Source organism: Muscardinus avellanarius (assembly GCF_963383645.1).
Source record: "Muscardinus avellanarius genome assembly, chromosome: 3".
NCBI classification, from domain to species: domain Eukaryota; kingdom Metazoa; phylum Chordata; class Mammalia; order Rodentia; family Gliridae; genus Muscardinus; species Muscardinus avellanarius.
In genome coordinates this window covers 79558810-79630898 of record NC_137788.1, presented here as the reverse complement: position 1 = coordinate 79630898, position 72089 = coordinate 79558810, and the positions used below count along the sequence as shown (strand labels likewise).

Here is a 72089-nt window from a genome sequence, read left to right as displayed (position 1 = left end):
TATTTCTTTAAAATGGTTAGAAAATATTTTATATTTGATCTGATTTTTCAAAACCGATTAAAAATTAATCCTCAATGAAAAGAAAGCCCCACATTAACCTTACAGAATGGAGATGTGTGCGTGTTTGTATATTTTTGAGTTGTGATTGCTTCCAAAAGAAATATAAAGAGGAAAAGACTAGAATTAATTGGGTGAACTGTTTCCTGTGACCAAAGGGAGGAGCATTTAGCCACAGCATGAACACAGCCTATTGTCTCATATAAAAGACTGAAAATATCCAAATCTCTTCAATGTCCCCAGTATTCTTCAGCATGGGAAATATCCCGGGCAATTGTCAATTTCTATCTGATCTGCTGACATTTCAGATTAATTTTTGGTTTCATGGCTTAAATCCAAACTCAACTATATTTTCTGTACTATTTCTAATCAATTGCTTCGGAAGAACATTCTTTTGTTTTGATTGAAAAATATTTTAGGGGCTTTAGAATATAGTGTTAATGGTCTGGGCAGCAATCTAGTCTGGAAATTTGTAAGATGTAGGCAGACAACTGGCTGCTATTTGAATGGGACAGAGTAGCCAAATAATGCTCCTTGAGGACTTAATTGATGCCTGGCATGACTTAACATTGACATGTATTATTTCATTTCATCCATGTAGCAGCATCCTGACAGGTGTTCCTGCCTGTCACCATCTGCATTTCACAGATGGGGCTTGAGGCCCAGATAGGTGATGTTATTTGCCCCAGGTCAGGCTGCTGGTGCTAGCGAGTGCAGAGCAGGGGTGCCACCCAGACCTGACTGTGGGCACTCACCACTGCCTTTCTGCCTTGCAATATCATTATCTTTTAAACTGCTAGCAAGCCTCATTCTTTTCTAGAATGCTAAAAAAAAATAAATAAACCTAAAATATCTTGATTCTCTAGTTTTATGCCTAGATTATTCTCAGATGTAATTTTTCCATAATGAATGTATTTCAGTATCATGTATGGTGAATTAGTGTCCATCATCAGCCCACCTTGACTAAGAAGAAAGATATTGTATAGCCACCATGGAATGTCCCACACAGGTTTTGCTGTATCTCAAGCTTCTAACATGAGATGCGTTTTATTTATTTGTTTGCTTATTTATTTATTTATTTATTAGTGGTACTGGGGGTAGAACCCAGGCAGGGGCTTTCTACCTCCGGGCTATACTCCCAGACCTATTTTTTATTTTATTTGGAAACAGGCTCTCACTAAGTTGCTGAGATCCTCACTAAGTAGCTGAGGCTAGATGCATTTTACAAATCCTTTAGGCTGGGTATGGTGGCACACACTTGTAATCCCAGCGGTTGGGAGGCTAAGACAGGAGGATCTCAGGTTCCAAGCCAGCCTCAATAGTTTAGTGAGGCTCTCAGTAACTTACTGAGACCCTGTTTTCAAATAAAATATAAAATAGGTCTGGAGGTGTAGCATGGAGGTAAAAGCCCCTTGGGTTCCATACCCAGAAAAAGTACCACAAAAATAAAATAAAATAAAATCCTTTAGTAAACCAGGCGTGGTAGCGCACAGTTGTAATCCCAGCATTTGGGAGGCTGAAACAGGAGCATCTGGGTTCACGGACAGCCTCGACTACTTAGTGAGGCCCTTTGCAACTCAGTGAGATGCTGTTTTAAAATATATAATTTTAAAAAATAGGGCTGGGGGTGTAGCTCGGAGGTAGAATTCCCCTGCGGTTCCACTCCCAGTACAGGAAAAAAAAAAAAAATCCTTTAGTAACCTGAAAAAAATACACAATAAATGTTGAGTGTTTGTCTTTAAGTCTGTGTCCAGAGAGAAAGAGAAAAGCAAAAATATTTTTAAAGTTATTAATTCTCTACCTGGGTACATTTCCATTATTCATGATCAAGGGTAGTGTTGCTGCCAGCTCCCAAATTATCCAAATTTCCAGTCCTCAGATGGGCCCATTGTGACACTGCTTAGCAGTCACATCACAATGCTCCTCCCCGATAAAACTGGCAGCACAGCCTGTCCAGCCTCCCAGACAGAGGTGAGTCTGGGACGAGGATGGGCAGGTCTCCTGAGCACTTCAAAGGGAAAGGAAGTTTTAAAATCTTGGATTACATATTATTAGGACGATGAGGAAATTATTTAATGTGCAGCATTTGTAGATTGCTATACAGCCTCTGAAACACCAAAACAATGTCTAAAAATGAATGAAAGGGAGGTTTCATGCAAAACTGCAGTATCAGATCCATTCAGTATTCTGCCCGCTGAAGACACATAGTGTGATACGTCTGATGCAAAAGCAGTGTGTACTGTCTTGTGTCCCCGTCACCATTTCACAAGAAATGTGGGACTCACCATGGTCTTTGCTGAACAACTTTTGAGGAGATTGGTGGATATTCTGTCTTCCTTTTAAGGCCCTGAGGAACAGAGGTGATGGAACTTTCTGCTTTTCTCTAATCAAGAGTGAGTTTGGAAGCTTGACAGAAGCAAATATAAATCTATTTTCTCATTTTTGTGTTGAAAGTATCAGAATCCAATACTGGAAGTATTGGATTTATCTGGAGTGTGTGTGTGTGTGTGTGTGTGTGTGTGTGTGTGTGTGTGTGTGTTAATGGGGATTGAACTCAGGGGCATTGCGCCTCTGAGCTACATCCCCAGCCCTATTTTATTTATTTTGAAACAGGGTCTAACTTAATTGTGGAGGGCCTTCCTAAGTTACTAAGGCTGGCCATGAACCTGCAATCCTCCTGTCTCAGCCTTCCAAGTACTAAGAATACAGGCATGTACTACCATGTCTGGGTATCTGAATTTTAACTTGCATTGATATGTTTTTATGACTTACATATGATAACCGAATTTCTATAGACCCAAGGGTTTTTGGCAAAATCACCTTCATAAACTTGGCAGTTGTTTGCTGCCTTCAGTAAACTGGCTTCAGTAGGTTTATAATTCCTTACTACATTCTAGATTATTTATATTTTGTGGGGGGGTGGTGGTGCTGGGGATTGAGCCCAGGGCTGGTCTATGAATGATCTACATCCATAGCCCTTTTTTATTTTTTATTTAAAAATGAGATCTTTCTAAGTTACTACTGCATGCTGGCCTCGAAACTGAGATCCTCCTATGTCAGCTTTCCAATCATGAAGATGACAGGCATGTACCACCACACCCAGCTGCTACCTCCTTGCTAGTATACATGTCTTTCCAGTAACTTCTCATTTATCTTCCTTTTCCTCCTCATCTCTGCGCTCTCTTCCCTTGGTCCTTAAGTGTCCACTTTATCCTATAGCCATAATGTTTTTCTAACCTGTCTTTTCTGTAAACTCTCTCCTTTGGTTTGAATGTTCATCCCTCCTCCTAATCCTCTCCAAACTCTTATGTTAAGACCTAATCCCTAGGGTGATGAGATAAGAGATGCGGCTTTGGGACAGGATGAGACCTATTGGGAATATGATCAGCACCTTCATAAAAGAGGCCTGAGGGAGTCTGCTGCCTTTACCATGCGAGGATACAGAAAGAAGGTACCATCTAAGAAGCAGAGATAAGCCCTTACCAGATTCCAAATCTGCTGGTATGCTGATCTTGGGCTTCCCAACCTCCAAAATTGTGAGCAGCAATACATTTTGTTGTTTATAAATTACCCAGTCTATGTTCGTTCTCTCTCTCTCTCTCTCTCTCTCTCTCTCTCTCTCTCTCTCTCTCTCTCTCTCTCTCTCTCTGTGTGTGTGTGTTTATTACTGAGGATTAAACCCAGGCCCATCCCATTATAACCCAGCCCCCTCCTCCTTTTTTTTTTTTTTTTTGGAAACAGGGTCTCATAAAATTGCTAAAGCTGGCTTTGAACCTTGGTTTCCTGTCTCAGCCTTCCAATTACTGTGATTATAGAGTGCACCACCATGCCTGGCAAGTCTATGGTATTTTGTCAAAACAACCAGAAGAGACTATGACATTCATAGTAGTTGAACATCTCTTCTATTGACAGGTTGACTTTCTAAGCCTCAGTTTCTCTATACACAAATATTGATAGTTATGGTGTCTATTTCATATAGTTGTGAAAACTCAATGATTTAAAACATATAAAGTCCTAGAATAAAGCCTGAAACATGGTAAGCATGCAATAAATGTTAATTTTTAGAAAATTCAACAGCTAATTCCATTCTTTTTTTCTTTCTTTCTCTCTCTCTTTCCTTCCCTCTCTCCCTCTCTCTCTCATGTGTGTACACAAAACTAGGAATTGAACGCAGGGGCATTATAGCTCTGAGCTACACCACTAGCCCTGTTTTTAGTTTTATTTTGAAACGGGTCTCACTAAATCACTGTAGGTAGTCTTTGAACCTACAATCCTCCTGTCTCAGCTTCCCAAGGACTGGAATTATATACTTGTGCCACCCACAGCTTCATTTTCTCTTTTTAAACCCATTAGATTTTTCTTATTTACGTCACAGTAAAAGCTCAAAAATCACTTGTTGATATTTTATTTATTTTAAATATAAGCACATAGAAGTCTTCCCTTCAGTATTTTAAGTATATTGATAATGTGAGGAGTTGCCAGTTACCAATTTCCTAAAAGCTAAGATCTTGTAGCTTGATATATATTTAAAAAAAAAACCTAAAGTAAATGTAATGAGTACTTATTACTTGAGTTAACATATGATATTAAAATATTTTATTTCTATTTGAATTTAGAATATCACCTGTGATACATTCTCCTCCAAGAGAAAATTAAAACTCATGAATTTATTCATTTGTTTATTTTATTTTTTGTGATACTCGGGATTGAAACTAAGGGCATTCTACTTCTACTCTTTATTTTATTTTATTTTATTTTATTTTATTTTTTTGCGGGTCTGGGGATGGAACCCAGGGGCATTTGATCTCCAAGTTACACCCCCTGCCCTATTTTTTATTCTTTATTTTGAAACCGGGTCTCACTGAGTTGCAGAGGGCCTCACTAAGTAGCTGAGGCTGTCTGCAAACCTCCAGGTCTCAGCCTCCCGAAAGCTGGGATTACAAGCGCGCGCCACCACACCCGGTTACTTCTTTATTTTGAAACAGGGTTTTGCTAAGTTGCAGATGGCCTCACTAAGTAGCTGAGGCTGACTGCGAACCTAAAATCCTGTCTCAGCCTCCCAAGTACTGAGTTTACAAAGTGTACACCACCACGCCCGGCTATGAAAATTTTTTTGAGTGATACTTTTTTTTTTTTTTTTTGGTACTGGGGTTCCTGGAAACCCTTCTACCTCCGGGCTACACTTCCAGACCCATTTTTATATTTTTTATTTGGAAACAGGGTCTCTTAAGCCAGAGAGGCTGGCTTTGAACCAGCACGATCCTCCTGTCTCCACCGGCTACTTTTTTGTTTGTGATGCCCAGGTCCTGGTTCACACTATACCACTGAGCTACATCCCAACCCAAGTCTGTGTGTGTGTGTGTGTGTGTGTGTGTGTGTGTGTGTGTGTGTGTGTGTGCTGGGGATTAAATCTAGGGGCATTCTACCTCTGAATTACAACCCAGCCTTATTTTTTATTCTTTATTTTGAAAGTGCCTCACTAAGTTGCAGAGGGCCTTGCAAAGTTTCTGACACTGGCCAGGAATTTATGATCCTCCTGCCCCAGCCTCTCAAGTACTGGGATTATAGGAGTATGCTACCACACCTAGCTCCAAGTAATTCTTATTTAAAATATGTCATACTGTGGGATGTCTGTGGCTATGAGTGATTCAGTCTTAGTTACTATTGTGGAAAAAAGATGATGTGGAGAATTTTGAAACACAACTGTTATTATCTACTGAAATCTACATGCAGGAAGAAGTAGGCAGGTTTTTTTTTTAAGGCAGTTTTAACACATCAGTGTCACATGTTTTCTTTTACATGTAATTTATAGAAGGATACACCCTGAAATCCCACAGCCCCTTCAGTAAATCTGTGATCTATATGAAAGAAAAGGCCTTGCACTCTAAAGTGAAAAAACTTCAAAAATTTATTTGGGGCAAGTGTGGTCCTGTGAACCTGTAATCCTGATACTTAGGAGACAGGAGGGTCACAGGTTAGAGGCCAGCCTCAATAACTTAGGCCCTCAGAGATCTTTTTAAAAATAAAAATAAATAAAACAAGGGTCGAGGTATATCTCAGAGGTAGAATACCCCTGGGTTGAATCCCCAGTACACCCACCTTCCAAAAAATTGTATTTAGAAGGTAAAAACAGGTAATATTCATTTTATTTTAATTAATTAATTAGTTTTGCAGAACTGGAAGTTGAACCCGGGGCATTCCATCTCTGAGCTACACTCACAGCCCAATTGCGTGTGTGTGTGTGTGTGTGTGTGTGTGTGTGTGTGTGTGTGTGTGTTACTGGAGATTGAACCCAGGAACATTCTACTTCTGAGCTACATCCCTAGCCCTATTTTTTATTCTTTATATTGAAACAAGGTCTCACTGAGTTAGCAGAGAGCCTAAGTAGCTGAAGCTGTCTGTGAACAGCGATCCTCCTGTCTCAGCCTCCCAAACACTGAGATTACAAGCATGCACCACCATGGCTGGCTTGTGATATTAATTTTTTGTGTGTGTGTGTGGTACTGGGGTTCCTGGAAGCCCTTCTACCTCCGGGCTACGCTCCCAGACCTATTTTATACTTTAAAAAAAAAATTGGAAACAGGGTCTCTTAAGCCAGCGTGGCTGGCTTCGAACCTGTGTGATCCTCTTGTCTCCGCCTCCCAAGTGCGGGGATTACAAGCATGCGTCACCATGCCTGGCGACTTATTGAATTTTTATGTTTAGAACAAAAATCTCTGCACATCACAGAGGAGCCACTCTCCTTATCAACTTTACTTGGGTATCTTTAGGAAGTAGTTTCAGTCATTTAATTATTTCTTCAAAATATCTTTAACTCAAGCCGGGTGTGGTGGTGCAGCTTTGTAATCGCAGCATTTGGGAGGCTGAGACGGGAGAATCAGCTACTTAGTGAGGCCCTTTGCAACTCAGTGAGACTGTGTTTCAAAATAAAGAATAAAAAATAGGGCCGGGAGTATAGATCCGAGGTAGAATGCCCCTGGGTTCCATTTCCAGCACTAAAAAAAAAAAAAAAAAAAAAAAAAAAAAGAATTGGAAAAATTTCTTTTTTTTTTCAATTCTGGGGTTGGAACCCAGAGGCATTCTACCTCCGAGCTACATCCCCCAACTCCTGGGTTCCATCCCCAGTATTAAAAAAAAAATAGATTTAACTCCACTAACTACTGTGTATATATATATTTTTTCTGTTTTGTTTGACTATTTTGCTTTTGTACTGGTGATTGAACTCAGTAACATTGTACCTCTGAGTTATACCCTGAGCCCATTATTTTTTTATTTTGATATAAGATCTCACTAAAGTACCACATGCTGTCCTAGAACCTGTGGTCCCCCTATTCCCAGCCTCCCACATATTAAAATTACAGGCATGCACCACTGCACCCGATCTACTTTTTAGTATTTTATTTTATTTTATTTTATTTTTTTTGGTGGTACTGGGGTTCCTGGAAGCCCTTCTACCTCCGGGCTACACTCCCAGACCTACTTTTACATTTTTATTTGGAAACAGGGTCTCCTAAGCCAGCGCGCGCGGCTGGCTTCGAACCTGCGCGATCCTCCTGTCTCTGCCTCCCAAGCGCGGGGATTACAAGCGTGCGCCACCACGCCCGGCTACTTTTTAGTATTTTATAGTGGGGACAATTTATTTTTTATTTGGTGCACTGTAATTTTGCATCATCTTGGAGTATATAGTTACAGAAAAACTATAAAAGGACTTGCCCCGTCCCACCAAGTCCCCCTCCCCCTCCTCCACTTGTCTTTGAGATTGGAATTGGTAAATCCATATACATTTGTAAAATTATTTCAACTGTTACATTCTTTATCTTTTAATTTTTTGGGGTGGTATTGGGGGTAGAACCCAGGAGATTTTTCTACCTCCAGGGTATACTCCCAGAACTATTTTATACTTTATTGGAAATAGGGTCTCACTAAGTTGCTGAGAGCCTCACTAAGTAGCTGAGGCTGGCTTTGAACCTGTGTGATCCGATCCTCCTGTCTCAGCCTCCCAAGCGCTGGGATTACAAGCGTGTGCCACCACGCCTGCGGCTTCAACTGTTACATTCTTTATTATTTTATCCTCCCTCCTTTCCCTAATTCCCCTCAATTACTCCATTGGAAGTCTCTACTCTTCTGTTGGATGTTACCTTTTTTTCCCCAAATATGGAGACAAAATTTTAAGTAAGTTTAAATCTTTCCTCAAAATCTCTCCAGCCTTCCCTTTCTCGGAATTTCCTGATAGGAATATCTTCCTCAGGCTAATCAGGTGACACATGGTGGGCGCCTAGTGTCAGGGTGGGCTGGTCAGCAGAAAGACTAAACATGCACATGATTAGAGTGTTTCTTGGGCCAGCCTGACCTGAGTTAAAAATTCACCTAACAGGAGGGAAGGAGGGGTAGAGAATGAGTTCAATCTTGTGTCTGATTTAATTAGTTATATATATGTAATGAGAGTCCCATTAAAATTCTGAATGCTGAAGTTCAGTGAAGATCTCTGATTGGTGAATACAGATTCTATGGTTCTGGGGACGCCTTCAGTAAATCGGGTTTTCTACTCCAACTGTGCTAAGCAAGCCATGTTTTGCTGACTTGATCTCTGTCTATAGATTCCAGTGGTACGCAGGTTGCAGTCATTCACAGCCTACATAGGGTAGGTATTGTGCTTTGAGTCCATGGGATAAGGATATGGAAACTGTGTTCACTCTCTGACTTTGCCCTATGTGTCTCTTTTTCTCTTGAGATGTATCCTTTAATAGCAAAGCCATGATCATAAGTATAGTCCTTCCTTGAGTTCAGTGAGATTTCTAGTGAATTTCTGAACCCAAGGGGATCATGGCTCACTCGTGGTGGTCAGCAGAGCAGAAGCGTGGGTGGGCGAGGGACTTCCCGATACTTGTAGCTGGCCTCTCAAGTGAGGATGGTCTTGTGCCGGAGGTCTTTGCCCTTAACCCATGGAGGCTCTGCCACCTCTGGGTAGATAGTATCAGAACTGAGTTGAGGTGGAAACAGAACAGACAGTAGTAAGTTGCTATAGAATTATCACCAGAGCATGGTTTTATTTATTTATTTATTTAAAAAAATTTTTTTTGCAGTACTGGGGATGGAACCCAGGAGCAGTCTACCTCCAAACGACACTCTCAGCTCTAGTTTTTATTCTTTATTTTGAAACAGGGTCTTACTGAATTGCAAAGTGCTTTACTAAGTAGCTGAGTCTGTCTGTGAACCACAATTCTCCTGTCTCAGCTTCCCAACGGAGCATGGTTTTATATAAGAGCTATAATAAAAAAAACTGATTTACTAAGGCCTCTCTGGACTACAAAATGATAACACTCCTTCGAGGCTGAGTCAGGAGGATTACAGGTTCGAGGACAGCCTCAGCTGTCCTGATGAGTGAGTCTCAGCAACCTAGTGAGACCCTGTTTCAAAATAAAAAGTTAAAATAGGGCTGAGGGTATATGTCAGAGGTTGCAAATCCCTGGGTTAAATCCCTAGTACCACATGCATGTGCATGCACGCACACACACACACACACACACACACACACACACACAATAAAAAAATTATTGGAATGGCTTCATACTGAAAGAATCATAACCATGAGTCATTTTAAGACAAGAGAAGTGAAAATACTTTCAAAATATTTTGACTATCCCAGGGCAAGGCATAATGGATGCACCATGATCTGTGTTCTTAATTCCATAGGGTCCTGCTAATGGTTTATTTTGGCAGGAGACCACAGAAGTGTCCTTTGCCCCTTAGTTTCTTTGTAACCCATTCAGCCTGGGCCAGACAACCAGGTTTTGCAGATGGGTTGCCAGGAGATGGTGGTGTTACATGTGAAGCTTTGGAATCCCCTGCTCTGTCTACACCCTAGATGGCAACTTTCAGAAGAATCACGTTGCTGGTACTGGTGAGCACAGTGTATGGAGGAGGGAGAGTACTGTCTATTTCTTGCTCACTAAACGGTTTTCAGTTTCGGCAATATAACATAGCAACAGAAGGAAAGAAAAAAAGAAGTCAGAGGCACTGAGCACCTACTGCCTACCAGGCTTAGGATAAGTGCTTCTACTTATGTTAGCTCAATTAATCCTCATAACTTTTTACAAAAGTAGGTATTATTATTCTCACTTTATGACACTCAAACTGTAGCTCAGAATTCCCTCCGAGGTCTCATAGCTTGTAAGTTAAGACAAGCAAACGTGTACTCAGAGTCATCTGAGCCCAAATTTGAACTCTACGCTCTCCTTTACTGTCTAGTTTCCATCTTTAGGCCTCGCTCTGGCACCCCATAATCACACTCTGGTATAAGAAAGCAAAGACAGGTTGCTTTTCCCTCCAACTTGCCAGGACTGGGGGTTAGCAACCCTCAAGCAAGGCTAGAATCTACTCCTGAGCCAGTTTTCCCCAGATAAGTCAGAGATTTCCACTGGCAAGACAACACTGAAATCTTTTCCAACCTCCTAACTCAACATTATCTCTTTGAGGGAAATTGATGCTAATTCTGGGGCAGGCAGGAACAAGTCAACATCACAGCCTCCTAGAGACATCTTGCACAGTGTTGCCCAGCACACAGTTGGCTGTGTTTATAGAATCCTCTCCACTCCCAAATTAACTCTTTGTAGCTGTGGGTAGCTGGCAGTGACTTTTCTGGCAAGAACCCTTGATGGTGCATTCCCTCTGTCCTCTAGAAAGCCTGTGCAAGGGCTCAAAATATTCCAAGAGGACACTGGGAAGATGAGGCTGAGACCTTGCTTCACTAAGTGTGTTTTTTCATTAGCAACACAGCTTGGTTGTCTGGAGAACTAAAATCAGGGGCCTGGAAAATAGCACCCAGTGCCTGGTGGTAGAGGCTCAAAAGGAGAAGGATGAGCACACTGGCCTCCACAGTGTCACAGGGCCACCAGCAGAGGTGGCAGCCCAGGACAGTATCTCACCTGGGACTGGGATGTGGGCTGGAGACAGTGCAGCGCTGGCCGGGGATACCTCCAGCCAAGCTCTCCCTTTCGTTTCCCAAGACTTCACGGCAGTTGATTTCCCATGGAAACAAGCAGAAACTTGTTTTAATCATCTGACATTTTTTAGTTTCCTAATTTGTATGGGAACCTACAGATACAGGCATATGGTACATTCATTATCCCAGAAAGCTACAGCTGAAGGGAAAGTTGTTAAAGCCAGTCTTGAAACTGGAAAGCTTCAGCAGATGCCTTCAAATTACTCTCCCTAATCTCGGGAGCTGTCAGCCCTCCTGCCAAAAGCGTTGTTTCTGTTTCGACTCAGTACTTCTAGCAGGATTTACGTCTGAGACTTGCTGGGTGCTTCACCATGGCACGTCACAGCCTGCCAGCTCTCATAGTCAGATTTCAGATCCTTTTCTTTCTCTCTCTCTTTCTTTCTTCCTTCCTTCCTTCTTTCCTTCCTTCCTTCCTTCTTCTTCTTTTTTTTTTTTTTTTTTTTGGTGGTACTGGGGTTCCTGGAAACCCTTCAACCTCCGGGCTACACTCCCAGACCTATTTTATACTTTTTTTTTTAAAACAGGGTCTCTTAAGCCAGCGAGTCTGGTTTCGAACCTGCGTGGTCCTCCTGTCTCTGCCTGCCAAGCGCGGGGATTACAAGCGTGCGCCACCATGCCCAGCGCCCTCTTACTTTCTGAGAAAGCTTTAGATTGGAGCAAATAGAGGCTCAGGAGTCAGCAGAGCCCATTTCTAAGTGACCTTACTCGACCTGGGACCTTGCCTAAAATTGAGCTTTTTCATGTCTTAATTTCCTCTGAAAAATCCAGTTATTCATTGAACATCTGTTTCGTGCCGGGCACTGATTTTTTTTTTGGTGGTACTGGGGTGGAACCAAGAGGCTTTCTACCTCCAGGCTATACTCCCAGACCTATTTTATACTTTATTTGTAAACAGGGTCTCACTAAGTTGCTGAGAGCCTCACTAAGTAGCTGAGGCTGGCTTCAAACCTGTGCAATCCTCCTGTCTCAGCCTCCCAAGTGTGGGGACTACAAGCGTGTGCCACCACGCCTGGCTCCAGGCACTGATTTAGAAACTAAGGAAATAGCAATGAAAAAGTGGAATCCTCACCTTTTTAGAGTTTACATCCTATTTAGGGGGAGATAATAAACGAGTACAAGAGATAACATACTAGTTTGGCAATAAGTGTTATGGAGAATGGTAAAGCTGAAGGGAATATTTGGGCAGGGTGACGGTAGATCTAAAAAGATTGGTCAGTAAAGTCCTGGCTTGAGCGGCCCTGTGAGGAAGAGCATCAAGATGGGGGCTCTAACAGTGGAGACCCTGTGGTATTTTCCAGGAACAGGCAGGGGTCCAGTGAAGCTGGAGTCATTGTGTGTGAGATAATTTGGCTCTGGTCACCCTTGTATCGGAGGATTCAGAACAGAGCCGTGATATGACCTGAGCTAGTCAGGGTTACGGTGGCTGCTGTGCTGAGTAGAGTGGAGGGGACAACGTTAGGATGTGATCACAGTAACCAAGAGGAGACCGACCGTATGATAGTTTGTGCCAGGTGGTGAGAAGTGGGTAAACTGTGGCTAGTACTTTGTTTTGAAGGTAGAACTGAAATGGCTCACTGAGAGTATGTGTGTGGGGGATGAAATTCAAGGATTATGACAAAGTTTGTAGCCGACTACAGGAAAGAATGGAGTGCCCATCTTCTGAGATGGAGTATAGCACAGGAGAAGCAGGCAGGAGGGCTAGGGAACCTGGAATTCAGCTAAACTGACCATTTTCATACTTATGTTGATAAAGCATAGACAACTTGTATAATGTGATTGGGCAAATAGTGTGTGATCTAGACCCGGGTGTGGTGGCGCACGCTTGTAATTCCAGCATTTGGGAGGCTGAGACAGGAGAATCGTGGTTCACAGACAACCTCAGCTACTTAACGAGGCCCTTTGCAACTCAGTGAGACCCTGCTTCAAAAATAAAGAATAAAAACAATAGGGTTGAGGGTGTAGTTCGGAGGTAGAATGCTCCTGGGTTCCATCCCCAGTACTGAAAAAAAAAAAAAATCTAATCTAATCATGAACCTGGGGCCAGGGGCCGGGGACTCAGCGAGGCCTATCTCTTCAGATCCTTTGGCATCTCTGTGTAGCATCCTTCCTTCCAGGTATGGGCAGGACACTTTCTGGAATGGGGGTCTTTTGACCTCCTTTTTTTTTTTTATCACAGTGTATACCTTATTCTAGAGCAGCATTGCCTAGTAGAACTATAATGGGAACTGCATAGGTAATTTTAAGGTTTCTAGTGTCTGAATTTTAAAAAGTTAAAAAAAAAAAAAAGAATGGTCGGTCGTGGTGGTGGACACTTGTAATCCCCACACTTGGGACGTGGAGACAGGAGGATTGCGCAGCCGCGCTGGCTTAAGAGACCCTGTTTTTCCAAATAAAAAGTATAAAATAGGTCTGGTAGTGTAGCCCAGAGGTAGAAGGGTTTCCAGGAACCCCAGTACCACCAAAAAAAAAAAAAAAATGGAATTGATTTTATTTAATTATTGCAGTACTGAGGATGGAACCCAAAGCCATTGCACCTCTGAGCTACACCCCTAGCCCTATTTTTTAGTTCTTTTATTTTTTGAAACAGGGTCTCACTGAGTTGCAAAGTGCCTCTCTAAGTAGCTGAGGCTGTTCATGAACTGCGATCCTCCGGTCTCTGCCTCCCAAATGCTAGGATTACAAGCATGCACCACCATGCCTGGCCCTTCGAATTAATTTTTAATACTATTTTATTTAATGCAGCATAGTCAAAATGTTACTCTTTCACCTTTCAATGTGTAATCAATATGGAAATATTAATGTGATACTGATTTTCCTTCTTTTTTCTTTTCCAGTTCATTGAAATCCGGTGTGAATTTTATAGCTGTAGAAGATCTCCATTCAACAAGCCACATTTCAAATCCCTACTACAATGTGTGGTTATTGGTACTATATTGGATAGTGCAGTTCTAGAATCAGTAAGAACTCTTTTATTCTCTGGCTTTTATTATTATTATTATTATTATTATTATTATTAATAATATTTGAGAGCTTGATACCCAACTGCAGAAACATGATGTGTTTCTAGCCAGCCAGGCTCAGATGTTAATTGTCCCTTTGCTTTCTTCAGGAAGAAGAAGTTATGCAGTTGCTCTTCCAGTTTCTGTAAGAAACAGAAGGAGGGTCTCAAATTGTCACTGCGTTCTACCTGTTTTCATCTCCCACAGGTAGAAATACCACACTGGGAAGAGCACAAAGGGAAGGTCCGGTAATACCAACAATATATTTGTCCCCTCTTATCCATGGGAGTGTGTTCCAAGTCCACCAGAAACCACAAATAATACCTAACTCTATATTTTATACAGATAAATAAAAATATGATACTTAACTATGATAAAGTTCCCTAAGAACCAAATTAGGCACAGTAAGAGATTAGCAACAATATCTGATCATAAAAAAAGAATGATTATAATATGCTATTATAAAAGTTACTTGAAATTTGTGAATGATACATTTCTGGAATTTTCCATTTAATATTTTTGGATAGCAGTTGACCACTGTTAACTGAAACCGTGGAAAGTGACAGTGAAGAGAGGGAGACGTCCATAGCAGAGCCACAGGCTTCTGCTTGTATGGGCAGGTCCTTGATAATTTTATCTTTCTCTGATTTTTATTTTTAAAATGTCTCTGAGATTTAAAAAGCATAAATAAAGGAAATGAATGTAAATAATTTGGGATTGGTGACAAGAATTCTTCTAGGAAATTGCAAAGAAAATAAAAACAAAAAGAAAACTGGAAAAATGTAGAGCGTTTAGTCAAAGAATAAATGAAACATTGACTCACTAGTTTATTAAAGTGACCTAATGCTTTTGTGAACTCAATATTGTTTATTTGCTTATGAAATTTCTCCTGACTATGATTAATGCTATCCTAAGCATTCTATATGTATTAGTTAATTTATTTTTTTATTTATTTGATGGCACTGGAAATTGAACCCAGGGGTATTCTACCTATGAGCTATACCCCCAGCCCTATTTTATTTTTTATTTGGAAACAAGGTCTCACTAAGCTGTTGCGAGCCTCGCTGAATTACTGAGGCTGGCTTCAAACCTGTGATCTTCCTGTCTCAGCCTCCCAAGTACTGGAATTACAAGTGTGTACCACCATGCCCAGCGTATTTTTTATTTAGAAACAAGGTTATAATAAATTGCTGAGGGCCTCATTAAATTGCTGAGGCTAGCCTTGAGCCTGCAATTCTCCTATCTCAGCCTCCCAGGTACTGGGATTACTGGTATCTGCCACCATGCCTGATTTGTATTGATTTATGTAATTTTATAATAGTCCTATGGCTCTTATAATAACCTATAATATATCTTTTTTTTTTTGCAGTACTGGGGATGAAACCCAAGGACATTATACCTCAAGCTACACCCCCAGCCCTATTTTTTATTCTTTATTTTGAAACAGGGTCACACTGAGTTGCCAACAGCCTCACTAAGTAGTAGCTGAGGCTGTCCGCAAACCGCTATCCTCCCATCTCAGCCTCCCAAAAGCTGGGATTACAAGCATGCATCACCAAGCCTGGCAATAAACCTATAATATAACAAGCTTGACTCTCAGTTCTGTCACTTTCCACTTAGGAAACTCTCTGAGACTTGATTTTTTTTAAATATGTAAAATGTAGACATGATTCATCTCATAGGATTGTTGTGAAAATTAACTTGCAATTGTGGCACTGCATAAACTAGTGCTTGATACATAGTAAACTCAGTATACACTGCTACTATTAATGGTGACAAATAGCCACTTTGTCACTATTGCACACATTCCCTGGTGAGGAGGCCACAGGGTCAGAGTCCCCTACTTTGGCTCACTAGGTGGCTTTCAGCGACAAGGATCTCAATTCTTCTTGTCTGTGTACTTGACAGTTTTGGAGCCTGTATTTATCTTTAGAACATCAGGGAACTCTTAGGAGAGGGCCTAAATCAAGAACTCTAACATTTTTAAAGTAATTGATTCTTGAATAGAAATACAAGAATATGATACAAAGTTGAAGAAAGTACAAAAAGATAGGCAGAGACTGTATACAGCATCATTAGATTTTTGTTTGTTTGTTTGATTTTTGATACAGACTTGCCCAAGGTAACACAGCCTGAAAGTTGAGAAGGACTCAAATGTAAATCTGGCTGATGTAAAAATCCAGTCCCAGTGATCTACCCTTAGAGAAAGGACCAAGGAGAGCAGGTCCAGGGCGGCAGAGAGTTGCTGAGTTCACAGTTGTTTTAAATGTTCTGAGAGAAGAGATTGAGGAAACCACCTCCTACAGTATCCAAAACAGCCTATTAGGCAAGTGTACAGCCTTTCTGTGTCTCAGCACCTCTTCAACCTGTTGGCTCTTGTCCTGACACATTTTAAATATTCACAGAGGCCGCCGGGCTTGTAATCCCCGCACTTGGGAGGCGGAGACAGGAGGATCTTGCTGGTTTGAAGCCAGCCTCGCTGGCTTAAGAGACCCTGTTTAGAAATAAAAATATAAAAATAGGTCTGGGAGTGTCTACCAGCGGTAGAAGCATTTCCAGGAACCCCAGTATCACCAAAACAAACAAACAAACAAATAAAATATTCACAGAGGCCAGCTCTGAGACAACCACACAGCAGTGACAGTGTTCTGTCCAGAAGGCAGACATTCTGCACTGCGGCTACCTCAGTCCATCCAGAGAACCAGAGAACCCTCACTTCTGCTGCCACTCAGTGGAAACCAGAGAAAAGCACTTCAGAACATCTGTAGGCTTATCTTTTCCTCTTTTCTTTTCTTTCTTCTTTCTTTCTTGGTACTGAGGGTTGAACCCTGGAGTATTCTACCTCTGAGGTACACCCCCAGCCCTATTTATTTATTTATTTATTTATTTATTTATTTATTTATTATTTTATTTTGTGGCATTGGGGATTGAATTTAGGGTCCTTCTACCTTCAAGCTACAGTCCCAGCCCCATTTTATTTTTATTTTTTATATTTTTTTGGTGGTACTGGGAGTGGAACCCAGAGGCTTTCCACCTCCAGGCTATACTCCCAGACCTTTTTTAATATTTTATTTGGAAACAGGGTCTCACTATGTTGCTGAGAGCCTCACTAAGTAGCTGAGGCTGGCTTCAAACCTGTGTGATCCTCCTGTCTCAGCCTCCCAAGCGCGGGGATTACAAGTGTGCGCCACCACGCCCAGCCCATTTTATTTTTAGAGTCTTGCTAGGTTAATGAACGTCTCACTATTTTTTCTGAAGCTGTTCTCGAACCTGCAATCCTCCTGTCTCAGTCTCTCAAGTACTGGTATTACAAGCGTATGCTACTATATCCAGCTATTTATTTTAAAAAAATTTTTTTTGGTACTTGAGATGAACTCAAGGGCTTTCTACCTCCAGGTACATTCCCAGACCTATTTTATATTTTTATTTGGAAACAGGGTCTCGCTAAGTTGCTGAGAGCCTCACTAAGTAGCTGCGGCTGGCTTCGAACCTGCGCGATCCTCCTGTCTAAACAGGGTCTCGCTAAGTTGCTGAGCATCTCATATAAACCCATCTGGTCTTTGCCTTACATGTACTTGGATTAAAGACCACACCTGTCACTAGGATGTGTGTGTGTGTGTATGTGGGGGGGTGGGTCTGGTACTGAGCATTCTACCTCTGAGCTATACCCCCATCCCTATTTTATTCTTTTATTCTGAAACAGGGTCTCACTAAGTTGTGGAGAGCCTCACTAAGTTGCTAAGGCTGGCCGCAAAGCTATGATCCTCCTGTCTCAGTCTTCCAGGAACTGGATTACAAGTGTGCCCTGCCATGCCCAGTTTCGCTAGGATTTTTGTAAATGAAACTTTATGGAAAAAAATTAGGTGTCTTCTTCAGTAATTGCATTGACTAATGATCTTAGTTCAGGCCTGATAACAAACATTGTGGATCAGAGGTGTCTTTAAAAAGAAACATTGGTTTCTCGAACTTCCAGGGGCTGGGAAGCCCAAGGTCAAGGTCTGCACATTCTTTTCTTGGCTTGCAGATGGGTGGCTTCTTGCTGTATCTTCTTCACTTGACACACACACACACACACACAGAGAGAGAGAGAGAGAGAGAGAGAGAGAGAGAGAGAGAGAGAGAGAGAGAGAGAGAGAGAAGAGGCACAAGCGTGCTGTTAATCACTTCCACTTAAAAATTACTAATTACAAATTAGGGATTTTCCCCTCATGACTAACCTAACCCTAAACACTCCCAAGGCCTGGCCTGCTAATACCATCCCTTTGTGGTTAGGGTTTCAATGTATGAATTTCCAGGGAACACAGACATCCAGTCTAAAACATTAGCAGTAGCAAAAATAATGCATTCTCAGAGTTCCGGAATTGTTCAAGTAAATTCACAGAAATTGCCTCATTTGAACCCCAGGGTTGTTATGTGTGAGTCAGCAATGTGTTGATTTATTCATCATGGTCCTGGGGCTAGAACTCAGGGGTATTCTACCTCTAAGCCTCACCCCCAACCCTTTTTATTTTTTGTTATGAAACAGGGTCTCACCAAGTTGCTGAGCATCTTGCTAGGTTGCTGAGGCTGGTCTCCAACCTGCAACCCTCCTGTCTCAGCCTCCCACGTACTGGTATTACAGGCGTGTATCACCACACCCGGCTAAGTTAGCTATTTTATTTTCTTCATTTTACATACGAGGAAGCTGAATTGAGACGCACTTGGTGATTTTCCCAGGGTCACAGGACTAAGTTTCAGGGATGGAGTGCAAATTCAGGCCTTTGGATTCCAAATCCTGTGTTCTTGCAGCTGCATCAGGAATCAGGCCACCCGCCCCTCTCTTAGTAGCCATAACAAAAGAGGAACAACTGATAGGAATTTAGTGCCATGCTATGTTTCTGTCTCTTTGAAAATATTATTTCTTGTGGTATGTACTAGCATTCTATTTTCCATCCCTGAGAAATCCTAAAATGATCAGGGTTAAATAACTTCCAGAGAGCACACATCTGGGACGCGATAGGCTAGGTATTTTGGCCCGGGCCTGGCTGCATGTTCAGATTATATTCTCACTAAACCACTCTGCTACAGTGGCCTTTGGAAATGGTATGTAAGATGAAAATATTCTGCTAGACATACTTACCAGGATTTTAGCCTGAAATGGATTTCATGCCCTTTAAAAAGCATTAATATTTTGTCCTACAAAGTAGTCTATTGAAAGTCCTACTTTTCAGGCACCCCAGATGGAGGACAGATGTTTCTTTATGCTCAAAAAGGTCCACTCTATGTAGCTGCCCCACGAGCATAAGATTATATCTTGCTCTGAATGTTTCAAAAAAATGGCATCAGGCAGACCATTCCAAATGAAAGCCAAGTCAAAGGCATAATTGCACAAATCTGATGAAAAAATAACCACTACAATAAAAAACCTCCAAACAGCAGGATGTTATGCAGTGTCATGAAGGCGATCTTTACGTTTCAGAGTTCATTCTGAACTCAGACGTTCTCAGATGTGTTCCACCCCAGGAGTCAGCCTGAAGTCAGAGAACTGCACGTGTGTCTGACTGAGGCTCGTGTGATGGGCGAGGTGGGGTGGGAAGAGGGCTACAGGCTTACGTAATGCAACGCTGAACTTTATTATGGGGATTCAGAATTACATGGAGCAGGAGTGGAAAGTTTGCTGCGACTCAGCATAGACTCTTTAGATGAACAGAAACCTTCAGGGAGGCCTAACTTTAATTTCTGAGCACATTTTAAACACTCATTTGGGAAGAATATCAGACCTCTGAGAATATCTGTCATAGCTTTTGTTGTATGTCAGAGTCATATGAAAAACACATGGAAATGTTTTTCTGGGCTAATACATAAGTGCACTTATAGCCGGGTGTGGTGGCGCACGCTTGTAATCCCAGCATTAGGGAGGCTGAGACCGGAGGATAGCAGTTCACAGACAGCCTCAGCTACTTAGTGAGGCCCTGTGCAACTCAGTGAGACCTTGTTTCAAAATAAAGAATTAAAAACTGGGCAGGGTTTGTAGGTCGGAGGTCAAATGCCTCTGGGTTCCATCTCTCTGACCCGCAAGAAAAAAAAAAGTGCACTTATGTGTTGATCCAGCTGATTTTTAAGATCTGAAGTCCACTTGCCCTCTGCAGAAAATCATGGCGTCTCAGAACTTACACGTGGCCAGAGGGTGACTTTGCTCAAGCCTTCTTACTTTATAGAAGAGGCCCAAGAAAGGGTGGAGACATTTTAGAGTCCAACTTACCAACACAACTGCAGATTTGGTTGAGTTGGCTTTTTTGTTTGTTTTTTGGTTTTTGTATTTTTTACTGGGGATCAAAACCAGGGGCATTCTATCCACAAGCTACATCCCTAGCACTTTTTATTTTAAATTTTGAAATAGAGTCTCAATATATTGCTGAGGCTGTCCTTGAATCTGGGATCCTCCTGTCTCGGCCTCTCAAATACTTTGTGGGTGTGCACCACCCTGCTCAGCTTCGGTTGTATTTTTGCATAGTATTTAAGAACACAAACTCTGAACTCCTATCTGGATTCTAAACCAGATTCCTTTGCTTATCGGTCATGTGTCCTTGGGCAAATTGTTTAACTTTCCTAAATCTCAGCTGCCTCATCTGGAGAATGGGTATAAAACTTTCTTCCTTCCACCTCATCATACCCACTGTGTCCTCAAGGAGTGGACAACTCAACTCAAATGACTGCTTCCTCTTGTCATTGCCTTTAATGACTTCTCATTCATTTTCATAGTCTGTCCACAAAAGAATTTGCTAGTAGTTTCTGACACATCTACTTGTTCAAATACATTCTGGCCAACCCTGGGCCAGGACACACCAGCCCAATGCCAGGCTGTCTGCCATTCATTCTGTATCTACAATATAGATACTAGTTAAAAAGAACTTTACTAGTATGGCATATGCTTCTGAACTAGTTAAACGGGATACAAGTATACACCAGGTTTTGTTTCTGTTATCAGTTTCATGTGTTGGAGAGTGAGAAATATCCTCACTACATTGCAATCACAGTTGGCAATGAAAGCACCTTAACTCTAACTCGGGGGAAGGAAGGTGAGAGGTGTTGCAGACGAAGGGACATCTCAATCTTGAAAGACGAACTGAGGCTTGGCCCGTAGTACTTAGACGAGGAGAAAAGGGCTGTGGTTGAAGTGGCATTGTGGGCGTGGGCACGGGACGGCCTTGGAGAGGCTCGGCATGAAGGGCTGCCCTGCCACCCCATGGTGCTCCAGCAGGAATGCATGTGGGAAGTCAGCGCCGGCTGGAGAGTTTGGACTGTGGCCAAAAGAAAACCACCAGGGTCGGGTCACAACGCTGCTTTGTTAAATTCCACAGGGCATCAAAGGGCGAGCGCGTTCACATTTCCAGGCAGTCACGTGGGAATGACTGTGTGGCAGCCAAAGCTTCGTCTTCAAGGCACTGAAGCTCAGGGCTTCTTTCACACGCCAGGGACACAGTGAAATGCCAACATGGTTACATTTCTGCCACTGACAGCATTCCAGTCTGTGGCCTTGGATTTCACGACTCTCTCTCTCTCTCTCCCTCTCTCTCTCTTTCTCTCTCTCTCTCTCTTTCTGGCTTTCACTGTCTGTAGTTAAAAGAGATAGGACCTTGTTCTTAAAATCCCTCCTCCTGGCTGTGGTGAGAACAGACAAGGACATGCCTCAAGCACATGGTATCAAAAGGACTCTGGTCGCCCCAATCTCAGCAGGCCCTTGAGTGGGTGCTAGCCAAGTGCGTGTTAACAACATCGAGTCCAACACACAGTTCTTTGTTCTCTGACTAGGCTACCTCCTGCTTCCAGGAAGATGTGGATGCCACCCAGGGCACAGCCTGGTTCTTTTTTATTTTTTCTTCTATCATTTCATTTATTAGCCCTTCCTCTTTTTCATGGTGGAAGAAAAGGAGGAGTGCGCCAGCTTCTGCTCTTCTGGCTCAGTGCATTCTTCTTATTCAGAAGGGAACATCTTCAAATGTCAGCAGGTCAGATGGTCAGGTATTTCCAGAGATCTCAAGCTAGGTGTTAGGACTTCAGGTGGACATGGAGACTGTCTGTACCAGTGTTATGCTTCAAATCCAGAATGTTCCCAGGAAAACCTCCTGTGTTCTACTGTCAATGCAAAAAGGTTCAGATGTGAGATAATTGAATCAGGGATCCAGTCTCATCAGTGGGTAAAGCTGTGGATTGATTAATAATTTGATTGGACTTATGGGTGGTCACTAGGCGGGGAGGGTGTGGCTGGAGGAGGCACTAGGTCACTGACTCTATTTCTGGCCATTTCCTGACACACTTGCTCTGCTTTCTGGCTGCCAAGAGATAAGCTGCTTTCCTCTGCCATGTGCCAGGCGGCCATGAGGTCTGCCGTGGAGTCAGCTGACTATGGGCTGTACCTCTGAGGCTGTGGGCTGAATAAATCTTGCCTCTTCTATGTTGTTCATGTCCAGCATTTTGGTCACAGCAATGGAAAAGCTGACTAAAACAACCACGTCTATAGTCATCAGGAAAAGAGACATTAGACAAGCAACAGTCACCAAAGTGATGAAAGCCGTAAAGCAAAGTGCCAGTTGCCATGTACAGTGTGTGTGGGGAGGGGAGAATCTAAGTAAGCAGAGACCTGGTCAGGGAGGGTCTGCACTGAGATGTGATCATTTATACTGAGAAGAGTGTGGAGTTATCCAGGCAGAGTGAGGAAGAGCCGTTCTTCTAGGCAGAGAGAAATACACGGCATAGAGCAAGGTGGGGAAAGGCTTGCTTTTGAAAGATTTCCTGCAGGCTGGGTGTGGTGATGCATGCTTATAATACCAGCATTTTGGAGGCTGAGACCGGAGGATTGCAGTTCGTGGACAGCCTCAGCTACTTAGTGAGGCCCTTTGCAACTCAGTGAGACCCTGTTTCAAAATAAAAAATAGGGCTGGGGGTGTAGCTTGGTAGTAGAATGCCTCTGGCCTCTGGGGTTTCATCCTCAGTATTGAAAAAAAAAAATGGTTTCCAGTGAGCTTTCCTCCAGAGATGGGCATCCTGTCCTTCATCCATTACCTCCTGGAGGATGGCTAAGAGCTTGTTTCCATGGGGGCAGACCACTGGTCACACTGTCCCCACAGTATCCTCAGTGCCTAATGCAGCTCTGAGAGAGTAGCAGACACATCATACTTGTAGAATAGAGTTGATATTTACCAAAGAGGAAACGGAGGCCCCAGAAAGATAAGGTAATTCAAGACTTATTGGTTAAAATAGGACTTCAGTCCAGTTTGGAGACAACGCCCTCTTTGCTGCCAGAGGACAGCCCCGCTCTACCTTCTTTTCTTCCGGGTGCAGTCTAGGCCTGGGCCTGGAGCAGTCCTGGGCTGGACACCAGAGCACAGAAAAAGCTCTCAGCACAGCTCCAGGAAGACCCACTAGCAGCTGAGCCTCATGATGCAAAGCCTGCCCTTGCAGCTGAACCCAGGTAGGGCTGCATCCAAAGTTCAGGCAGAAGCTGACACTTCCCAGTGCACCTAAGCCTGGAGGTGTCTCTCTCCAAATTGGAGTCCATTAGCTGACCTGACACTGCAGCCCAGAGGCCCATAGAACAGAAACTTGAGAGCCTCAAACTGCAGGCTTCTGTTTATGCAGCTCAAACCCTGGCTGGCTGCCAGCAGCACAGGTCGCCTCGGTTTTCAGGCTTTGGTGTTAAAGCCCAAGAGGGTGGAGCAGCTCACAGATTATGGGTTTACCTGTGCAGCCTTGGGACATTTTTCCTTACTGGGAACTATAACCTGAGTGTTGTGTAGGTCCTGCTGGGAGTGCTTCTCTCTGTCCTCCCCTGAATAGCTCCTCTTCACCGTACAGGGAGGCACCGCAGAAAACCTCAAGATAACTTCATCTCCTTCACTTGCTGTTATCCTTCAGGTTCTTCAGGGAAAAGTTCTGTTCATGTGTCATAAAAGTGAATCATTTCAAAAGCTGAAAAAAGAAATGTATGACACACTCGAGCTTTTAAGAAAATTACTCAGTATTAATCCCGATCAACACAACCCACTCGCTCGGCGTTTTACGTAGATCAGAGAATGGGGGTAGGAAGGCACCCTTGGGAGCATCTAGGCCCACCTGCTTCCCAGGCTCAGGCCCGGGACCCTGGGCACGCTGACCTGAGGCAGATCACACTGCAAACAGCAGGACCACGTGGACTGGTGCGGGAGCCCAGAACTCCATTTTCTCCTTCCTCTATAAGATAGCCTTTGCTGGGCGTGGTGGCGCACGCTTGTAATTCCAGCATTTGGGAGGCTGAGACAGGAGGATTGCTGTTTGAGGACAGTCTCAGCTTCTTAATGAAGCCTTTTCAAAAATAAAGTGAGGCCGTTTGAAAAATAAAGAATAAAAAATAGGGCTGGGGGTATAGCTCAGAGGTAGAATTCCCCTGGGTTCCATGGGGGGTGGGGGGGGATAGCCTTTGGTGTCCTCAATCCCAACAAATTCTCTGAGTCACAGCTTGCCCTGACAAGTGTGTCCCTTTACCCAGGCCCTTCCAGTCTTCAGCTCAGCTGGGGCCTTTGCAGATAAACTGGCACACGCCATTTGGCTTATTTCCAGCCTTGCAAGAAAATCCTCTGTGGATGTTCTCTGCTAAGTCAGAGGATTTGCACTCAACACCAGAAAAGGGGGTGGGGGGAGAGGGATGCCAGGTCCATTTCTTTTATCTTTTAGAAAAAAATAAAAAACAACTGATGTGATTGTGCAAAGTTTCTTGGTTGTCATGTTCCTTTTCTTAGCAAAGCTCAGTCGAGGGGGCAGGGAGACCCCAGAGCGGCAGCCCCTGTGTCTGGAGCCTCGGAGACAGATGAGCCAGGTGACCCCTGGTGGCCCGATATGACACATGCCTCAAAGTGAGCATTTTGAAGAACCCAGGGGAGAAATGCTGGTGCTACAAGATGGCAGGTTGTTAGAACTCTTAGCAGTGAGGTCAAACAGGAGGACAAGCAGGGCCACAGCAGCACCTCCTCCAGGAGCACAGATTCTTATCTGGAAGTCGACAAGGATTCAATAAGGACAGCATGACTTGTCTATCCTCCACCTGCTCCAACTGTCTGGATCAGCAGCAGAAGAATGAATTTAGCCCTGAACTGAGATCGAAATTCATTTAAAAGTAAAAAATGAGCCGGGTGTGGTGGCGCACGCTTGTAATCCCCGCGCTTGGGAGGCTGAGACAGGAGGATCGCACAGGTTCGAAGCCAGCCTCAGCTACTTGGTGAGGCTCTCAGCAACTTAGTGAGACCCTGTTTCCAAATAAAATAGAAATAGGTCCGGGAGTATAGCCCGGAGGTAGAAAGCCTCTGGGTTCCACCCCCAGTACCACCCCCCCCAAAAAAAAAAGAAAAAAGAAAAAAGAAAGTAAAAAATATCTGCCAGAATTTTCCTATAATAAATTAGGGCTCCCAGGGTGTTAAAGAGTAACTTCTATTCTCTAATAAAACCCACACTGTGAGCCTCATCAGCTTTATCCAGTATCACCCTCAGGGGCAGAAATCCTGCCTGATGACTCCTCCTCCTCCTCCTCCTCCTCCTCTTCCTCCTCCTCTTCTTTTTCTTTTTTGTGGGTTTGGGGATGGAACCCAGGGGCATTCTACCTCTGAGCTACACCCCCTGCCCTAAATTTTATTCTTTATTTTGAAACAGGGTCTAAGTTGTGGAGGGCCCCACTAAGTAGCTGAGGCTGTCTGCGAACCGTGATCCTTCGATCTCAGCCTCCTGAATGCTGGGATTACAAGCATGTGCCACCATGCCCAGCTGACACTCCATTCTTCTTTTTTTTTGGTGGTACTGGGGTTCCTGGAAACCCTTCTACCTTTGGGCTACACTCTCAGGCCTATTTTTTTTTATATACTTTTCTATTTGGAAACAGGGTCTCTTAAGCCAGCATGGCTGGCTTCGAACCTGCGCGATCCTCCTGTTTCTGCCTCCCAAGTGTGGGGATTACATGTGTGAGCCACCATGCCTGGCAACACTCCATTCTTCTGATGAGAGTAACTGTGCTCATAGATTTAGGTTAAAACATTCAAATAAAAGCTATACATGTTCAAAAATAACCACAAAGTTTCAACAAAGTCATTTGGATGACATATTTAATACTAAAGTGTGTTGAAAACTTTGTGTGTGTAAGCATCAACCTGTATATCAATCCTTTTCCAGAAGGTGTAGAGATTGTACATTATAAAGGACAGGAGCTGGGCATGGTGGCACACGCTTGTAATCCCCTCGCTTGGGAGGCGGAGACAGGAGGATGGTGCTAGTTCGAAGCCAACCTTGCTGGCTTAAGAGACCCTGTTTTCAAATTAAAAAATATAAAAATAGGTCTGGGAGTGTAACCTGGAGGTAGAAGCGTTTCCAGGAACCCCAGTACCACACACACACACACACACACACACACACACACACCCCAAAAAATAAAAGGACAGGATACTAGATTGCTGGGATTACAAGTATGAGCCACCATGCATGGCTGATGATAATTTAAGACTCTTTCTCACCTGTAGTTTTTGGAGCAGTTAACCCAATAGAGTTGTTAGATGAATTGAGATAGCACGCATGAAAAACTAGTAGAGTACCTGGAATATAGTAGATGCTCAATAAAGGGTCTGTTGCCCCCTTCGCCCCCGCTCTGTTACTTTCTTCTACGGCGATGGGCTTCAAGTTTAGGGAGCATGAAGTAATTGAAAATTTCATCTTTTCTCAGTTTGAGGCCATAAGTAAGGTTCACGATGTGCACTGCTCTGTCTCTGTATCACAAGCAAATTTTGCACAGGCTTCTTAATGTATGCTGAATTCAGTCTTAGCTACTTTTTTAGGCTTTCCCTTGCATAGCAACTGCCTAAGCAAGACTCAGTCTATGAAAATGGAGGCTGGATAGACTTGGAAAAGCGACAGACAACTGCTCCTTTTTTCCCTGCAAAAGATCTGAGCACATTGTGCATTACTAATAGCGCTAACAAGGTAAAAATATGAATCCAACTGTTTTGGGAAAAAAAAAACCAGAAGGAAATTTCCTTAACACATGTGGCATTTGGTACCCCCTAGTGGTACAGTCTGGAACCTTCAGTAGGCAAACTTCCACCTACTTGCTCCTTAATACCTGTGAAGCATTTCAAGGGAAACCGTCTTTCACATTACAGTAGACACCGATTTCTGCTGAGAAGGATGTGGGGAAATAGAAACTCTTATACACCTGTTGAGAATGAAAACTAGCACAGCTTCTATGAAAATCAGCCTAGAGATTCCTCAGAAAACTGGGAATGAATCCCAATTTATGATCCAGTTATACCACTCCTGGGCACATTTCCAAAGGGAGTGAAATCAGATAATAGTAATACATGCATATCCGTGTTTATAGCAGCACAATTCACAGTAGCCACAACCTGGAACCTGCCTAGGTGTCTATCAACAGATTAACGGTTTACAAAATTATTGTATAAACACAATGGAATTCTACTCCAAAATAACAAAGAACAAAATTATGTCATTTGCAGAGAACTGGATGAATCTGGAGATTGTTAAGTGATACTAGTTAGTCACAGAAAGTGAAAGGTCAGATGTTCTCTTGTGTATGAGAAAATTAGGGAGTAATCAGAATACAAGAGAGACTTTAGATACTGGAGGAGAAGCCCCAGTGGAGTGAGGGAGGGGATTTAAGGCAGGGTGGTGCTCAAGGACGGAGAACCAAGGAAGGAAACCTTGCCACTGAAGTCGTGCACATATGTGAAATCACCAGCGCCAGTCTTGATGTCATATATGCGGAAGGGGAGGGAGTGGGAGGGGGAAAGCTCACCAAGTGCGGTGCGCATGCATGTCCCTGTCACACTGAATTTCGTAATGTGAGCTTACAACGCAGCAATAAAAGTATTTACAGAAAAACAGTCATGGCAAGAGACAGGGCAGCCACATGCCAGGTGGAGATCTAAAGGTCAGTGCATTTATTTATGTATTTATTTAATGTGTTACTGGAAATTGAACTTAGGGACTTCCAACCTTTGAGGTATACTCCCTGGCTTTATTTATTTATTTTTTGTTTTGAAACAGGGTCTTGTGTGATGGTCTTGAACCCGTTATCCTCTGGTCTCAGCCTCCCAAGTACTGGGGTTATAGGTGTACTTAAACAGCTGCCTGGCAGTACAAATCTACAAGGAGTGCCAAATATCATTAGGATCATTGGAAATATGGAGCCAGTTAGCTGGCATTCTACATGCAATTTGATAGATTATCAGACTAAAAATGGAAATTCGAGCATATTGAATATATATCTTATTTTGAATTTGAAACTGTGGCAAGAAGCGAACTTCTAGGAGGGAGGATGCTTGATAACAAAGATGTGTTTTTGGTGAGCACAAACCAAAGCATCATCCTTGGAATAATGGGTGTTTAATATTCTTGGAGACACGATTTAGAGGGAGGTGGGGATATTTAAGTTGGGAGGCATGTGGTTAGGAGCGGGGAGAGAGAGGAAGAGAGATCTGGGAAGGAGAGGGAGACTCAGCCATTGGGATTCCTGCTCAAGATGTGGGAGAAAAGATTGTCGTTTGGGGATGTGAGACAGAAATGCTGTGAGATGTGAGACCTCTCCCTACAGCTTTATCCCGCTTGTCTTTCTGATCGATAATGTTTAAACTCAGCTTTTGCTAGATTTTTTTAAAGAAGAGAATAAAAAGATATTTGATATAAAAGGTTATGATCTGTACTAAAAGAAGACCAGTTTCCCCATCTTTACCAAATACATGTTGGAAATCCACAGCATGTGTTATTGAAAGGATGCCAAAATCTTACTTCCCAGGAGGCCCACACCTGGTCTGGTCCTGGTGTCAGGCACTGCATAAGGCTGTGTGGCTCTGATTTGAGATGGAGTCCTGGAGATTGAGGGCCAATTAATTCTTGAAATCCTGTCAGGGGTTGGGGCCTGCATTTGATCAAGGCAAAACTAAATATAAGAGCAGGAAATTGGGTTATTGTGTTTTAAGGACCATGTCAAAAAAGAGAGGCTGGGCTGCTCCAAAACAACTATTCTAGTGTCCAGGCTGCTTCATAACTGTGGGTATTTTACACATGGAGTTGAGGCCCTTATTCCAGAAATAAAATTGGCGAGCCAGGCGTGGTAGTGCACGCTTGTAATCCCAGTACTTAGGAGGCTGAAATAGGAGGATCCAGGTTTGCGGCCAGCCTGAGCTACTACTTAGTGAGGCCCCTAGTAAAAAGTAGGGCTGGGGGTGTAGTTTGGAGATTGAATGCCTTTGGGTTCCATCCCTAGTACAACACACACACACACACACACACACACACACACACACACACACACATATTGGCTAATTGTCCATGCTGATGGACCATAGATTTGAATGCAGTATTTCCCCTCTGCCTATGGAGGCTGAGAAGTGAGATTTTACTGTACATGGCAAATAACTCATGATCTGTGTAAGAAATACTATCAGGAGGTGCAGAATGTGGGGGACAGACTTGTTAGAAATGGTTTAAGACATGGATAGTGAGGATACTGGGCCAGCCAGGAGGTTTGGCAGAGAGAATCTGTTGCTCTGTTAGGTAAAGTAGACACGAATGTTATTTTCCCAAAAGAAAGAACCTGAAGCTGTATTTATTTCCTAGTGGGCGCTGCTGGGTATGCTTCTGTTTTATTTACTCTCCTCTCAGCAGCAGAGGGAGGTAGAGAGTAAAAAATGATGTAGGCTAAGCCCTACAAGAACAATAGGCAAGTGTAAAAAATATATATGATATTTAAGATATTTACTAAAATACTTTGATAATCTCAACAGCAGACAGGCCACTCTATAGACTCAACTGCATTTTGGAAGCAGACAGACTTATAACTCAAGTCTAGAGAAAGATGAAACAACACAGGGTGGAGAGAGATTGTATTTTTAAAAAGACTGAAAATGTTAAAATGGATATTTTTAGGTCCTTCTTTGGCATGTGGCTCTATGCTCCTATGTGAATTTGGGACATGTTCAAGGTCTAACTTTGTATCTTTAGAATAAACTGCTTTTCTCTAGACCTCATAGATGAGGGTTTCTGAGAAAACCAGGTAGGGACAGCGTGCCCAGGCAGAAAGAAGCAGAAATCGGAATGAAAGCTGTGGCTTCAGAGAAGGGAACCTGGCCTTCATCACACATGCAGCCTCTTGTCTACAATCAAGCCCTTTGCCACAATTTGAAAGAGCTGTATTGAAATATGGAAGCAAATGAGGCGGCCTGTGAAGCCACAGCAATTGCTGTGTCTGTGGGGACATTGCTGCCTTAGCAAGCTGTCAGCCAGGACTCTAAGCTCTCAAAGAACCCCGCACACCCTCAAAGGCTGTAGAGGCCAAGGCAGGCAACGCTGCGTTTTCTCAATGTCCTGGCCGTTTCCGGGGCACCCAGAGGTGGAGGAATGCTTTGCCTGAACATTTCCAGGGAGAAATTAAGGCCACTTTCCTTCACAGTCTTATTTTGTGTCGATACCCACGTAATCCATAAGAGAAAAGCTCTGGGAACTTTCCTTCCTTGGGGGTTGAACTCAGGAACATTCTACCACCACACTATAGCCCCCCTTTTTAAAAAAATCTATTTATTTATTTAGGTGGTACTGGGGTTCCTGGAAGCCCTTCTACGTCCAGGCTACACTCCCAGACCTATTTTTATATTTTTATTTGGAAACAGGGTCTCTTAAGCCAGCGAGGCTGGCTCCAAACCAGCGCGATCCTCCTGTCTCCGCCTCCCAAGTGCAGGGATTACTAGCGTGCGCCACCACGCCCGGCTTTTTTTTAAATTTAGAAACAGGGTCTTGCTAAATTGCTGAGGCTGGCCTCACATCTAAGATCCTTCTGTCTCAGGTTCCAAAGTTCTTGGGTATCAGCTTTCTAAAATAGTCCTGAAATTGTGTGTGCATGTGTGAAACATATTGTTTGATTCAAAACATCAAACTGTTTTGTGCATATTTTACCCAATATTTCTATTTTCTGCAACTGTGATTAAACTGTCTCAGAATTGCCTGTCTTGCAGTTAGTTTATATCCTGTCCACTATTTAGTGTTAAGCAATGTAGAAGAATAAGCACCAACAAGGAGGGAGGGAGGTAAGCTGGTTCTGAGCATCTATCCCTAAAAAACTCCAAGGTGTGTTACTGGCAGCCAAGCCAGGGAGGCTGCCATGGATCCTGGCTGGCCCCATTCAGCCACCTGTCCACATAAGGAAAAAAAAAAAAAATGATGGGAAAAGGAAAAATGATTTTTATGCAGTTTGATCCAACTGGGAGAATCAGTGAGGATGTTTTCTGTTGGTCCCACTCAGTAGTTATGTCTAGAAACAAAAACTAGGTGATATACATATGTAGATTTTGGGACACTGTGCTTAGCCAGAGAACATCAGTCTTAATTTCCCTGGCCTCTGGTCCTCCCTTAGCATAAAGTTTTTAATCACAGTCTGAGAAAATACAGGATGCAGGAAGTAGTTATCAAGAGGTTGATTTTAACTTTTTAATTTTTATTTTTTGTGGTCTTGTGGATTGAACCCTGGAGGATTTTACCTCTGAGCTACACCCCCGACCCTATTTTTAAAAAATAAAATTTTTTGATTTAGAAACCGGGTCTTGCTAAGTTGCTGACAGCCTTGCTCAATTACTGAGGCTATCTTCACACCTGTGATCCTCCTGTCTCAGCCTCCCAAGTATGGGAATTACAGGCATGCACCACCACACCACACCACACCTGGCTTTGCTTTTAACGTGAAAAGAAGCTCTGTTACAAGAGAAACACTGTTGGAAAGATAGGGCACAGATAGAAAGTTGAAAAGCAGAAAAGCAACAGATTCCACTCCCTCTCCCAGCCACCCCCCCCCCCCAGATCAACTCACCTCCTTTTCAGGTGGTTGCTATTTTGTGGTCATTGTATATATGCTAAAACTAATACTATTGGTACGAAATTCATATGTGTTATGGTTTGAGTCTGGAATACTCCCCCAAAAGCTCATGTGTTGAAAGCATGAAGTTCAGAGGGGGACATGGGGGAGTCTCTGGGGTGTGGCCCTGAGGTCTCTATTTGTCTCTAGCTTCTTTCTCTCTCTCTCCTTCAGTCAAAATGAGCTGAGCAGCTTTCCCTGCCACGCCCGACTGCCGTGATATTTCTGCCTTGGAATCAACTGACTACAGACTAAACTTCTGAAGGAAGCTTTTCCTTCTCTGAGTTGTCCATGTCAGGTACTTGGTCACAGCAACACAAAAGCTTGCTAATACAACATGTAAATCTAACATCTATCATTAGGGGAATAATAGTACAACTGCACAGGGGACCGGAGAAAAGGTAGGGAATTACTTTTGGAACCTGGGCACAGATAAATGGACACAGGGTAAAAATAAGTACAGTCAGCTTCTTCCAGTGTTTAATCTGTTTTTATTTCCCATTTATTATAAAAACTGAATATTTTTACACAAAATGTACTTTTAAAACAGTAATATTTACCCAAGTCTAATGAATCTGAGGAATTCAGGAATGATTTAAATCTGATGGCCAAAACCACTCAACAAAATCTTATATTTTCTAATAACTCATTACCAGAAGCAAAAACCCAATTGTGCATGCTTCCAAATATATGTCAAATGTCAAAGATAAAACAACAAATGCTAGCCTTTATTGTGAGCCAATCAAAGAAAATGTCTCTACTCAAGATTGGCCCATTTTTTTTCCTAAGAAACATTTGAAGAATGTAAAAAATGGTTTTGCACAATCTTAGTATTTAGGATGATAGACAATTTATGTGCACAAATACATCCATCCTAACTCTATACCCCCCTTTGTATTTTTAAAATTGCACCATCTCTGTTAGAGATAATGTACAACATGCAGAAGGCATCCATAATTGTTTTTCTCAGCCACAGTGTATTATACTAGTTAAATGCAAATTTTAACAATGACATTAATTGGAAGCCATCTCTACTTTGGCTTATATGTTCTGTGATAATTTTTGAATGTTGATGAAACTGTTCATATAAAAAAGTTGCTACTAAGTATATAGGTACTCAGTAGAAAGCTCCCACTGGCTGTAGAAAAGATGGTCAGGAAACAGGAAGAAATCAATTAAATAGAACTGTCATTTTTTTTAACTGCTTCAGCATTTCATGTCCAGCTAAAGAAATAATCACATCCAGGACATGTTGTAACAGTTATTAGTTTATACCAAACCATGATGCAAAATAATTCCTCCCCTTTCCCACCAGTTTTTCTCTTGTTTTCAGAAAGAAATGAACAGATTCTGATGCAATGTAGAGTTAATGACAATAAAGCAGACCTATACCTATATTCTCATGCCTTTGATAAGGATGAGGGACCATAGGATCAGCTCTAAATACTGCAGGGATGGACCAAGTAAAACTATTTAGGCATCAGTACAGGGACTGGTCCTCTCACTACCCCCAATAAATACATGCTCAGGTGGCACTGTAGATGCTCTACCACAAATATATCCTGTTACTAAGAGTGGAGGAGGAAGAGAGAATCCCTTCTGCAGAGAGGATGGTGCTAAGAGACTCTAAAGACGTAAAGACAATTTTATTGAAAACACAAGAAAATAAGGTCAAGTCCACAGAATAACTGTTCCAATTATTTTAATGAACCCACAACATGACACGATATTTTAATTAGACACATAAAACTTGAATCATGAAACATTTAAAGAACAGAAACAAACATTTCACTATCAAACAATAATGTTATGCAAATACGTGACTGCAGCTCGCTGTAGCGCACCTATTGGAGCTCTACCTAGCACTGAGGTCCTGAGGACCTCATTTACCCTGTTTTAACATAAATGTTTGTTAAGTGGCAGTGAAATATGGTGATGTACAGGGGAAAAATGTTAAGACTGAGGGTGAAAAATGAAACTAGAGTGTACCAATGTGCCGCACAGATGTACCCTAATGTAGGTTCGGGAAAGAACGCTATAACTTTATAAGAACGCTTGAAAACACTTATGTTCTCAAACTAAGGTTAAGCATTTGATTTTCTTTGAAATGTCAAAACTAAGGGAAAAGAATACTTCCTGTTTCCAAGTAATAAGTTAAAAAAAACTGCTATTCTTCTATTTACCCACAACCTCTTACAATTTTGGAAAAAAATTCTAAATATATAAAAAAGCTAGTAAGTTATCATTTGCATACATGGGTTACACGTGTCTCTGTGTCTGTGTACATGCAAACAAAATGAAACAAGACCATTGCTAGCATGAGCCATACACTTTTTTAGTCCTCTATCTACAGTCAGTTTTGGAAAACATATTCTTGGGAATCAAATGCCAACTAAAGTGTCATAATTACACCTTGGGAAACTTTGTTTAGAATTCTTTTAAATGAACATGAATACTCAGAAAGACCTGCTCCAATAGTGTTGAGAAGGCTTCCTGTGTGAAGCTATAGTGTCGTTGTTCATTGCATAAGTGCTGTGTTGTTTCGAAAGCTACCAAGACCCTGGTGTGTAAGAGTTAACTTAGTATGATTTAAAAACAAGTGGCATCAAGAGCAACGCAGTTTGCACCAGTAACTACGCCCTCACGTGTGGAAAGCAGCTTACATAGTTGTTCTTGATCCTGTTAGTGAATTCGCTCCCAGGAATTTCCACAGGTGATAAGGTTTCGCCAATGACTTCTGCATTTGCAGAGAACAGTGACTAGCCACGCGGAAGTTCCAGTTTGTCAGAGGAATGGTAGCAAACCTGAATTTTGTTTTGAAAGGTTTTCCTATAGAAGAGGATAGGATTTTTTCATACAAATTATGGCTAATTATGTGGCCAAAAATATTTAAACAGCTCTCCATGTATCACATTTATATCCCAAACTTAGGATAATCCTACCCAACACTGGAATCAGTACATATGACAATTCTACTGTGAAACTCACGTTTAAAAAACCAAAAAATAACAAAGCCCCGCATGTAGTCTAAATCTGTTTTGTAAAGTCCTAGAAGAAAGTTTCATCAGTTATGCCTGGTTCCCTGAGAATGCAAATGTTCTGATTAAAGGCAAGTTTTGGTAAGAAGTATATTTTTACACTGCTTCTTCCCATTCAGAACAAACAATCCTGTGTTAGGCAGCTTTTGGTGTTCAATATTCTGTATAGCTACAATTTCATTTGTTGTGAGTAATTCTTTTCTCTGAACTTCAGTCCAGGCTTAATGTGGCAGGTACAAGAAATTACATGACTACACTTTCATCTTTCTGGAACAAAGCAAGAGAAAACATATACCACACATCACCACAATTTCATGTTCACAGTACTCTTTACCCAGAGTGTTTTCCAGTTTTTTATAGATGCAGTTAATAGATTACTTCATAATTACATCCAAAAATAAGGTGGCTTCATAATGCTTTTAGACCCATTAGAGAAAAACACATTTAAAAATGCACATTTCCCCAAAATGAGTCAGTCAATTTTATTCATTTAACAATAAGCATAGTAATAAAAACCCAAATACAGAGCTTTTAGAGAAAGGGGCAAAATGTATTCTAGAAGAGCTAAAGGCATGAGATGAATTTCAGTTAAATGGATCCATTTTTTTGTGAGCTTTGAGAGCTCACATGCTGAGTGGTTTACATTAAAATCATATCTAAAGATCATGTAGATGGAGGAAAAAAGAAGCATTATGCTTTAATATTGTCTAAATTTCTACAAAGTATTTAAAAATCCAAACCTTTCCCTCTTCCCTGCATCACAGTTCTTGTAAATAATTAAGAATTGTACCCGTACGATTGCCCAGCAACTAGGGAAGAGAGAGGTAGATGATGCAGCCATCCTCTCACAAGGAAACCCCCAAATACTTTAGGGCACAAAACACAAGGCTTTTGTTATCCATAAGTAGTTAGTTGTAGAGTAAAAGACATTTTGGAGCCGGATGCACACAAACATGAGAATCATAATCAGACAAAACAAAGTATTGTTAAGTTCTTAAAGAAATACATATGTTCTCTGTACCTTACAAAAATTCTCACAGATGTAGAGTCTGAAATCATATACTAGAAAATATTTGTTTTGTATTTCATATAAAAATTATTAACAAATTAAAAAAGGCTTTGATGATAGACAAGAGGAGAATTTTGAGAATATACTGGTTGCAAAGATGCCTCAAGGATCACATGTCTTAAGTACTCTACCCTGACTCCTGTTCTTGGCAAAGACCAAAGGCAGACATTTTCTCAGGGCTCTTCCTTGTTGTTTAGAGAAAACCAGATTAAGGAAGACTTCAGCAAGCTGGGAAAGGAAGTAAAAATTAAGCCAGAAAGGAACTCTGCCAAGCATAACACACCCTGCCTCAAAAAAAATGTAAGACCATAAATCAAAGACAGTGGTTGAGTGTACATCAAGAAAATTTATGTCGATGAGTTTTTGTGGTCTTAGTGATAAATATCAAAATAGGAAGTCAGTTAAAACAAGTGTGCAAATAAGTCCTGGAAACTGGGGGAGGGAGAAAGAGGAAAGAACCCTATGTAATTCTAAAGGTTAAAAACTGCAAAGTAAAGATTCAGTAATTTCATGCCCCTCCATCACATTCAATGTGTACTTCTTACAACATCTCAGTAAGTTAAAGACCAATTAATCACAAAACTCTGTTTCAGTGTTAACTGTTACCTGCTTAACTTAGGGCTAGACACTAAGTGGCTTCAGTAGGACTTTTTGGTTACGGTGCATCTATTCATCATCACCCATTTTTCATCTTTATAACTTAGGGAATTTTAGTTCTCCTTTAAAGCCCTGGGGCACTTAGAAATGATTTTGCAACATGGATCTCTGATCAGCATTTATCTAAGCAAGTCTGCAAACGTTCTGTCACAGGGAGAGGAAGAGTGCTGAGCAAACTGTCCTCGACAATCAGACAGCTTCGTTTCAGGGCCTGACACCCTTCCAGCTCTGGAGGCAGTGTTTCCAGGTAATTACCAATGAGCTCCAGGTGTGTGAGGTTCGACAGCTCACCTACATGAGGGGACAAATCCGTCAGGCTATTTCTCCCCAAGAATAAACACTGCAGCTTCTTGCACTGAAACAGCCCATCTGGTAGTATCTCAATCTGAAAAGGGAGAGAAGAAACTGGTGAGTCTGGGTTTGCTAGTTCGTGGTAATACATTTACGTATCTTGGCTTTTTCCAAAGAAACATCTACAGGTTCATAAGGGTACACAAAATAATGGTGGTAAATTTCAGGTCCATGAAGAAAGAAGAAAAGTAAGGACAGGAGTGTCCATGGAGCCAGGACCAATGAGCCTAAGAATGTCAAAACCCTTAACTGTGCATGAGTGGGCAAGCAATTTGGCTCTGAACACTCTTAACAAGAAATTCTTAAGAAAAGTATCCTTACATATTCATTGTCCCTAAGCTAAAAAACAAACCAGTAACTCAGGAGAATCATAATCATTCTCGAGTTCTAGATCAGAAATAAACTACTCTCAAGAGTCTTCATAAAGATTTTACTGTATGTGTAATGAGCAACATCCTTAAAAATATCATGAGAACAGACACAAGGCTATTTCTTTGACTATTTTTCTTAGAATAGACAAAAACTTGCTTTTGCTTTTAATTTTAAATTTATTATTATTTTTATTTTTTGTGGTACTGGGGATTGAGCCCAGGGCCATCCTACCTCCAAGCTACACTCCCCAGCCCTGTTTTTTAATTTTAATTTTATTGCCGGGCATGGTGGTGCACGCTTGTAATCCCCGCACTTGGGAGGCTGAGACAGCAAGATCACACAGGTTCGAAGCCAGCCTCAGCTACTTTGTGAGGCTCTCAGCAACTTAGTGAGACCCTGTTTCCAAACAAATATAAAAAATAGGTCTTGGAGGGGAGCCCAGAGGTAGAAAGCACCTGAGTTCCACCCCCAGTACCACCAAAAAAAATTATTTTAAAACGGGGTTTTGCTAAGTTGAAGAGCATCTCACTACTTGCTGAGGCTGTCCTCAAACCTGTAATCCTCCTGTCTTAGCCTCCCAAGTACTGGGATTACAAGCTTGTGCCATCATGTCCAGCTTGCTTTTGCTTTTTAAAGAAGTCTATAGAAGCAGAGACAAAAACATATGAAAAAAATATATATATGTAATTTCATTCCACATACACATACCTCTGAGTAATGACATGTCTTCTTGTGGTCTGGCATAGTTTCAATTAAATAATTCATGTAACACAGGGACATAAAGTTAAATATGTTAAATATCCTGCAAACTAGGTGGACTTTTGGAGCTGCTCTACTCGACTGCTCCCCTGTATGGTGGGTAAGCTATAAATGTCTGAGAACCACAGAGCCTATATTCATTAGGGTTCACCGTGGCGAGACCTGCAGAGAAGATGTTGAATGCACAAAATCCCTTCAACTCTTCACTCCACTGGTGTGAGCTTGGACCAAACACCGCTGATGACACACCTCACCTATAGTACTTCACTACTTCCTGGGGACAAGGGACATCTGTGACACTATGACAGTGGAGACTTCTTGGTACCAAACGTGGCTTTGTTAGAAACAAGGATGAAAGGCACTCGTGGCCTCAGCCTCTGCCCTGTGATGGGCCGATGCGGACCTGCTGAGCCAGATCTGTTGGGGGATGAGCACCCAGGGCCATCCTGAATTATGAACTAAAAATATGGTCAAAGTGTGCTAAAAACACTCAAGCTCCTCTTTCCTATGTTTCCCCCTCACAGTATTGGATATCCTTGAAAATAAATCTGAAGATCAGTATTGCTAAGATAAACTTTCAGTATATATCATCACTATATACCAAAATACTAGGTATAAGCAAAGGAAAAATATCTACGTGTTTATTTCTTCTCAAGGGCAGATGGAAGGACCTTAACTTGCCAGCTCCAATTCCATTTTCTTAAGGGAGGCTGCGAAGCTTTTTTAAGAAACTGAAGACTCTCCTTTGTGTATATGTATATGTTTAGTGCATGCATATGTATGTGTGTAAGCATAAACACACACCCACCACACACACACACATATGTGAATATGGAGCCTTCAATATGGAGAGAGGAGTGGCAGACAGAAGAAATGTAGTTCAAGGCAACCTCTTCCATCAAAAAACACTTGCAGCCCAAAAGTAGAGTGAGTGATGAACAGGTGGAGGGGAAGAAATCAGGCCTGTGCAGTGTGCTCAGGGTGAGGGTGCCTGTTGGTGCCAAAGGGATGACTGAGCAGACTTGCTGCAAATATGGAAATCTGGTTCATTTGTGTTCAATAGAAATGTGCTGACTGACTGCCCCCTTATGTGCTGGGCCCCCAACTCAGAGCTGGAGATAAAGTGCTGAGCAAGACATGTGGCCTCCAGAACCTTCCTCTAAGGCTACCACAGACATCTCAGCCTTAGTGCTGCTGACATTTTGGGTGGGATAGTTCTTGTTGTGGGGCTGTTCTGTGCATTGGAGGGTGTTCAACAACATTCCTAGCCCCACCTTACAATTTCCAGTGTCACTCTCCTCCCTAGTGGTAAGAACCATTAATTTCTTCAGAAAAAATGTCCCCCATGGAGAAGCAATGGGAGACCGAAACACTGAACAATTTCACACATAATTAGTCTGAAATGGGAGGCAGGAAGAAGAGGCCCTCGCCTGCACTCCATCTCACTCAGCTCCAGGTGGTCGGCAATGGCCCCGAAGCCGCCGCCCTCACTCTCCTGTCTGGCCATCTGTGCTACCATGTTCCCACGATCTTTTATACAAGCTCTGAATTTATGATTTTGGTGGACTTCTCATTCAGGAGAGGAGAGAGACTTCCCAAGGTGGTGGAGAGCCTCTTGTGGGGTGGCCGCCCCACCTGGGGTGCTAAGGCTCTCAATTCTGCTGCTGCAACGGAGGCCAGGGCTGCGGTGCTGGGACCCCCGAGGGCTACAGCTCTGCCTCGGGGGCTTTCTCTCCTGCCAGGGCAGGACCTTCATTCACCGGCTTCCATTCCATTTTCCTAAAGGAGGCTGGGGAGATTTTTTTTTTTAAAGAAAATCAAGATTCTCCCTCAACTCAGTAACATACTAAAACATAAAAATACTGACAAAGTTTTAAAATAGTTCACCATGAAGCTTACAAGAACACCAAATAAAATTTTGCCTGGGTCAATAAATTTCATAAAATGTTTCATAATATTCATTTATACCTAATCCAGCTGGCACACTTTTTCTAGACTGTAGGATACATGTGCTGAAGAGGAAATGACTACATCAGTGGACCACTGTTTTTTCCCCCAAAAAACCAGGAGAGAAATGTTGATAGACTATTAGGGAGCTGATAAACTTCATCAACAGAATGAGGTGTTATCTAATAAACTACAATTAATGTCTTCAGCAAAAATAATTGGAAAGCCCAGAACAAGGTGGTTCTCTTTCTATATCTATGGCTGATATTGATCATTAAATACTACATGTATCCCAAAGCTGCTGGGTGGGACCTTTCTTTGGAATCCTCAATATCAGATTTATTTCTTTCCTTCCTTCCTTCCTTCCTTCCTTCCTTCCTTCCTTCCTTCCTTCCTTCCTTCCTTTTCCTGGTCAATGGCATGTGCCATCCCAGGATATGATAACTAAACTCTCAAACTCAATCATTTCAAGACACAAGGCTGAATATTTCTACTTCTTTTTTTTTTTTTTGTGGTACTGGGGTTCCTGGAAGCCCTTCTACCTCTGGGCTACACTCCCAGACCCATTTTTACATTTTTATTTGGAAACAGGGTCTCCTAAGCCAGCGCACGCGGCTGGCTTCGAACCTGCGCGATCCTCCTGTGTCTGCCTCCCAAGCGCGGGGATTACAAGCGTGCGCCACCACGCCCGGCAAATATTTTCATTTCTAAGCAGGATGTGGTAACAACAATGAGAAGCACTGTTACCTAACTGATATCCACAAGACATTTATACATTATTCACTTTCTGATTAGAAGGCTTTGTGTCCATAAAAGGAATAACTACACAAATGCGGAAGCTGGGAGACCCAGGTGTACATTGGTGGGATTTGTAAGATTTCAGCAAACCCCATCAAATCCTTTCCCATATCTTATGCTTCTCCATCACAATGGATGTCACCATAACCCACGGACCTCTTGTTCCTGGCACATGGGTGGGTCCTGTTTCTCCTTCTCCTACCTTTACACCATCCACACATAACACCATTTCCAATGTAGCATCACTTTGATGCAGATGAGACAGACCCAAGGGTGGTAAGACCAGAGCTGGACACTTGGGCTCACACTAGCAACGTCACCAGGAAGCTTCTGGCCTCAGGGATTCACTCTGAGCTTCAGCTTTAATATTGGTAAAATGAAGCTGGGCGTGGTGGCGCATGCTTGTAATCCCAGCATTCGGGAGGCTGAGCCTGGAGGATTGTGGTTTGCAGACAGCCTCAGCTACTTAGTGAGGCCCTCTGCAACTCAGTGAGACCCAGTTTCAAAATAAAGAATAAAAATTAGGGCAGGGGGTGTAGCTTGGAGGTGGAATGCCCCTGAGTTCCATCCCCAGCCCTGTAAAAAAAAAAAAAAAGAAATGGCATTAAATGAAGGCTGTGGCTTGGAATAGGGTCTAGCAAAGATTTTCTCTAAAGAACTGGAAAATAAATGTTTTAGGCTCTATGGGCCCAGAATGAAAGCTGAAAATGTTTTGTTTGAATGTACTTGTATAAATAAGAGAGAGAGGCTGGGCATGGATGGTGGCGCACGCTTGTAATCCCAGCATTCGGGAGGATCGTGGTTCGCAGACAGCCTCAGCTACTACTTAGTGAGGCAACTCAGTGAGACCCTGTTTCAAAAAATAGACTAAAAAAATAGGGTTAGGGGTGTAGCTTGAAGGTAGAATGCCCTTGGGTTTCATCCCCAGTACCACAAAAAGAGAGAGAGAGAGGAGAAAAAGGAGAGAGAGAGAGAGAAAGAGAGATAGAGAGAGAGAAATTCCATATATTTTAAGTGAAGAAACTAAAAATAGAGGCCATTGTTAAGAATGGGTTTAGAGCTGGGCGGGGTGGCGTGTGCTTGTAATCCCAGCATTCGGGAGGCTGAGACCTGGAGGATCGCGGTTCGCGGACAGCCTCAGCTACTTAGGCCCTTTGCAACTCAGTGAGACCTGGTTTCAAAATAAAAAATAAAACATAGGGCAGGGGGTGTAGCTCGGAGGTCAAATGCCCCTGGGTTTCATCCCCAGACCCACCAAAAAAAAAAAAAAAAAAGAAAAAAAAAAAGAATGGGTTTATTCATGGACAGTGAAATTTTAATTTCATATAATTTTCATGCATCATAAAATGTTATTCTTTTGATTCCTCCCCTAATCATGTACAGATGTAAAAACTCATTCTTGCTCAGATCATGCGAAAATAGGCTATTAGTGGACCTGACCCCCAGGCCATAGACCACCCACTGCTGGACCAGATGACCATAGTGTTACTTCAGATATGAGGCTTTGCCTCTTGTTTAAATCTACATCCCTACTTCTAAATAATAACCGATAACCCCCTTGATGGGATCTTGCTTCTTGGTTGTCTTCTCCTGACCCGTCTGTGTGCACAATAAGAGCCTCCTCGAAGGAACCAGTTAGGCCAACTGCACTTTCAGGTTCAATTCTCAACCTATCACTTCCTGATAAATTGAACATGAACTTTGATGGGCAGACTTCCAGGTACTCTCCATCCTGACCCCCCCCCCCCACCAGATCCTTTCATCTCTTATATCTGGGCTTCCTTTTGCAATCCTCCCTGCCTGGCCTCTGTCTTTTCACATTTTCCCCACCCAGTGTTCTCAGGGTGTGCTTCTTGGAACATTCCTCCCAAGGGTTCTTATGAAAAAGGTGTGTTGCTCAAACACACTGGCAAATGTTGCAGACTGTCTCTCCCTCTTGGAGCAGCACAGTGCATATTCACATGGTAAAGGCACTGAGAAATGCTTCAGCAAAAATATAATTAGAAATGAAACAAGCTGGGCGTGGTAGCACACGCTTGTAATCCCCGCGCTTGGGAGACGGAGACAGGAGGATAGCGCTGGTTCGAAGTCAGCCTCGCTGGCTTAAGAGACCCTGTTTCCAAATAAAAAATATAAAATAAGTCTGGGAGTGTAGCCCGGAGGTAGAAGGGCTTCCAGGAACCCCAGTATCACACACACAAAAAAGAAATGAAATATTTATTGAATGTTTTTTCTTTTGATAACACCTCTTACCATCCTGTGGAGGAAACCTTGGAGTGCCACGCCAGTGAATGCCTGTCACCTGGGGGACTGTCCAGCATGTCCCATATGTCAGGAAATCCCCACCTTATGACGTGCTGGGAAGCAGAGCTCACTTCCCACTAGAGAAACTACCACTGCCAGATTCTTGTGGCCCCAGCTCCATGACAGCTGGTGTGCACATTCTTAAACCTTGCCAATTGTGTACTCAGACTTGGAACTGAGGCTGTCCCAAAGAAACAGAAAACACGGAGAACTAATTTTGCAGGAGGGCAAGAGCTGCAGTAGTTTTCAGAGGCAGAACTGGTGCCTAGTGCTGGTGTCCAGTGCTGGTGTGTCCAGAGGTGGGGTGCCCTCACCATCTGAACCTGCTTACTATTCTCAGGCTGTCTGGCTGGCCTTGTGCTTGACTGTTTTCCAAGCTTGGTTTTGTAGCCTCTCGCTGCCCTCCTGTAGTGCTAATGGATGCTCAACATCCTTTCAGTAAATGTCATATCTAAATGTTTACCCAGCCCATGTGATATTTTCTAATTTTCATAAATATGTGTCTCTCACAGAATCAAGAGCATCTCCAAGGTTAGACGGTACCTTGAAATTAAGGACACTCTGGTTGAGTGGCTGACAGCCTATGTCTGGACAGTTTGGGTATCAGGACGATCTGTTCTCCCCTCAAATGCTCATGCTGCGAGCTATGATAAAGACAAGATAAGAAACGTTCCCCTGCTTGTTCTGGGTCTGACACTGGCTACCACAATGAGCTTTGTTCTCCAGGTAAATCTTCCAAATATCTGAATGCCAATATTGTAGACTGTTCTTACTGCTCCCCCCAATATTCAGAGAAGAACTTTTCATCTGGGCTGTGAGCGAGTTTTGAGTTTCTTCATATCACCTTTAAGCCTCTTCTTTGACTCTACATTCTGAGAGTGTTCCTCACCCACACAAAGGTGTCATGTTTATCATTCTGGCTCTGAGGATGCTTAGCAACTGCCCTTTCCCAGGCTTCTTTCTTTCTTCCTTGTATTTTTAATTTCTTGGTGATACTGGGGATTGAACTACCACTGTGCCTCTGAGCTATATCCCCAGTCCTTTTGTTTTGTTTTGAAACAGGATCTTGCTAGGTTGCTGAGAGTTTTGCTAAGTTGCTGGTCTAGAACCTAAAATCCTACCTTGGCCTCCCAAGCACTGTGATTACAGGTGTGTGCCACTGCACCTGGCTCCCTTTCTTAGATTTCTGAGACAAGCCACTCAAAGATATTCTGCTTCAGCCATACAGGATTGTCAGCCTAAGAGTATTCATGTGCCACAAAGAATCCTCCCTTATTCATCATAGTGACAGAGCTTATTCAACAAAGGATATGTCTGATATTCTTACCTAGTCTCTTTTTCAGACATGGTCAATAAACTTGGTATCAAAAGTACCAATGGTCTTTTTTTTTGTTAAATAAACCTAGCAAAACATTCATCTGCGTGTACTTTTGAATAATGCAGGGCCATCTAACAGAAAGCTGGGACTTCTGAAAACTCATGCATGGATTTAACTGTATAACAACATAGCAGAATTAATGCCTTACACAATAATTATTTGTACTTTTATTATAGGTTTAGCAGCAGAAATATTAATCTAATATTTATATTGGGGTTTTAGGTATTAACTTTTCAATGTTAATATTTTAGCATAAATATTAATATTAATCAATGGCATAATTAAATGATACTAAAGATATATCTATAGATTTATAGTTTAAAGTTTGGCCATCAGGCCAATCAGGTCACCAACAGCTTCCCCTGGGGACTTTTCAGGAATGCAAACTCCTGCTTCCTATACTAATCTATTAAATCAGAAACCCTGAGGGCGGGGGGCGGTGCCTGACAATTTAATTTTTTTTTAATTTTTTAAATTTATTTTTATTTTTATTTTTTTTAATTTATTTTTTATTGGTGCAATGTATTCATACATCATAGTGGTATAAAGAAAATACTTTTGTAGACATACATGCACATCTCGCCCAGTTAGCCCCTACCACGATCCCCACCCCATTCCCTCCCCATCCCTCCTTCCCATGCTTGGCTTACTGGTTGACATCTAGTATTATAGCAGTTTATACAATATTAACATTGATAATCTCACATAACAGTTTCATTTGTCTGGTACCAAACTTTTGATGACTTAAAGATAACATTTCAATATTTCTTTTTGCTTTCTTTCTTACCAGAGAATATTTTTTTCTTTTTTTTTTAGGTGAAACTATCATACATTTATTTATTTATTTTTCAGAAAAAATCTATCCTGATATGTAATATGGACTCTAGATACCCAAAACAGTCTCAAAGAAGAACAAAGCTAGAAGATGTATATTTTCTGATTTCAAACCATATAAAGCTACAATAATTGAAACAGTGTAGTACTGTTCTAAAGGCAGATATATAAACCATTGGAGCTAAATAAAAGCCCAGAGATAAATTCTTCCATACATTGTCAAGTTATTTTTGACAAGGTTTCCATGAACTTTTGGTGGAGGGAATACTAGTCTTTTAACTAAATATTGTTGAAAAATAATAATAAATGAAAAAGAATAAAATTGGACCCTTACCTAACACATATACAAATATTAACTCAAAATAGATAAAAGACCTAAATATAAATCTTAATACTATAAGCTTTTAGAAGGAAATCTGGGTCATAAAACCTCACAACATTGAAATTGGAAGTGATTTCTTGGATATGATTTCAATGGCACAGGCAACAAAAGAGTAAATAAACTCCCTAAAAAATGAAAAAAGATATTGTATATCCAAAGACAATGTAAACAGAGTTAAAAGTTATTGATCCTCTTCCAAGAGTTCCTCCTATGACCCATTTCTCCCTAACTCTCACATAACTCTCACATCAGGCCAATCAGGTCACCAACAGCTTCCCCTGGGGACTTTTCAGGAATGCAAACTCCTGCTTCCTATACTAATCTATTAAATCAGAAACCCTGAGGGCGGGGGGCGGTGCCTGACAATTTAATTTTTTTTAAATTTTTTAAATTTTTTAAATTTTTTAAATTTTTTTTTTTGTGTGGGTCCGGGGATGAAACCCAGGGGCATTCAACCTCCGAGCTATACCCCCTGCCCTATTTTTTATTCTTTATTTTGAAACCGGGTCACACTGAGTTGCAGAGGGCCTCACTAAGTAGCTGAGGCTGTCCGCGGGCCTCACTAAGTAGCTGAGGCTGTCCGCGAACCGCGAACCTCCGGTCTCAGCCTCCCGAATGCTGGGATTACAAGGGTGCGCCACCACGCCCGGCATGACAATCTTTATTTATCAAGAGTTTTAATTAATTTTGATATATATGCCTACTCAAGATTTATTCTAAAGTTGTCTCAAAGCCTCATAATCTAAGATTTCTTATTTATCTTAGAATGGGCTAGCTCCTTTTATATATGAGTTAAGTCTCAGTGTTTTAAAAAATTAGCATAAAATTTTTCTCATCTCCCAATTTCTGGATATTTTCTTAACAGCTATACTTTTCAAAAACAATGTTTGATGATTCTAATGTCCACTAGCCAAGAGCATGCTAACGGTTATGTTTAGCAAGAAAGACAGATTACATAAAGACTAGAAGATAATACATTTTGGGGCAGGGAGGAAGAAAATAGCAGTCCCTACTTTTCAAGTAGAAGACCAGTTTCATCTCTTGGCAGACCTCATTTATGTCCCATACCGACATTACCCGTACTCTCTTGCCCTTTGGACTGGCAAAGATTTTCTTCCTCCACATTTTAACCTAGGAAACTACTCATTTATTTTGTTTTTTCTTGTTTCAGTAAAGTTACATTTTCCTTAACTTGGCTTTACTGTTGCAAATTATGGTTCATTTCTAAGCATGGATGCTGGAAAAAGCTTCTAAGAGGCCCTAGTGTTGCATTATAGAGCCAGGCCTTTCATTTTAAATTGTCTTTCTAGATATTCATGCAGATTTCAAGTCTTTTTTTTTTTACTGCATCACAAAAAGGATTTATGAATAATTCATAGCCTCAGCATTTTTAGACAAAAGTTACTTTTATGGCAGAGTCAGAGGCTGAAAAGTTTTACCAAGCTTTGAAAGTACTCCAGACCTTTCCAAAACAAAACAAAAAAAGTAAGCAGAACCATAACTAATTAATTAGTTTAGAATATGACAACCATAGTTGGCAACTATGGTTGTCATTTTCTAAATGAGAAAATGAGGAAAGAGAATAAATATTGATGAGCAAGTATTATGAGCTAGGAACTATGTCAATGCATATATATGTATAATGGAATCTGTATGACATAAGTTTGATTAAAAATGGATACTTAGATCACATGGGATGGGGGTCAGCTCAGAGGATGCTTAGTATGATATAAAGTCCATTTTCCCTTCTATGTCACACATCACAAGCACAGCAGAACCTCAAAAGACTGGCTGATGTTTCTGTTTGGATCAGGAATGTCACCCCAAAGCTCATGGGTTAAACGCCTGGTCTTTGATGCATCAAAGTTTAGAGGTGGGGTTTTCAGGAAATGGTTGTGAGGGCTGGACCTTCATCAGTGGATTAATCCACTGGGTAACTACAGGTAGGCAGAGCATGCCCTGGACCCTTCCTCCCTCACTCTCTCTGCTTCCTGGATGCCATGAACTGGGCAGCTTTCTTCTACCATCCTCTTTTGCCATGATGCTTCTGCCCTCGAAGCCTGCTGACGATGGACTGAACCTCTGAAACCATGAGCCAAAATAAACCTTTCCTCCTCTATGTTATTCTTGCCAGGTACTTTGGCTATAGGGACACAAAGCTGACTAGCACAATGAATGGATTTACTTACATTGTTGTTGGTTACAGCAAAGTACTGCAAATTACTCAGATACTGGATTTCTTCTGGGATGAAGGTCAGGTGGTTATAGCTTAGATCCAAGTAATGTAGTTTGGTGCATAGAAAAAGCTGCAAGGGCAGATTCTCAATATTATTATGATCCAAAGACAGCTGCTCTAGGTTAGATAATGCTCCAATCTGGGCAGGAATATAAGCAATGTTATTGTGCCACAACTTCAAGCAGGAAAGATTCTGAAGGTGCTGAAAGCTAATGATCTCTTCCACAGTTTTAAGGTTGTTCTCTTTTAGATCTAACTCATGCAGATTGTTCAGGCTGAAAATGGAGTGTGGAATGCGTTCCAGGTCACAGCTGATCAATTCAAGGCTCTTCAGGTTGACCATCTTTTTCAAGTTGTTCAACACGACCAGTTTGCTTCCCTCATTGTCCAGGGACAGCTTCTGCAGTGAAGGCAGGAGGTCTGTGATGACCTGGGGGATCCTGGACAGGCTACTCTTCAAGTAGAGGGTCCTTAGGTTTTTAAGGTCCTGAAAACCCTCCAACTGCATGGTACTCAACTGCTCAGGGAGAACACAGCCTGACAGATAAAGTTCCTTGAGATTCTTCAAGTGAAATACCCAGCGTGGGATTTTTCCCATTTCAGTAAATTTCAGGCGAAGGATTCTTAGATTCTCCTCTAGAAAGGCCAGCGCAGGATGGTCTACCACCAGAGAGGAATGGTACACGTGAAGCTCCTTGAGGTTGACCAGTTGTGAGACTGCAGAGGGCAGCTTGACCTCGGGGATGAGCTCCAGACTTAACACTTCCATTTCGGTTAACTCAAAGACATTGTCTGGAAGCCCATTGAGCATGAATAGATGCAGCTCTATCTTGTCCTGGCAGTTTTTCACAAGCTTACTTTTCAGTTTCTCAACTGTCCATTCATTATTGAGGTTGATCTGTTTCAGTTTGTTCTCGCTGACCTCCGACAGAAAGATGGAGAAGCGTTTGGAGTACAAAGGGTCATACTGATCAGCCAGATGGAGGATGAATGCAAAGTCATTCTTGACATCTGGGATATCGCTGTAGTTGCTTTTTTCTCTTAACGCCTCAAAGGAATATTGCTTCAGGGAGCTCCTCAGCATCCACCACAAGCTGTAGGAGGAGGTGAGACCGTAAAGTATTACCAAAATGACGTAAAATGAAGCCAGGACCTTAAATATTTCTGCCAAGGAATAGACACACTGGTAGCGCTTATATCCCGTAAAAGCCTGTACATCGACTGAACAGTCAATTTCAAGAGTGATGTAGGTTAAAAAATATGGAACGTAAGTTATGATGAGGACAAACAAGATGACTTTGACAATGATCTGCTTTAGATACACCCGATAAATGATGTCCTTCTGCTCCACATGCAGACGGAACCTCTTCACCTTTTCAAAGATGGCTTTGGCCTGTTCACCCTCCTTCTTGTCCAGGACACTGGAGGTTGGGCTTTCTATGCCGGTCGACTCCAACCCTGGCTGTGGGTAGGGCAATGATTGCTTGCTGGAATCAACTTCAGCGGAACACCCTGAGGATGAAAGCAGGATTTTGGACTTGGAGAGTTTCAGTGGCCTCACAGATTGCTCGGCCACGGTTTCTGACAGGGCGCGGGTGGTCCATGGAGAGTCGAAGCACTTGTGAAGGATGGCCACGAAATGCTCCAGCCTGGAACTGGTGCTGGGGTAGTGAAGCCAGAAGTTGCTGCAGGCGGCAAAGATAAGCGTGTGCAGGAGCACCAGGTAGGGGAAAAACTTTGCAAACCAATGGAGCTGTTTCTCGTAACACACAGCATCGATGTAGGAGTACTGCTGCCGGTGGAGGTCATTCTGGATGCGGAGGGGAAGTGGAAGCGGGGTCCCAGAATTAGAGGAGTTCATGCTGGCTTTCAGGATGTCCCAAGGCACGGCGCAATGATTGTCAAATTCCACTTTGCATGGGAGACAGCACAGAACTCTGCTCTGCGTGAGCTGGAGTGCTCCAGCCAGCACGGCCACCAACAGCATGATGAGGGTGATGTAATACCAGAAGACGTCCCACCATGGTTTCAAGATGTGATAAGATGACTGGGCATCTGCTAAACATTTTAGCTCTGTTAGTGTGATCATGTCTTTCTCTTGTAGGACTACAGAAGCTGGAGGAAGAGAAAAGAAATACCACTGAAACAAGGACTCATGCATGCATTTAGCATACCTGCTTGCACACTCACATACACTATTTAAGCAAAAGTTTAGCTCAGGTGTACAACCCAAGTGACAGGGTGGATATTGGAGAACAGAAGTCTTCTAGCTTCATCTAAAACTGTGGGTCATCCTCACTCTGCACTGCAAAGTCCCTTGGTGGGGATCATTTGGTGACAGCTCCAGGGGTCAATAAGGCTCTGAGTACTTGGGGTGTGTGTGTGTGTGTGTGTGTGTGTGTGTGTGTGTGTGTGTGTTGTTGTTGCTGGGGATTAAACCCAGAGGTCATTCTACCTCCAAGCTACACCTTCCAGCTCATATTTATTTATTTGGCTTGAAAACAATGTCTTCCTAGGTTGCTGAGGCTGTCCTCAAACCTGCAATCCTTCTGTCTCAGCATCCCAAGTACTGGGATTACAGGTGTGTCCACCATATCCAGCTTGTGCCACTGATTTCTATCAGTTGCCGTTCATACCCTTTAAAAAGTCTCCATAAACTCCTTTCCACATCCTACCCCATGTCTGTAGCATCATTTATAGCCTAAGTTTTATTTTAATCACCAAAGGAACCTTTCTTGAGCAAGTTCTTAAAGAAATCAGTCCATTTCTCCCTAAACCCTCCCCAATGTGTTATCTTCTTTCTCTCCCAGCTCTTGCTTTGTAACTTAAGTACACTTAAAAAAATGCAAAATTTTACACATTTAAAAACTGCAAAACAACAGTCATGACTGAAAAAGAAATTGGGAAGAAAAACCCTGGTAGAATGCGCTATCCTCCCTCTCATGTTAATGTTGCAGTGGCACAGGGCTGAAGTGATAAATAATTAAGACATACTCTGTTATTAATTCTCTTTGCCTTCAGAAGAACAAGGTGGATTTTATGTTTGCACATTGAAAAGTATTTAGACAATACTCTTGAGGATTTCTATGTTTAGTTTTACTTAAATCAATTGCTTAAATATTGCTAATCAGTAATAAACAGGCCACCTATGAGATGGTATATAGTAAGAGAAAAGAAAATACTTCAAGTTTATATAAAGTGTCTGGCAAAAAAAAAAAAAAGTAACAAAACCTCCTGGTAGTGTGGCCACCATTTGTTGGGAGTCCAGCTCTACTCTGTGTCCAAGGGCTGCTCCTGGGCTTTCTGGAGTCTAAACTTTTCTCTTCTGGTATGAGTTTCTTGCTCAATATCCTGCCATTGATACCCCTTTAAGGAAGCCTTTTTTGCCTTCCTGAGTCTTCCTCCTGAAGACTGGTTCCTGCCTTGGAATCTTATTATGGAGGTTGGCATAAGTACCTTCTCTTTTGCTGGTCATCTCAACATATTCCTGACTATCTGACTCTGAGCCCAGTTCCTTCATGCTCTCCACCTGTGAGGGTATCCCATAATCCCTGCTTTTTAATTCCCGGACTCAAGTACCATTTTCTGTCTGCATCCTCTTTGGAAATCATATATTAAGTGTATTCGAAGTCTGCATAGGAGACTTGATCACATGTCTTCACAGCTTGCCTCCTCTACTCTAGATTAGTGGGTCTGACTCTCAGTTCTTCCCATTCTGCCTTGCCCCCACTGAGGTTAAGCATATCCATGTGTTAAGGCAAGACAAAAGTACAAATTGAGGATTACATAAGTAGTTCTGGACTTGGACCTGCAAATACCATAAACATGATAGGGGCGGGAAAGAAGAGTAGAATATGTTGAAAGATAGAAGAATGTGCAAAAATACTTATGAATTTTAATTTACATGTATGCATATTTTCAGCTAACCATGTGATAACTATATTAAAGGAGTGAATTACAACCTTTGGCATTTTAATAAGTGAACCCAGATAAAAGAGGTGACAGGTCCTCTGTACCTGTCTGGTCAGATCTTACCTGGAACCCAATGCTCAGTTATAGGTTGAAGATGAAATGGTCAATAATATAAGCAGAAGCTACTGTTTAAAACCTTTCTGGGAGCTGGGCGTGGTAGAGCTCATGCTTGTAATCCCGGGACTTGGGAGGCTGAAACAGGGGGACTGTAGGTTGGCAGCCACTCTCAGCTACTTAGTGAGGCCCTCTGCAACTTAGTAAGACCTTGTTTCAAAATAAAGAATAAAAAGAAATAGGATTTGGGGTGTAGCTCAGAGGTAGAATGGCCTTGGGTTCAACTCCCAGTACCCCAAACAAATAAATTAATAAAATAAAATAAAATCATTCTGGGTATTTTTCCAAAGCTGAAACCATATATATATACATACCCATGTTTAGTAGTAATATACAGATACCCATGTTCACAGCAGCACAATTCATAACAGCCAAATTATGAAACCAACCTAGGGTTCTATCAGCAGATGAATGAATTACAAAAATATGGGGAATACACACAGTGGAATTCTACTCAGCAATAAAGAAGAACAAAATTATGTCATTTTCAAGAAAATGGAAGGACCTGGAGAACATTATGTTAAGTGAGATTAACCAGTCACAGAAAGTGAAGGGTCATATGTTCTCTCTCATATGCAGAAGCTATGGGGTAACTGGGATACCAGAAGGGCTCCAGATAATGGAGAAAAAACCTCAGTGGAGCCAGGGAGGTGGTCTAAGAGAAGGAAGACTGAGGTTTATTAATGGAAATACTACCATTAACTATATGTACTTATGTGAATATACCAAGGTCATAGTACTCTGTATTGGTAAAGGGGAAATTGAGGATAGGAGTGGCCACCAAGTGCTATGTGCATGTATGTCATTGTCCACATGATTTATGTTATGATGTGAAAATATATTGCACCAATAAAAACACTTAAAAAAGGGAGGTCCAGGAGAACAACTCACACACAACAAGTAAGTAAATAAATAAATGAACAAATTAAAAAAATTGTACAGAGGAACATAGGGAATCAACACTATTTAGCTGAGATAAAAGATAACCAGGAGAACCCAAAATTTATCTTACCCTTTGGTTTAACTACTGTATGGATAAAAGAATAAATGGATTTGTCTTAAAGGTAGAAATGGGTGGGTAGAAGACTGAGAAAGTCATATTTTGATTCAATCTACTGGTGGAACAACACAGAACCAGCTGCTCTTTGAAGCAGTTCAGCTCCCAGTCTCTAGCTGAGTCTAGATGAATAAAATGACTGTCCCCCAGGGAGATGCAAAGGAATTTCTTGTAGTGGATAAACAGAGTAGAACAGATAATCTCTAAGGACTCTTCTTGTTCTGAGTTTATGATTTTATTTGTCCTCTAAGAGTCCTGAGAATTAAATTCATTTAAGATTTGCAGTTGATATTGCAAAAGAATGAAAACAAACAGCTCAACCGATGATAAAGGCATTTGATAAGAGAATGAAGATTTCAGCAAAGAATATAAACCAATTTTAACTAAAATAATGTACCTTAAATATTTATACTTACTATAATAGAAAAAATAAATCAAGTAAATCAGATATTCTTCAATCAGGAGGTCTACACCTTTTGAAGTTTCGTAGACACACCATCTCCGAGTTTGTCTTCATTCTATGAGAAAGCAAAAATATCTTGAGAGAGGTGAATGCAAATAAACAAATCACTGCAGGTTTTGTCATCAGAAACTTTCCTCGTTAGATGTCATGTCATGGCACATAGATTTCGGTAGTTTATTTTTCACATGGGGGCATATTCTTGACCCCACCATGCCCAGCAGATCATGCTTATTTTCTGAACTTCCTCTCAATCACAGAGATGTTTCCAACACGTTTTAGGCAACATATTTTACAATTCTGCTTATCTATAACACATAACGTTTCCCAAGTAGTTTACATATGTTAATTTCTCTCAGCCTCATACACAGTTGGTCTTATTTGCATTTGTCAGATGGCTTGTCAAACCATGTAATTTCTGCACCCTGATTTAAAACCAACCACACATCTATCTAAATACAAATTCTCACTGCTCCAAAATTTTGGTCTATGAATTTCATTAGAGAAACGTCACAAGGAAATAACACTCTTTCATACACAGCTCAGAAATATGGCTGAAATGCCGTGAAATCATGTTATTAAATATAGCTAGCATTTATGTTAGTTGTTTTTTACTTTGGACCTTACTAATCACTATTCTCAGCATCTACTTCAATCATTTGTAATAGTGAAACTGCATATATGTCGCTAAATTTAAACTGTAAAAAAAATTCTGAAATGCTAGGTTTTTTAAATGGAGTGTGAAAATTATATATTTTTAGTGTCCATGGGACTTCAGAAAAGTTGTTGCAAAGGGTTTATATTTGTCTTCAATATATAACTTTTTAAGCCAGGCCTGGTGGGGCATGTTTGTAATCCCAGTATATCTGAAGCTGAGACAGGAAGATCACAGGTTTGTGACCAGCCTCAGTTAGTGAGGCCCTCCACAACTCAGTGAGATCCTATTTCAAATGAAGAATAAAAAATAAGGTTGTAGTTATAGCTCAAAGGTAGAATGCCCTTGGTTCAATCTCCAGTACTGAAAAATAATTTTTTTTTTTGTGGTACTGGGGATGGAACCTAGGGAACCTAGGCTGCACTATCAGATCCATTTTATATTTTATTTGTAAACTAAGTTGCTGAGAGCCTCACTATGTAGCTGAGGCTGGCTTCAAACTTGCACAATCCTCCTATCTCAGCCTCCCAAGTAACGGGATTACAAGCGTGCGCCACCCTGCCTGGCTGGCCTGAAAATTTTTTTTTTTAAATGGTACAACTTTTTAAAAAAATTATTAAGCATTTGAGATCCAGCTATGAGTACTGGTCCGAAATTGTAATTAGGATATTTAAGATTTTTTTTTCTTTCAGTACTGGGGATGGAACCCAGGGGCATTCTACCTCTGAACTATATCCCCAGCCCTATTTTTTTATTCTTTATTTTGAACAGGGTCTCACTGAGTTGCAAAGGGCCTCACTAAATAGCTGAGGCTGGCTTTGAACCTGCGTGATCCTCCTGTCTCAGCCTCCCAAATGCTGGGATTACAAGCATGTGCCACCACGCCCAGCTTTTGTAATTAGGATATTTGTAGCAATAGTCTTATGATTTTATGATTTTCAAATATAAAATACTTTGGGTTTAGGAAGTTTATTTTTCAGGTTAGAAAGCACTGAAAAAATGTATAACAATCTAATAGTGCACCAATTCATAAGATGACACTGCTGGTGCGTGAATTTACAACATATAAATACATGACTCTACTTGTACGCAGTGAGCAAGATAAAGACATCTAGGGACTAAGGTTGTAGCTGAGTGGTAGAACACATACTTAGCATGCGCAAGACCCTGGGTTCAAATGCCAGCACCAAAACAAGACAAGACATTTGATGTGTGAAACATTTTACCTATTTTCCCATGTGCTGAATCTATACCATGCCAGAATTTATTGCATAATTCCGGAATGTTACATGGCTATCACCATACTTTCTATACAATAGTTTTCCTTGATTACAAATACATTTGCTACTTTATAGACAATATGTCTATGAAAGAGATGTCAACCCCCAAAGGATATTTTAAAATAATCAAAATGAAAGATGACTGTGATTTAATCTGCAAGAGACCACAACTAAATGCAGGCTTATCACATGTATTTCACCTGAAAAAAATTTTTGTAAAGGACTTTTTCTTTTTGCTTCTTAAAAAAAAACTGAACTTATTCCCTAAGCACTTTATTTAGATTTCCTCTGATGAGTTCTTTGTGAGTAAAGCACACAAGAATCTATTGTTATTAGTATCTAATGTCTGCTTTTCTACTTTCAGAGAACATTTCATTTACATTAATTTGCTTCACTCTTACAACAAGCCATTGAGATAGTACTCTTCACATATTATAAATATAAAAAATATGGAAAATAAGACTGACCCCCAAAATTTACCTTGCCCAAGGTAACAAAAGTAGCAAGAAATAAATTATACCTGGACTTAGGAACTCCAGTTCCAAGCCTTGTTCATGCCACACCACATGGCCTCAGTAAATCCAATTAACTATGTCACAGTTTGTTTTCTCAAAAACTGGAGAAAAAGCTATTTAGCTCTCTTTCCCAACATCCACATTAAAACTAAATTCTATTATAATCTTAAAAAGAAAGGATGCAAATGTCATTTCCTGCAGTGTCTCTGGTTACATAGTTGCATACCATGCAATCTACTTTTTAGCTAAATATTTTTCTACTAAATATTTTCTACTGAACTAGCTAAAATTTAATATTTAAATACACAGCATCTGGTTTTAAGGATTCGTGAAAAGTTTCAAGCATTCCTATATATCAAATACTAATTTTTCTAACCGAAGTGCTTAATGAGTTAGAACCATTATGCCTTTTAATACACTTGGTACCCTAAACATTTTCCAGACCATATTTTAGCAAGCAATGAGGATTTAATTAAAATGAGATCCCTATTTCTAATATACAAATGCGCTAAATCAGTTCAAAGAAATAATGTTAAGAGTAACGGATTTTATGGTCTTAATTCCATTCCTTTAGCTTTTAAATCTCATTAAAAAATCATAAAAGCTTTCAAAACACATGAAGTCATCTGACAATCTCATCCCAAAGTCTCTAAGACTGGAACAATAACACTCAAGTTAGGCATCTTGATTTCCCAGTCGTCCTTCTTTTACTTTGAAAGCATTTCCAAAATAACCAGTGAAAAAATAAACAAATGATCAGATGGTATTTAGAGTCATTATACGCTGAGAACTGGAGGCTATTTCAAAGTTCTCTGTCTTTGATCCCAGGCAAACAATTGAAAATGGGGGTCCTCTACATTACTCACTGAAAATTAGTTTACAGTCACCCTACATCCCACTCAAGTGTTTAGTACTACTTCTCATCAAGATCTTTCTTGGGTCTACTCTGTATCTAACTGAAATTTAAATTTATCTCTTTGAATTCTCTCTTCTCTAGGAAATAAAGTATCAGTATCTCTGACTAATTTGTCCCTCTTCTTTATATTACATAACTTTAAAAAATACTCCTCAGAAATATGAAGCTAAGCAATTAGCATTTCTTATGTACTTATGTAATCACTAGGAAGGACACTTGCTACATCAGTTTTCTTCTGTCCCTTACCAATTCTTTCAGATCATGTCCATATAGAGATTTTCAGCTAATAAATACTCCTTCCAAACTTCGTTGTAATTTTGAGAACTAGACAGAAACTAAGATTTATTTAGCATTATGTTTCTCCAATATTAATGCCCATAACCATCATTGAGAGCTTATTAAAACACAAAGTGAGTTGAGTGCAGTGGCTCTTGCCTATAATCCCAGCTACTTGGGAAGCTGAGACTGGAGAATCCCAAGTTTGAGGCCAGCTTGGAAAACTTAGAAAGCTTCAAAAAAAAAAAAAAAATAGGGGGGGTTATGGATGTAGCTCAGTGGTAAAGTGCCACTAAATTCAATCCCCAGTTCAAAAAACAAAAAACCTAAAAATCTACAGTGTTAAGTCCCGCCCTCAGAGTTTCTCATGCATTACATTTGTGCATTTATATCAAATTCCTAGTTTATGTTGATCCAGGATGGAAAGCCACAATTCTAAGAGTGATTTTTTAAATTGGTTTCTAACATTATGATTATTTGAGTGTTCTAATTTACACTGAATTGGGGTATAGAGTGACAGAAAAATATGGGCATATAACTCTTGGTGTCATTCCTTCCAGGTCCCTCCCTCACCCTACCTGTGCATGTCTTTGAGATTGGAACTGGCAATTATGTATACATTTGTGGCATTATTTGAACTGTTACATGCTTTATCCCTTGGCACCCCCTTCCCTAATCTCCTTCAATCACCCCATTGGAGTCTCTGCTCTTCTAATACTACCCTTATTTCTGAATATTTCTCACTTCCACATATAAGAGAAAACACACATCTACTAATTTTTTGAATCTAGCTAATCTTGCTTGTTATAGTATTCTCAAGTTCCATCCATTTTCCTGTAAATTGTGGGATTTTTGTTTTTCTTTATGGCTGAGTAAAATTCCATTTTGTGTTGTATATAACAAAGTTTTGTGATCCATTCATCTGTTGCTGGACCTAGGCTGGTTGCATAATTTGGATGTTGCAAATTGTGCTACTATGAACATAGATAAGCAAGTTTCAACCTTGGCTTCACACTGGAACCACCTAAGGCACTTTTAAAAGAAACCTAATCATGAGCCCCATTACCATAAAGCAATTCAAGTGGTCTAGGTTAGGCCAAAATTTTCCTTAGGGGGAAAAAAAAACTTACAAATTAGAAGGGCAACAAATTACTCTGGGAAAATGCCCACCCTTTAAACCTTCTTGGAAGTTGCACTAGATGTCTGGGAAGCCTCCTCCCCTCCCCATGACAGTCATAGCTGCCATCTCCTACAGGACGCCTTCAGAGATCAGGTATATGAGGAAGTAGAAGAGAAAGTCACTGAGCAACAGAGATAGGAAGGATGACTTGAAGAAAGGATGAGAAATGACAACACATCTGAACATATGTTTCAATCAGGGGATGATAAATAATAGGCATATATTTTGCAGTATGTTTGAGAAGAAAACAAAAACCAAAAAAGTCACTGCTATGTTTTGAATCTTGAAAATCTTCCAAAGGCCCATGTGTTGGAAGCTTGGTTGGCAGCCTGTGGCATTATTGGATGGCAGTAGAACCTTTCGGAGGTGGGACCTGCTGGAAGGAAGTTAGGTCACTGGAGGCAGGCCCTTCGAGGGGATACGAGGACTCGAGTCTCTCTTCCTGTTTCTCTCTTTACTTCATGGCCACTGTAAGGTAAGTGGCTCTCTCCACTACTTGCTTCTGCCATGATGCACTTCCTTGCAACAGGACCAAATGACCATGACTGAAATCTCCAAAACCATGAGCAAAAATATGTCTCTGTGTGTGTGTTGTGTGTGTGTGTGTGTGTGTGTGTGTGTGTGTGTGTGTGTAACTGGGGGATGGAACCCAGGGACATTCTACCTCCGAGCTACACCCCCAGGCCTGTTTATTCTTTATTTTTGAAACAGGGTCTCACTGAGTTGCAGAGGGTCTTACTAAGTAGGTGAGGCTGACTGCACACCTTGATCCTCCTGTCTCAGCTTCCCAAATGCTAGGATTACAAGTGTGCGCTACCACATCGGGCTTCTTTCTTTTTTTTAAGTTGATAATTTCAGGTACTTTGTCACAATAACAGAAAACTGACTAATTTGAGACTGTAAATTAAAATTCAACATCATATAGCAACATCAGATAGAGATCTATGGAGAAAGTGGGACTCAAATTCAGATCTTTATTTATTTATATTTTTATTTATTTTGTGGGTCTGGGGGTGGAACACAGGGGCATTCGACCTCCGAGCTACACCCCCTGCCCTATTTTTTTATTCTTTTTATTTTGAAACTGGGTCTCACTGAGTTGTAGAGGACCTCACTAAGTAGCTGAGGCTGTCTGCGAACCATGATCCTCCGGTCTCAGCCTCCCGAATGCTGAGATTACAAGCGTGCGCCACCACGCCTGGCTCAAATTCAGATCTTGATTCTATGCTATTAAAGTATCTTGCAGTTTCCAGCACATGGTACACAGTAACTATTTATATAACCACCAGAATGTACAAAGATGCAAAACTCAAGGGAAAAAAAAACCCATTTAGGTTTTTAGGTAGGACATATTCAATGTGATAGAACCTTTGAACTACACCAAGTGGGAAAGGGGTGACTAGAACTCAGTAGCATATAGATGGAAGGATTCTGGTTAACTCTTCTGCATATTCCAAATTTTAATGTCTTAAAAAATTAAAGTGTTATTTCTCAATATTTTTGTGAGGAGTTCTTTTACTTGATAGTGTTAGCCAGCGATAGATGGCTGGAAGATACAAAATGTTCTTGTTCTTTAGATTGGTAGTGGTGACTAACAACTGGTAACTTTCTTTTATTCTTTTGATAGTAGGGATTGGATACAGGAATGTTCTATTTGCAAGCTACACTCTTTTTATTTTGAAACAGGGTCTCTGACATCAAACCTGCCATACTCCTGCCTCAAATTCCCAAGTACTGGAATTACAGGCATGTGCCACTGTACCTGGCTTTATAACTTAATCATGTGGGACTCAACGTGGTACTTTGAGTGTCCTCAAAAAGCATGGTGGTTGGGTTTTATGAAAGTGTGTTTGAAGCCAAACAAAAAAGGTGCATATTTTTCAAGATATAACAATAGAAACTACAGAGTGCTATTCCCATGAAAATCTGTTGATCAAGAGAGACAGAAGGCCAGCCCAGATTCAAGTACAGGGGAAGCAGAATACACCTCTTAGTGGAAGAAATGCCAAAGATTTTGTAGCTGTGTTTAATCCACTAGTCTACTTGCTGTAAGTGATTTACATTCTTCCTCCACAAAGCATACTGACCTCTTCCCTAAAGTTTCATCCACCATGGCATCAGCTTCACGCTGGAAGTCCAGGGTTGTGTCATCTAAATCAGGCCCAGGATGGCATGGAGCAACACCCTTGAGATTCTCAGAAGTCCTTCCATCTAGCTGGGAGGCTCTAGGAGGCATGGCCTTACATCATTTTGAAATTTGTGTGTGTGTGTGGTACTGGTGATTGAACCCAGGGTCATTCTACATCTGAGTTATATCTCCAGCTCTATTTTTTTCTTTGTTTGTAAACAGGCTCTCACTAGGCTCTCATTAAGTGACTAAGGTTAACCATGAACCTGTGATCCTCCTGTCTCAGCCTTCCAAGTCCTGGGATTATAAGCATGCATCACCACACCCGGCTTCGTTTTGAAGTTTTAATACAGCATCTTATAGTTGTACTCTCACTTTATCTTTACCTTGAGATCAAGTTTTACTAGTAGTTGTGCTTTATATTTGATCTTTGGACTTTAGACCATATTTTTTTCTTTGAGCACCTTATGCTGGGTAGAGAATCTAGGCACGAGAAAATGTTTTATTTATGACTCTAGAAAATTCTAGAATGAAAATATTTCCTTTAAAATCTGAACACTTTCTTCTTTAATTCATCCCTCTCTCACAAAACTTTGACCCTAAATGGTTAAAAGAGGGAGTCAGGTGGTGCTTCCTGTTGGACAGTCTCCTAACTTAGACCCATAAGTTCATTAGGTTCATTTTCTGTGTTCCATGTTACTGTAAGTGATGGCTTAGTTAATATTTCTGTTAATATAAAACAAGGGTACCATTTTATATTCTTCAATGTCAATTTCCTCACTGACCTTTAGCCCCATTAATGATGTTCTTACTTCCCTTAAGGCCTTCATTGTTTCCTGTTTTCAAAGCCCATGCCAGATGTTCTGTTATGGCAGCACCTCACATCTTATACCAATTTTTGGTTATTCTGTTTAACAAATTATACCAAAACTTAGTAATGAAAATAACAATTCATTCTATCTGATAATTCTGTGAGATAATGAGGCAGCCCTGTTTCACATAGTGGCTGCCGGGTTGCTGGGATGGCTTGATGGTTTGAAGTACTCTAAGTCACAGGCTGTTACTTGGGCTGGCTGCTGCCTGGGAGCTCAACTTAGGCTATGGACCGTGGTTCTCCCAGTCTCCACAAGTTCTTTAGGCTTCCTTGCAGCAAGGGAACTAAGTTCTGGGTGGAAATGTTTCAAGCACAGAAGTACACAAGCTACAAATCTTTTAAGGTTCAGCCTTGGAAATTACACATCATTTTCCCCACATTCTGTTGGTCCAAAAAGGTAAATGAACCATCCCAGTTTCAAAGGGAGAGAAAATAGGAGGAGTTACTAAGTACTTGGAGTCACTTTTAATCCACCAGAAGACGTCATGAACACTTTAGTGAATGGTGCCATAGTGCTAATGGGTTTGAATATAGGATATTTCTAGGAAAAGCTCATGTACTGTCGATGCAAAGATGCTGAGGTGAAATAATTGAACCAGGGCTCTCATCTCATCGGTAAATCCACTGAAAGATTAGTAATTTTTTAAATATGCATTTATTGGTGTATTATAGTCTCACATCATAAAGTAAATCATGTTGATAGTGACATACATGCACATGGTACTTGGTAGCCTTCCCCCCATCCCCACTGCGATTAATAATTTGAAGGGATTTTCTGGGTGGTAACTTAGGCGGTGGGGCATGGCTGAGGGAGGCCACTAGAGGTGTGGTCTTGGGGACTATATCTGTCCCTGCTTACCTCCTGTCTCTGTCTCTGTTTCTCACTCTCTGCTTCTTGGTTCCCATGAGCTGAGCTGCTATCCTCTGCCATGTGATGTACCGCCATGATGTCTGCCTTGGAAGTGGCCAAATATGGACTAAACCCTTGAAACTGTGAGTCTGAATAAACTTTTCCTCCTCTATGCTGTTCATGTGAGGTATTCTGGTCACAACAATGGAAAAGTGAACTGAAACACACAGTAATAAATTCTCAGATAGAAATAATTTAGCAAGTAAAGAACAGAATCTCTGTCCAGATGAGGTAGGGTGAGAGGACAGAGAAGCAGGGTCACTAGGTAAAGGAGAAGCAGATATTTTTGAAGCACATAAATTTGAAACTTACATCATAGACAGATAATATAGAGAAATAAAATAAGAATTGAGATATGTAACTACTACTTGGAAATTTCCTACCCAAAGCTGTAAAGTGGTAATGGATCTGTGAAACCATCATAAGGAATATCCTAAGTATTAGGAAAATCATCCTAACTGTCTAAAACCCTAGAAGAAAGTTACTGAATAAATTAAAACAAAAAACAAACAAACAAACAAACAAATAAATAAAATGTTAGTGAATTAGTGAATTAAGACCACAGGAACAACTCTAGAAATCTTTTTTTTTTTTTTTTGCAGGTCTAGAGATGGAACCCAGAGGCATTTGACCTTTGAGCTATACCCCCTGCCCTATTTTTTATTCTTTAATTTGAAACAGGGTCTCACTAAGTTGCGGAGGGACTCACTAAGTAGCTGAGGCTGGCTGCGAACCGCGGTCCTCTGGTCTCAGCCTCCCAAATGCTGAGATTACAAGCGTGCACCACCATGCCCGGCTTCTAGAAATCTTAATGAAATCCTAGTTGTTCTGAATTAAGTGAACATCATTTTTTTTTCCTGGGCTTTTAATAACTACAAGATGTATCAAATATTTAATCTAAATAGTAATTGTCTAAAGGAAAGGAAACCTCAATTCTTTGATGCTTTTAGTAGGTTACCATATTATCTAAAATATATTTAAAATGAAAGCAGTTATTAAAATATTAACAGCAAGCCGGGTGTGGTGGCACACGCTTATAATCCCAGCATTCGGGAGGCTGAGACGGGAGGATCACGGTTCGCAGTCAGCCTCAGCTACTTAGTGTGGCCCTCTGCAACTCAGTGAGACCCGGTTCAAAATAAAGAATAAAAAAAAAAAAGCTGGGCGTGGTGGCGCACGCTTGTAATCCCCGCACTTGGGAGGCAGAGACAGGAGGATCACACAGGTTCGAAGCCAGCCGTGCATGCTGGCTTAGGAGACCCTGTTTCCAAATAAAAATGTAAAAATAGGTCTGGGAGTGTAGCCCGGAGGTAGAAGGGCTTCCAGGAACCCCAGTACCACAAAAAAAAAAAAAAAAAAAAAAATAGGGCAGGGGGTGTAGCTCGGAGGTCGAATGCCCTTGGGTTCCATCCCCAGACCCACCCCCACACACACACACACAAAGAATATCAACAGCAGCATACAAGCTTCCAGTGGCTAGATAATTCTTAAAGAGAGGATGTAAAAAAAAAAAAAAGGCAACCTCAAATCCTCTACCATTTTTCATTATAAACATATTTTCCTGACTCCCTTACCCCTCAGTTAGTAAGCCATAATAAAGAAGGGCCACAACCAGGCCCCACGTGGACTCTGGTAAGTCAGACACACTGTCCTTCCTTTCAAATGACAGGCAGAGAGCAGAGATCAACAATCCATTTGCGTCTCATCTTCCACAGGTAACCCACCCTTCGCAAGGGCAGAGTTACATGGACTATTTAACCCACAGAGATAACAGGAAACCTGAGTCTATTCATTACTGTTCAAATAAGGACATTTTTTGAGGAGTTAAAGTGGCTTCCCTGCAATCATGGGTCATAGAATATGGGCTGGAAGCTAAGAATCCTAATTTGAAAAGAATTGGGTGCTTAGTAGCAAAGATTCTAGCTACCTAACCTAATTAACAATAGACCTTCCTAATAAAATAAGCACAAAGTTCCTAATGTAGTCTAGGAAAATGTTATGTTAGTATTCTATTTTCTTTTTGGTACTGGGGATTAAACCCAGGGACATTTATCTCTACCCCACTTTTACTATCTGTTGGCTTTTTTTTTTTGGTGATACTGGGGGTGGAACCCAGGAGCTTTTTTTTTTTTTTTTTTTTTTTTTACCTCTGGGCTATACTCTCAGACCCATTTTATATTTTATTTGGAAACAGGGTCTCACTAAGGTGCTGAGAGCCTCACTAAGTAGCTGAGGCTGGCTTCAAACCTGTGCAATCCTCCTGTCTCAGCCTTCCAAATGTGGGGATTATAAGCGGGCGCCACCATGCCCAGCTTACTTTCTGTTTTGAAACAAGGTCTTGCTAAGTTGCTGAGAATCTCACTAAGTTGCTGAGGTTGGTCTTGAAACTGTGATCCTCCTGTTTTAGCCTCCCTGGTACTGGGATTACATGAGTGTGCCACCACACCTGGCTATGATTCTATTTCTAACTACAAATCAAAATGACAAAAGATATTTTAGCTTTCGGATAACCACAGTACTCCAAAAACATGATTAAGTCATAAAATCTTAGCCCTTTCTCGAAAGTTAACATTTCTAAACATTCAATTATAGAAGCTAGGCACCACAAAAGCACACCAAGGAAGCATGAGGTCTTATCTCTGCTTTTCAGGATTACAATCCTATTGCAGAAAGAAGACATGCACCGTTGAAAGTAGCATATCATCTTATATTGTCATTTCAGCACCAAAATGAGGGGCTGATAGGATAAACCTAATAAATACTACATTTGCTTCTATACAAACAGAATGCCCACAGAGAATGAACATTACTGAACAGTACAACCTGTCAAAGAGAGATGGAGACTTGAATTTGTTCATGTAACAGATACTTAGTTTGTTACCTACCAGGAGTTCTAGGAGTTAAGGAAATATCAATATATGTGAGACAGACAAGTTCATTGTTCTCATGGATTCTGCTGTGTAGTCAGAGAAGAGAGACAATAATCCAAAACACAAACAAGTAAGGATCAGAAACACTGAAGAATATAAAGCTCCTTTAGACTGGATGGTCAGCCTTATGGTAGTCACAACCATATAACTAGAGATTAAAATAGAGCCCGTCACAGGACCAAGAGGAGGAAGATCATTCCAGGCAGAAGGAGCAACAAGCTTAGGATGTGTGAGGGGCAGAAAGGAGGCTAGCCCGCTTGGAATCTCAGAGCCTAGGGGAAGGAGGAGAGTGGCAACTGGCAGCCGATGTAAAGAGTTGGGATAATAAACGATCCAGGAATGATGGAGAAGCTGCTGGCAGGTCATAATAAAGAGGAGGCAAAATCTGCTATCAGCCTTAAAAAATTTACAGTCAACTCAATGGATTAGCATGGAAAGATAGACCCAAATCAAGATCTTTCTACCTTCATCTAAATAGAAGAATGTTTAGAATATAGCAGGTGACAGGTCTCACCTCCAGTTCACACGAACTATCTGTTCTGAGCTGGGGACACTTTTAAGACATATGTTGTGTCCACAACACTGGAGAGTTCTGTTATTCAATGCAGTGTACATCTTTATCATTCATCCTGCCTGTGTCAAAAGCTCTGCCACAGAGCTTACCTGAGATTAATCCTCCACAATTATAAATAAAGAGAAGTGATGTCCACAGGAAATAACAAAAAAGCATTGATATATATATATTTTTTTTGGGGGGGGAGGGGTACTGGGAGATTGAACCTAGAGGCATTCTACCTCTGAGCTACACTTTCAGCCCTATTGTATTTTTTTATTTTGCAACAGGGTCTTGCTAAGTTGCTGAGAGTATCACTACAGTGTTGAGGCTGGCCTTGAATCTGTGATCGCTCTGCCTCAGACTTCCAAATACCATGCATAGCTTAATTGGTATTTCTTAGAATGCCAAATACCAGCTCCAGCCAGGCATGGTGGCGCACACTTGTAATGCTAGTAGAAGCTAGACAGGAGGATTGCAGGTTCATGGCTAGCCTCAGCTACTTAGTGAGGCCCTCATTTAGTGAGAGACTGTTTCCAAATAAAGAACAAAAAATAGGGCTAGAGATATAGCTCAGAATACCCCTGGGTTCAATCCCAGCACCTAAAAAAAAATTATGCCTTAAATAAAAATCAGGAAAAGAGAGACATAAACTCTAAGTTTCTCATAGATATTATCTTCCTTAGGTCTTTAATGTTAAAGAAAAGTGACAAATACCAAACATAATTCATATATACTTTACTGCTTACAAAACCCACAAATAATAGGATGACATTTTCATTAAAATGCATACAGATTTAAATTTGGTTTAAAAACATCAAAATGATTTTATTCCCAACATCTGTAAGAATAGTAATCTCTTTCTGTATTTATTTGCCTCAAGCTACCAATTTAATTGCAATTATCTTTACCATGTGTTCACAATTCAAGATGTTAATCTTACCCTATGAATGCCGGTCAACCAGAAAGTCTGCAATTAGTTTTGATTTGAGGAATTCCTAAAGAGAAATCATAAACATATTGTCATATTTTAAGCATCATAGGACTGCAAGACAATTTATTCACTGATATGGTTTTAAAACTTCTAACATATTATATTTTTATGGAGCATAAAAAGATGACTTTTTTTAAAAAAAAAAGTAAGTTATTTAAAAAAAAAAGTCACAGAGATCACCTCTGACTTTTTTTAAAAAAATTAAACCATGGAAAAAAACAAGTTCTGTCACAAGCTACACATTTAATCTCATCACAGCGGTATTTTGCAAGGCATAAAATATGACTATCAAATTTTTAACAGAGAATAAAATGAGTATTATTGCTGAGGCACCACTCATTTTACAAATACAATACAGAAAAACCCACTGAAAATATCTATACTTCTTAGATTCAATAGGGTAAACATGGCAGAATAAGGCTTTATATTTGGGATAGTTTTCCCCATCCAGTTTTGTTGTCTGCTGACCTGCTAGTTTTAACACAATGACACTATTGTAGAATTCAATTGCACAACACTGAGATCTGATTTTGCCTCTTATATTTCTTGGCGTTAATGTTTCTCTACACATCATTTTTGATAGAAACACAATAGTTTATATATGAATGTTATGATTTACAAAAGCATCTCCCCAGCGATCTGAGATTTCCTTCATTTATTACTAATGATGCTGCAAACAACTCTGTACTCTGTTCATATGATTTTTTTTTTGTATAGATTTCTAAAATATGAGTACTGGGTCAAAAGTATGAACTTTTTTTTAAAGCCTCTACTATATAACATCAATTTATTTCTCCAAATAAATTATACTAATCTTTTCTGTAAATTATACATTAATAGTAATGTCAGATTCAGGAGTTATCATTATACATAAAACATGCTTTATTTTCCTTTTTGAGGTAGGTTGAACATTTTCAATCATGTTTATTAATGAGTTGTAATCCTCTCTTCTATTTGAATTTACCTAAGCCAGAGGGTAATTTGTTGAGAAGATACAGATGTAGAACTTAATGAAAGTGTTCATAAGGACTCTTTGTCATCTCAGGGTTCAGCTCACTGCTGTCAAGTAAATGAAACAACACAGCCACAGCATGCCTCTGTTTCTTTACCCAGGCAAAAAATAAATCATTCAAACTAATTTTAGAAACTGTAGCAAAGTTATCCTCCTCCTTCCTCCTCGGCAGAACACAAAAGTACCAAGCTGGAAGAATGAAATGTGAAAATACAAAATGGCAATGCTTCTTAGAATAGAATAGATCATCCACATTAGGCAGGATAAAAAGAGGACAAAGACTGTCACAGCAACTCTGACAGACCCAGCTGCTGAGACAGGCGCTGTGTCAGGCTCTCCAGTGTGCTATGCTAATGAGCATCAACACACCAGCTCTACCAACTCCCTCCAAAATTGTTCTCTCCCCAGAGGCATCCAGGACACAGGGCATATGTGCTTTTAATTTAAAAAGGCAATTTCATGATAACCTAAAAAAATGTATTTTGGAAGAATAGGAAATAAGAAGCCTAACACCGAGAATTCCTTCCTTCCCTCCCTTCTTCCGTTCCTTTTTTCCTTCCTTCTTTGTATGTGTGTGTGGTATGGCGATTGATCCCAGGGGCATACTACCTCTTAGCTGTATACTCTAGTCCTATATTATTTATTTTCTGTCTTTAAACAGCATCTCACTAAGTTGCTGAGGCTGGACTTGAACCTGCCATCCTCCTGTCTCAGGCTCCCAAGTACTGGGGTTACGGCATGGACCACTATGGCCCTACTCCCTCTATTTCTTAAAAGAACTCCTTTAGCTGGGTGTGGTGGCGCACGCTTGTAATCCCAGCATTCGGGAGGCTGAGACCAGAGGGTCGCAGTTCGTGGCCAGCCTCAGCTACTTCGTGAGGCCCTCTGCAACTCAGTGAGACCCGGTTTCAAAATAAAGAATAAAAAATAGGGCAGGGGGTGTAGCTCGGAGGTCAAATGCCCCTGGGTTCCATCCCCAGACCCGCAAAAAAAAAAAAAAAAAAAAGAGCTCCTTTCACAAATTCCTAATAAGGGACACAGGAGGAAATCTTCCCAAGTGACTGGTTAAGAAATATAGGTGACAATCAGCTTTCTGATAGAAAAACAAAAGGTCCTAAGGCTTTTGTGAAAGCAGACAAGTGTGGCTGCTTATACTTCCTTCTGGTCAGTAGAGAGTGAGGGCTGACAAACTTCTTTGAGGCAGAGCAAATGATTATACAGTTTGGAATCTAAGGAAGGCCTTCCATTTGTGTGAATTTGTCTTATAGTGAAAGTTATATAAAACCACAAGGGGAAAGATCTAGGCAGAAATCAAGAATGTCTTACTGTTTTTGTTCATTTTGAGTTGCTGGGGATCCAACCCAGGACCTAATACATGCTAAGAAAATGCTGTACCATTGAGCCACACGCCCAGCAGGAAGTCAAGGATGCCAAATCCCTGTAATGGATAAACACATAGGCCTGAGAGTTCACTTAGCAAGTCAGCTCACACGAATCACTGAGCTATCACAGACGTTCACTCTGCCTTATGCAATCTACATGTTTTGGGCTTAGGTTATATGAAAGTAAAGTTTCTTACTGCATCAAACTGAAGCATTCAAAGCCTAGAACTTAAAAAAGAGTTTTTTTTTTCATTTTCATTTATCTGTCCCATTGCTGGGGTCCTGGGGAATCACCTCCAGGAGCCACTCTGACCATTGCAGGCTGAATTCACGCTCCTTTGTGTTCTTGGGACACATTTCACAAAAGTTTCTCTTCCAACACTGTTTTATGGTGTTTCTTAAGCTATTGCTCAAGTTCCTTATGGGCTGGGCTGTATCTTAGATGTCTGTATCCAGGGATCTACCACAGCCTGCTTTCCTAGGGCTGAATTAGAGATAGTAAAAGTGAATACAGGGAAAGATAAGGAGTCTGGTAGCTCTGTCCTTCTGGTCAGCTGAGATCTTGGAAAGGAGCAAAAAAGGGGACCCAGAAGGGCTTTATATATATTTTTTTACTACCCTCTTTCCCCACTGTGCTTGACTTCTCTCCTTTAAAATATTGTGAATAGCCGGGCATGGTGGCGCACGCTTATAATCCCCGCACTTGAGAGGCTGAGACAGGAGGATCACATAGGTTCAAAGCCAGCCCCAGCTATTTAGTGAGGCTCTCAGCAACTTAGTGAGACCCTGTTTCCAAATAAAATATAAAAAATAGGTCTGGGAGTATAGCCCAGAGGTAGAAAGCCTCTGGGTTCCACCTCCAGTACCACACACACGTGTGTGTGTGTGTGTGTGTGTGTGTGTGTTGTGAATAAATAATAAAAGTTAATAGTCCACAGCAGGATCACATCTTTAACCTGCCCAGATTCACAGGTGATTAGCTCACCTAGGGTGCCCCCACTTCTGGTCTTTTCCCTATCTGCACTATGAATATTTAGTAAGTCATTTGGGTGCATACATTACAGCAAACTACTCAGCTAGGAACTAAGAATAGAGAGGAGGCCTGGCTCTCAGAAAGATCTGTGAACAGGGAATCAGTGCACACAGACAGCAGGCCTGGAAGGGCAGCAAAGCAAGTGGTAGGGATAGAGCCTGGGGCATCTTCATTACTGCACGGCAGGTGCAGGGATCAGCAGCAGAGGCAAAGCCTTTACCCTTCAGGAAGAAAGAAGAAAAATTCACACTTGCCAACTTACCCACCAAACATGACATCTCACATATCTGAAAGTAGAGGTGCTGTCAAATTCTGCATGACTGGCTGCATTATAATGACTGTGAGTCCTTCTGAATCAGCGGTGAACCACTGGATAAATGCCACAGCATTTCTAAATGACCTTAATGTCTGACTGAATTATGATCTCACAAATATTCATTTACACAAGTTAGTCTTATAAAAGCAGGAATGAGGATGAGATGGAATTAGTGAGCTATCGCCCAATTGAGAATGTTATATATATATATATACTTTAGTTCTGTGCCTACTTACCATCCTGTCTGCTTTTCCCCAAGACCAGAAACTCTGGGAGGGCAAGAATCTTTCTTGCCTTCTAAGGACCTGTCACATATTAGGTGCCTCCTAAATATAATTCCACAATGCTGTAAGCTGTGACCACACTGACAATATTGCATGTCCTTGGATAGTTTCAGTCTCATAAAATGAATCTTTTCTCCTAATGATCATTTCAAAGAATGCTGTAACACATTCTTGATAACAATGGCAAAAATGAAAGTGCCACGCATTAACAATCAGCCTAGTGTTTCACTTGAGCCAGTTTCTGACCACACAATGCAAAGGTTTGATTTTCATCAAGTATTAAATGACTATGAAATACAAAAGATGCTTATAATGAGCACTACTACCTGACTTGCTTTTCCCCAAATCAGTAGTTGCGCCCCACTTCATGCTTCTTCAGCTTTTGGGGGCACTGATCTTGTTCTGCGTTAAACCACATGACGAATATCTGGTAAGTTGCCTTCTGGCCTCAGAGCTTAAGCAATTAGACGAGCTGGGTGTAAAGGACAGGACCCAGCACATGACTGATTCTCCATAATTGCCTGTTGGTACAAAGAGGCGGTGGGTGACAGAAAGGGGAAGGCTAACGTTCATGTTCATTATGTACTAGGAGAGGTAGGTATTAGGATCTCAGCTCTGAAAGTGAGAAAACTGCTGGGATCAGAGGAAATAAGGAATTTGCTCCAGCTCATAAGCAAACTCAGAATTCACACCAGCCCTAAGAGCCATCTGCCATATGGCCTCTCCAAAAGCTATATAAAAAAGAGTTTTATATAGAACGTGACAGTTCTCTCCTCTTTTCAAATCTACAATCCATCTTTTGGAGAAAACACGGGACAATTTTAAAATGTGGGTCTGCATAGCTTTCCTAGCTCACTCACCACTCAGTATTCCATCTAGGGGAATAGGACCAAGAGCGTCTTCCCTTCTGCCTGTCTATTAAGTAATTAAGATTGACATGACAGATAGCCAAAGGAGGTGGCATCCTGCCGCAGAACCTCACACACAGAAATGTTTACCCACCAATTTAATAACAAGATGAATAACTCAGGTTTAATTTGTATTTAAATGATAATGTCTTACATGATTTTTCTTCCTGGCATATGAATTAAAATGTGGTTAAAATAAACACCATATCACCAAAACATGATCTTTTTTTAATGGTTTAATAAAGT

General features: G+C 41.2%; 1 protein-coding gene across 1 annotated transcript; it reads right to left on the bottom strand.

Annotated features, from left to right (window-relative positions):
* Positions 1-36845: 36845 nt before the first annotated feature.
* LRRC8B (leucine rich repeat containing 8 VRAC subunit B) lies at positions 36846-50183 on the bottom strand (the record flags this gene model as incomplete). Its single annotated transcript, XM_080691915.1, has 2 exons — positions 36846-37118; positions 48048-50183. 2 exons carry the CDS (start codon positions 50181-50183, stop codon positions 36846-36848), a joined length of 2409 nt encoding a protein of 802 aa, XP_080548041.1.
* Positions 50184-72089: the final 21906 nt, after the last annotated feature.